Below are 55,700 nucleotides of genomic sequence, written 5' to 3'. Positions count from 1 at the left end.
CTGCTCTGTTTTCCTCCCCGAGTCCCGCGCGCTCTAGCTTCAGAATGGCCTGTCAGCTGATGGAGCACTCAGCCAATCACAGGTCGGGACCGCCGCGGCCTGTGATTGGCTGAGTGACCTGTCAGCTGACGGTAACAATGTCCCTGCAGCCCTCGCTCAACGATCATCGGACTGTGGAATAGGCCCAGTAAACGAGCGGCCCTCCTCGGCCCGTGGAATAAGGCCCTTAGACTATGAACTCTCTGTAGTCTGACCTGGCAGTCATACATGTGTTCCTTACTTAGGGTGGGTTCAGACTACGGAATTCTAGCAGATGAATTCCGTCGCCTGTACGTGCTTAAGGCCGCACGCCTTTCCGCTGGCTCCATAGACACCATTCCATGGGCTGGATGATTCCGCAATCTGACGAAAGAATTGTCACGTCAATTCTTTCGGCGGAATCAGCCGGCCCATAGAATGGTGTCTATGGAGCCGACGGAAAGGCGCGCGGCTGTGAGCATGTACAGGCGACGGAATTCCGTAGTCTAAACACAACCTTACCCTACAGTGCTGTAGAATGATAAGCAGTGGATCACTTGTTTGTAATCTGCAAAGGTCTATGTAAGGGCTGTACATGTAATTTCCCACAGGGTATAGGCTGAATTGAGTATGTAAAAAAAAAAAGTCAACAAGCAGTCATGCAGAAGTAATAATGTTCAATTTAGTCAGAAAAACAAACAAAAACATAGTTTTATTAATCAGAAATATTATTCTTAGCTTTAGACCTTATTTATACAAGCAACCATTGGCTCCAGCAATTGACTGACACACAACAGACTATATGTGCTTGAAAAGGTCAAAACAGTCTTTGGTTCCATAATCCTTTATAAAAACACATGTCAACTAGAAATAGAAAAGAAGAATAGGTGATAAGGGTTTGTTCTACTTTGGCTATCTGCCTATGTTATTGAGATTCAGTTCTATTTAGGCAATAAGTTATAGAGGGGACTACACACAGATAATTCTGCTTATGTAATCAAGCCCTTAGTGCAAAATCAGCATAAGGCTGTGTTCATACATTGCAGTTTCTTTGTGGTACTGCATCACTTAAATGAAAATTCTGCAAAGAAACGTGTGAACACAGCCTAAGGCCAATTTCACATAACCATAAAACAGGCACATTTCTGCACGTTAAAGGGGTTATCCAGCGCTACAAAAACATGGCCACTTTCCCCCCTCTCTTGTCTCCAGATTGGGTGGGGTTTGAAACTCAGTTCCATTGAAGTAAATGGAGTTTAATTGCAAACCACACCTGAACTGGAGACAAGAGTAGGGGGGTAAAGTGGCCATGTTTTTGTAGTAATGGATAACCCCTTTAAGTTACAATTACTGTGTTTCTGCAAAAATAAGACCTAGCTTCATTATGCAGGATTTTTGTAGTAGGCTTGAAATAAAAGCCCTACTCCAAATATAAGCCGAGGGTATAAGAGGGTACATGGGCCAACTACAGGGGGGTGAGGTATATAGTATGGGGACGACCTGCAGAGGGGGGATGTACACAGTAAGAGAGAACAACTACAGAGGGGGATAAGAAGTATACATTATGAGCAGCCTTACTGCAGAGCACAGATATATACAGTATAGGGAAAGAACTACAGAGGGGGGAGGTATACAGTATGGGGACGACCTGCAGAGGGGGGATGTAGACCGTATGAGAGAGTGGGGCTACAGTGTAGGGTCATACTGATTCTCAGAGAATAAGCCTTAGACCTTTTTTCAGAGAAAAAAAAAAATAATATAAGACCTTGTCTTATATTTGGAGAAACACAGTACAAATCTCAACCCAACCATGGTCACCGAAACTAATATATTAACACCATAGGTTTTTAACATCTGCAGTTGGGCTAAGAAAAGCAGCCTTCTTGTTTGTTTCACACACACAGCAGTTTTTTTTTTTTTTAAACTGCCACTGCAGCTCTTGTGCTAATATCAGAAGTGGATCCAACAGGAAAGACAAGTACAAGTCCTCCCTTTATATTTTCCATCACATTTGAATCCACGGCAGTGGTGATTTTCCAAAAAAAAACCCCGCAACATGTGAAACACGTAGAAATGCCCCTATAGTATGCTTGTGTGAAATTGGCCTAATGTGACCTACAGTGCTGCAGTATAATGACAGCACATGCAGAGTAATCTAATACAAAAACACTGTTCATAACTCTAGAAAGCACTACATATTATTGTTCCTTTTGTAAGGGCCGTTTTACAAAGCTCAATGACTGATGTAAGCTTACTGAGCCTATAACACGGCTTAATACTTCTTTAGTAGAGATGAGCGAACCGGGTTCGGGTTCGAGTCGATCCGAACCCGAACGTTCGGTATTTGATTATCTGGGGCTGCTGAACATGGATAAAGCTCTAAGGTTGTCTGGAAAACATGGATACAGCCAATGACTATATCCATGATTTCCACATAGCCTTAGGGCTTTATCCAACTTCAGCAGCCACTGCTAATCAAATGCCGAACGATCGGGTTCAGATGGACTCGAGCATGCTCCAGGTTCGCTCATCTCTATTCTTTAGCAAGGGCTGTATAAGTATTATTAGAGATGTCTGTGCAACCCTTGCATTAAGTGTAAATTTATAAACTTTATACATACCTGTCCACGCTCCCCGGTGTTCTTTGTAACTTCTGTGCCCGGTCTCTGAAGCGACAGGCCGCTCAGCCAATCACTTACCGGGACATTGCAACTTCTGAGCTGGGCTCTGAAGTAACAGGCTGCAGCAGAGGGCAGAAGCTAGAACAATGGGGAGCGTTAACAGGTATGTGTTTTTTTTTTTTTTTTTTTTTTTACACACATTCATGAATATACCTAAACAGCCAATGATTTTTAAGCAGGATTAAACGACAGCGATAAGCCGATGATTGTTTCATCGCTGATTGTTGTCTTTATTACACGGAACAATCAGATCATCGTTCTGTGTAATAGGGTCCTTAGTCACTTGGGGCAGCGGTAGCTCCTGAGTGTCTGGTAGACGGTAGTGGACATACAAAAATACTGCTTGTTCAGCACAGTTCTGGGGTGCCACATCCTGTTCATGTCTTTTATCGAGACAGCATATCTGTCAGGCAGCATCGCGTCTGCGAGTCTCTCATTAGGACATCAGTGATGTCATAGAACTTGTTCTCAAAAGCCAGTTTATAACGTGTGTTAATGTCCTCGCAATAACCGATCAGTCGCTTTAGGTTCTGTAGTGCAGTGGCTCCAGGAGAGTTCAGTTTGCATCTGAAAATAGAGAAGAGCCGGTGTAGATTATAGACAGTTTACACAGCAATGGTGTTCAGCTGTGAGTGTACTAAATGTCACACATAATAAATTATTCCCTATACTAAGGGTCCATTTACACAGACAGATTATCTGCCAAAGATTTGAAGCCAAAGCCAGGCGTGGATTTGAAAAGAGGAAAAAATCTCAGGCTTTTCTTTATGACCTGACCTGTTTATAGTCTGTTTCTGGCTTTGTCTTAAAATCTTTGGCAGATAAAACTGTCAGATAAACGTTCTGTGTAAATGGACACTAAGGGGGAGATTTATCAAAGGGTGTAAAATTTAGACTGGTGCAAACTGCCCACAGCAACCAATCACAGCTCAGCTTTAGGCAGTGCTGAAAGGAAATCTGAGCTGTGATTGGTTGCTGTGGGCAGTTTGCACCAGTCAAAATTTTACACCCTTTGATAAATCTCCCCCTAAGAGTTTAATGGTAAGGATTTATGAATATCAGACCTGTGGGAATCTGACCCTGGCCCTGCACCAATTGGCTGAATGGGACAGATGCAGTAAGCTGCAGAGCACAAGGTACCACTCTACAACATGGATAGACCTGAGCATGGCACCTGACTGCTGACAACCTTTAATCAGCTGACTAGTTGGGTGCTAGGGTCAGGTCAGACAAATAGCCTACTCTAAAGATAAACCCATCAATATTTATGGTGTTATCCAGGCTTACAAAAACACGGCCGCATTATTCCAGAAATGGCGTCCTCAGTTTGGGTGTGTTTTGCAGCCCCAGTTCCATTGAATGGAGTTGGAACTGTGATACCACACGCATTCTGAAGACAGGGGTGTTGTTGTTTCTTTCTAGAAAGTAGCTGTGTTTTTTCTAATTCTGGATCACCCCTTTAAAGTCCCAGAAAAACCCATTGGTACACCCCATTTGGTGTACAGTACCTGCATTGAATATCTCCCACCTGCCAGCAGATAGATGGTACTACACACAAGGGATATAGTTACAATACATAGTATTTCAAGAAGATCCATACTGAGTAAGTTTTCTCATTTATACAGGCTTACTTTACGTACCTCAACTCAGGGAACAAAGTATGAGAAAATCAGCATACACCTTCAGAATGAAGTAAGAAATAAAAAAAATACATAGGAAAAGGTGTCTGCAAAAGATTTGGTGAACACCACCCAATGAAATATACAACTAAGGGCAAGTACTGGACTGCCTAAATGGTTTCAACTACATCTATAAATAATATGTACACAAAATCACAGCATCCACACTAGAGACCATGTACATGACATGAGAAATACCCAGTGTATAGGCAGAAGAAAAGAGGAGGAAAAATACACCCCACACACATCCACTCCAAATGATGACTGGCCTCATTACAGCTGAATGGTGTACAGTAAAAGCTCTTAAAGGGGTTATGCTTGATTATTAAACCATAACTGATTTCTTCCAGAAACAACGCCACTCTTTTCCTCAGTTTGTGTGTCGTATTGCAGCTCAGTTCCATGAAAGACCACTGAGGAAGGTGTGGTGCAGTTTTTGAAAGAAGGCAGACATGTTTTACAGGGGATATCCAGATAATTACTTTTATATTTAAAGGGTACCCCAGATGGGATTTTTTTGTAAATTAACTGGTGTCAGAAAGTTAGACAGATTTGTAAATGACTTCTATTTAAAAAAAACTCAAATCTTCCAGTCCTTGGCAGTGTTCTCTACTGCCACCTCTGGCCAAAGCAGTAGCAAATCTCCATTGAAAAAACTTTACTACTACTCTGAACAGTTCTTGACATGCAAAGAGTTGGCAGCAGAGAACACTGTCAGACTGGAAAGAATACACCACTTCCTGCATGACATACAGCAGCTGATAAGTACTGGACGGCTTGGGATTTTTTTTTTAAACAGAAATAATTTACATATCTGTATAACCTTTACCCCAGTTGATTTAAAAATTTTTTTCTTCAGAATAACCCTTTTAAAAGGTGCTCAGGATTATGAAGTATGAAGTACTTCCTGTTTGTGTTTTAACCCAGGGAACGCCTGCCCCCAATCATTGGCTACCGCTGTGGACAGAGATTAGATGAGCAGGCATTTCCTGAGCAAGCAGGAAGGGCTAGAAGCTGGAAACAGCACTGGTGAGGATATCAAGGGCAAGCAAATCCATATATACTTTTATTTTAAAGTTACATATTTTCATCCTATCCACAATACATTTAAATATAAAGATAATCATCTCCATAAAACCTTTAAATAATGCTTCAATATAGCTGTAATCATAAAAACTAAAAAGCTAACACATATGAAATGCAAATGTGATCTCGGCTAATAAGCTACATAGGACCACGCAGCCACCGGGCGCAGCATGCAAAATACTGCACAGGTGTTGGAATTAGGAAACTGTGCACACATAAACAGGCCACATGCACCCCCATGATGTCAAACATTAAATATATCATCAAAAACTCAAAACAAAACACACAGCTCCTTCAAGGAATACAAACCACTCCAACAAAACACACCCAGAAGGTTAAACTGTTTCCAAAGAAGCCTTCAGGGAGTGGGGTGATGCACTTTCATTTTGTTTTTGCTGTCATCCTTTTTTTCCCATCACACAAATTGGCCATATAAATGATATAAAACAGTACATGTTCCCAAGTTTAGTGATATTTCTGTATCACATTCAGTAGTAGCTTTTCATACATTTCACATACATTACACCCATTTCTTTCTCCCTCTTTCTTCCTTCTCCTCGACGTACACAAGTCCTTTACACTTGTAGCGTTATATTAAACAGAACGGAATAGATAATTTATATATAAGTGCATAGAATGCAGAGATATCCTTGACTCTCCTTTAGGGTGCGTTCACACGTACAGGATCCGCAGCAGATAACAATGTAACTAAATGACTGAACCTGCTGCGGCTCCTATACGTGTGAATGCACCCTTATAAATAAAATGCAGCTTTTATTAGAGATACTAAAATACACAAAATAACATATTATTGGACATTATTGGATGCATTTTGGTATCTCTAATAAAACCACTAATCTCACAATAAATTACCTATAGCAACCGCACCCTATTTCATCTTAAAGTGGCGTCTTACTTGTTAGACAACTGCTCGTACACTCCGCTGCTGAGGAGCTGGCGCTGCTTGAACTCCTCCAGGTACTGGAAATCTCCTCCAACAATCACTTTGTTATACAGGATGTCTGGCCAGTCTGGCTGCATGTCATATGCGTCAGTAACTATAACAGCCTAAGGAAAAGATGGTTACATTAACATGGAGGCAAAATAAACATAAAGGGGAGATTTATCAACCATGGTGTAAAGTAAAACTGTCTCAGTTGCCCCTAGCAACAAATCAGATTCCACATTTCATTCCTCACAGACTCACTCACTTTGGAAAATGAAAGGTGGAATCTGATTGGTTGCTAGGGGCAACTGAGCCAGTTTCACTTTACACCATGTTTGATAAATCTCCCCCTATAGTGTCCAAGAGGTGGGATCTATGTGTTAGGTGCCTAGATCTCTCTGTAATTAGGGCTTTCCTGGCTCCTCCTCTCAGCTCCTCATTGGATGTTAGAACTATCAGTCACAGCTGAGAGGAGAAGCCAGGAACAGGCTCAATGCAGAGAGCCCTGGGCAAGTAGATCCTTTCCTGAGCACTTGTGGTGGCTGGGTACTGCCTACTGAGCTATGGCACTGCTGGATGGATATCTAGCATAATTATTTTCATAGTTGTAAACTTTACTATCAAAGTGACCGATGCCTGAATTTTTACAATACACCCCTGATATGCTTTAATGTAATGATAGACTTATTTAGACTTTATTATGTAACAGAAAACCTTGGCCACATCTCATATTACAGTACCCATCATTGCCATTCTTGCCGTACAGTAACTGGTACTGCGGAAGCAAGAGGTGATACATATAAAACACATGTGTGACGCCTCAACCGAAACATAAGATAGAGGACTCACCTGGTAAAACCTTGGAAGAGCTAATATGGGCTCACTTAAGTTCTCTCTTTCCAAGTTAATAAGCTTTGTTTGATGGCCGTTGTTCAACAGATGAAGTTGTAGGGTCAGAAGACGGGTGAGACGGGCACAGCGTAGTGACTGGCGAACACATGAATCCTTTATGGAAAGAAGAAAAATCAGGAAATGACAGGAACAACCCAGTTGGGATATGCCATTCTAAGCCAGTATTCCTGCACGCACTGAAGAGACAGAAGATCTCACTAACATCAATGGACTGATGCTGAAAATGATAATAGGCTTTCTGCTGCTTCTTAAAGGGATTATCCAACCCTATAAATCTGAAGGCCTACCCTTAGGATGGGCCATAATTTTACACTTCTGTAGGATTAGCTCCAAGCAGCCTCTTCCATTTTTACTCTGTACCGCTAGTTGTGATGAGCGCAAGTAAACAGTAAAGCAGCTCCAGTGTGAGTGCCATGGCCTCTGACAGGGTGCCAGGGGTCAGACCTTCTCCTAAGGATAAGCCATCAATTTTACAAAGCTGGGTAACCCCTATAACTCAACCCCCACCTTCTCGCCTTCATACTTTACAAAGGCTCACCTTCTTTTGGCTTTTCTCCAGGTACCAGTCCATATTCCCCTTCCCTATTGTACTGAAGTCATAGAAATATGGAAGACAGCTGGCTGAAAAAGCCCACCTGGTCCATCTAGTCTGCCCTTTTAGTATTCCCTTTCTTATTATTTTAGGATAGATTAATCCCAGGTAGATTTACCAACCACATCGGCTGGAAGTTTGTTCCAAGCATCTATTACTCTTTCAGAGAGGTAATATTTTCAATTTCCTATTGAAGGAAGGATGACGACTACGACTACAGCCACACCAGGCAAACGGAAGAAAGGGCTGAGGTAAACTATATACAATATAAGGCACATTATATAAGAATAAAAGCCACCAGTGCACATTTCCTGGGATGTGAGAGCCCAGTTACATCAGGATGTAATCTTATTACCTTAGAGTAACTCTCCGCAGCATCAATAAGCAGAGTAAGGGCCTTCATAATAGAGGATCTCAGCTCTCCCAGGTCAGACATCCAATATTCTAGAGGACATAGCATATGATAACCATTGCAGGATAACTATGCATGCATCTCAGAAGAGAAAGGACACTTATTGCCCAGCAATAGCCCCAACATACTATAAAGATCTGTTCACAGATTACATGAGCACCAAACAAATCATGCATACGGTATATAAAATCTTAAACCATTTACCCCAAGGCCTGGACTGGATTAACCGGAGCTGGATTTTTGCTGCATGCTCGTGGTTGTGGCCAATATCCCTATGCAGGCTAAAACAGAGCGCGGTCATGTTGTGCTTCTCGCTATCCCCTGGGTGACAGCGCTTAATATATTCCAGGAGCGCCGTCTGCAATCCACCTTTCTAAACACATGGCAGAGAAGGGGGAAGGGTCATCATAAAACAGCATAACTTTTATATTTTCCATCTAAAGAGCTGTGTGAGGGCTTGGCATCTGGCATCTGTATATTAAATTTGGAAAATTCTTATGAAAACAGCACCACCCTTGTCCCCGGGTTATGCATGGTATTACAATTAAGCTACATTCACTTTAATAGAACGGAGTTGCAAAAGCTCCCCTAAACTGACGACAAGAGAGGTGCTGTTTTTGGAAGAATGTGTCCATGGTTTTCTAAGGGCCCTATTACACGGGACCATTATTGTGCAAAACCCCCCCCCCAAAAAACGTTATATCGTTCAAATTCAAACGATAATCGCCCTGTGTAATTGTAGGCAACGATCGAAAAATCGCTCATATGTTGTTGATCGTTGATTCTGATCTGACCCTAAAATGAACATTCAGTGTAACTGCACATAGTTCATTCTTTTGCTGGGATCAGATGGAGCAAACAATCTTAGTAACGTTTATAAATAACGACTATCTTCTGTGTAATATGGTGAACAATTTCAGGTTAATGATAAACAATTTAGTTTGTGATCATCTATCGTTAGCCATTAAAAATTGCTTTGTGTAATAGGACCCTAAGTCTGCACAATTCCTTTAAGAGTACTTGGAAGATTTTGGTAGATTAAGCGACTATAGAAAAAGGCAATTCTGGCACTATTAGGTTTTTTATTTGTACACAATGTTTATCATGCTGGAAAAAACTAAATTTACTTACCATTTTAATTTCCTGGAGTCCGTAGGCAGCACAAGCTTAAGTGTTGAGCTGCCATAGGACGATCAGGAAATAATGTTTTACTTTAATAGTTTGGAGATTTCTGCACGCAGCAATAGCAATTATCTTTATTAAAATTTTATTAAGGTGATTAATTTCCAATGTTTTTTGTTAAAACATTATTTTATTTCTTATCCATTTTAGTCTCTTCTGTAAAGGGGGTTTCACTATGCAGTTACTTGTACAATACAATTCTATACTAATGTACAGAAACAAGAAATAACTGGCTCACAGCTTATAACCACTTAGATAATATTGGCCGTGGCATCTAGGTGGATAAAATGGTGGGACTGGAGTCAGTCCTGATGCTGGCCACTGACTGCTGGTGTCAGCTGCTGAGAGTCAATGGCTATGGAGAAGACGGGTCAGCTCCTGAGTCTGCGCCATACATCCTAACACCACCATGCCATACATGTGTTTTGGGGTTAAATCAGGTTTATATTACAAACCTATTACACCATTTAATGTCATACTCACCGTATCAAGCTGTTTCCTCAGCAGAACCTCAAAGTGCTGGTTTTTGTGTAAGATATCGAAGACATAAACCATATCATTATATCGACCGATCCCAGACAAGAGTCTAACCTAAAAGGGCAAAAGAAACTTGTAAACCAACACAATAAAACAATGCTTACAGAAGAACATAAGGGCAGATGAAATACCATTAGGCTATATTCCTGGTTGGGAGCCAAATGCATCTCTGTCAGGTGGCGACATGCTTGAAGAACGCGCCGGATCCCTTCTAGGTGGCATGTCAGACTGAAGCAATCATGAGCAGAGATGAGGATTTCAATTACTACAGCGAAAATTTTTTTAAAAAAGTTGTTATTCTTAGGATAAAGCAATAAGACAAAAGCACAAATATATTGTAAGTAAGAATTCCATGTACTGACTGCAATGGAGCTCAGCAAGTGGAACAGTCTCCAGGTAATCCAATAGATATAACCCCACCAGAGTTGGATCAGGACACAGCTTTGCAAGTTGAAGAAAGTTGGATCTTTTCTCGGAGACGTTATATACCTCAGACTGGCCTGTGAATATGTATGCATTATTAACCAAGACTGAAAAGCTTGCACAGTGTCTCTATAGTAAATCCCAGTCCATCACCCACCTTCTTTATGTAGTGTCCTCCATCTCTTCAGGCATCCTTCAGCTACAATCTGGGCCACAATCTCAGGGGAAAGTCCATGTGAAGTGATGACTGCCTGCGCTCTGTCACAAAGCTCAGGGTGCTGGCTGGACAACAAGGTACCCAGAACATCGCTTGGCTCTTGGGATGATATTTCGGAGAAGGAACAGCCAAGATCCTAAAAAACACAAAAATTTGTATTAGTAGCTATGACTGAAAAGACTAAAGCAAACCGTGACCTCTTGGGTCAGTTTCAGACAAGTGTAATAAGGCTGCATTTGTGCAATTGTGAAAACACAAAAAAGTTTTGTATCATGGCTCAAACTGACATCACTTAGAAATGAGTTGGGATCAATCTGAAGTCAGACCATTACACCCATAGCTGGCAGGGACACAAACAATGCATATATACTCGTATTCATTTAATAATGCACTTCCAGGCCATCACATACCTGACTCAGCTCATACATACAAAGCAGCTGTCTACAGTAAGTCTTTCCATGAGTACAGGCATCTTTGAGGGCCTCCAGATACATGACAATGGGGTTTGTTGGGGTCTGAGAAGACGTGGAATCCACACTGGAAGCTGGAAGCAAAGGTAACAGTCAATAAAAACAATGGAAGAAGGCGGCAGCAAGTAATCCTCCCTACTAACCATAATGTAATGCACCATGTTATTACCCCCTAAATGATAGAACCATGAAAGGACCATGCAGAAATATAATGGAAACCTGTTCTTTCTTAAAACTATAGATCTTGGCTTAAAACATCAAAAATACATGTAGTGTAAATGAGGCCTATAGCATGCAATGTACAAGAGTATGTTTGGGGGTTACGTTAATATAGCCAGCTATATTCACTCACAGCGCTGTAATCTCTTCCTACGGTTCCAGGTCTTTTCCAGTGTTTCCATGCCCTCAGTGATGACGTTCTGGATATCAGGATGTAGTTGTTGTACTGTCATTTCCCCAGACGCCAGAGCCCGACAGCTCAGCACAAACCATACATCACGATGAGAGAGCTGGAAGTACCTACATACGCGGCTGGCTTCATGTACCTTACTGTCATCTAGGAGTCGGTCTATCAGACTACGCAGTACGCGGGAGTTCCCACTTTGGTTTGTCCGTACATTCACATCATGAAGTGGAGGGAGACTGGCGATGTGTAGAAGCTGAGGAGAGTTGAGCGCGGGCAGACCAGAAAATGAAAACTCTGAGACAAAAGTAGTAAAAGCTGAGAGAGAGGATAATAGCCGTGATCCTCCAGTCCTATGTAATATTTCCTGCTCAATGCGATACTTCCAGATCTGCTGTTCTAATTCTTCTAATGTGCTCAAGGAAGAACATTTATCAAGAGAAAGCCAGTGTCCGGCAAGTGTGAGCAGTAGCTGCTGTTCTGCCAGCGCCTCCATCTGCTCTACTATTAGGGTACTAGCCACGGCATGCTGGGAAGCCTGAGACTGAAAGAAGTTGGATGCAACAAGAGGGGAGAGCTGCTTGGTGCAAAAAGTGACATGACACTTCCGCCAATACTGTGCTCGGCTCTGGGGGCAATCCCATTGCCCAATCTCTTGAAGGTGGCTTTGGTCTTGTAGCACCTATAGAAAAAAAGCAAGAACTATGTGAGCATTTAAAAAGATATTTTAAAGATACATTACATCTAAACGTATTTTCTACCATCTAAGGCACCAACAAGTTATCTGCCTTAGAAGCGGTATGTTGACAAGTAGAGAACGTTCGGGTTCGTCCAGACCCGAGCGTGCGCCATTTGATTACTGGTGGCTGCAGAAGTTGGATGTAGCCCTAAGGCTGCCTGAAAAACATGAATATAGCCATAGGCCATAGACTGTATCCATGTTTTACAGAACTCCCTGGGGCTGCATCCAACTTCTTCAGCCACCGGTAATGCTGCAAGTTCGGGCCTGGACAAACCCGAACCTACTCAAGGTTCTCTAATCTCTATTGGCGAGACATGTAAGAAACAACCACATATGGAAGGTTACAACAGACAGGATATAGAGAATTTCTACATTCCAGATGCTTGGACACATTTACCTCTTCTATAACCAAGTTGTCGGTGGGCAGTTCTGCTAATTCAGCAACCTGATGAGCCAAAGTAAAGTGACGGTCTTTTAGTAGCATCTTCAGTAGTCTCTGACATTCTTCCTGTAAAGCTGCTGGGCTACAGTCTTTTAAAAGCTGCCGGCTAATGACAATAGGATAACTTTCTAGGATCTGACAGAGGGCACTCAGCTTGTGAATATCCATTCCTACAAGATGAAGCAAAGCTATTACATCTGGGTTTAACTCATTTTTTTAGTCTCCAAGCAATGCAACCAGTCGATGATAGTACAGACTCCTGGTATAGGTTTCACAAATACATCATATGGGTACATATAACTGGAATATATGGAAGATAAAATGGAGCCATCTTTGGCCGGCGTCCACAGGAGCAGCTAGCCCTTGAACAGGTAAGGAGCAGTACAGAACATGTAGCACTGCCCTTTACTTTAGAGAGGCACTGCTAGCCATCTAGCCATACACACAGATTTGGACTTAGCATTGTTTGTCAAGTCTTGTCTAAAGTTATAATGGTCCAAGAAAGGCCACCATATGATCAAAATATAACAATAATTAGTTGATGAAATATAAACAAGGCTCCCAGCTTATAGATTTCCAGACTACCTATAATGCTGGCTCTTTAAATGCCAATCCAGATCCCAAAAGAGGAGTATACAAAACAGACCCCATACCTCCGTAAGGTTAACAGCTGCACTGAGAGAGAACAAGAAGCCTTGACACTTCCCATATACAGTATAAAAAATATTTTACATAGCCACTAGCATGTTCCAACAAACCCCTTTTTTAATATTTACAGTATTGCATACATAACATATTGCATTTACCTCCACATAAATCCTGGCTACAGCTATCACAGAGAAGCTGCAAAACTTTCTGCAACTCATACGAAGTCCGGCTCTGGAGAAGAAGAAGCTGCAGAAGATGAGAAGCCTGGGCCTGAATCCATAAGACAGGAATCACAGCAGTGGAAGAGGAATCTACAGACTGGAGCTGTAAGATGGGATTCATGTTACACAATATCCACCAACACAACGGAAATATCTATCTAAGAAATTCAGAATGAATGCAGCACTCGTGTAGCGATGAATGTAGTGCCAGGCGGTATATACCAGTGACCACCCGGTATAAGTGATATAAATCAGAAGAATACCGCAGCACTCATGGGATAGAGTTCATCACTGCTTAAAAAAGCTCTCAGTGTGGAGAGCGAAACGTCGCGGTTTGGGGAAATAAACACGTTGTGTTGAATTCCATCCCATGAGTGCTGCGGTATTCTTCTGATTTATATCTATCTATCTATCTAGTTTACTTACATTTGCCAAACTGCTCTGGAACTCCACTACTTTCAGCTGGGCCTGTGTGTAATTCTTGTGATGCAAACAAAGCTGATACATTTCAAGCAGGATCAGCAACGGGCAGTCCTATAGGGCAGCAAATGGAGCAATGCCATTAGTCATATATTTAACATTATGAGGGTCTCTCCATTATGATCCTGATTTATATTGTTGTTCCCCCAACTTCCCTAGTTTCCCACTTGCATGAGATACCTCCGTAAATACAGTGAATGCTTTTAGCAGGGTGCTGCTGTCCATCCTTGTGAGGAGAATATCCCAAATCTGCATGAGATCTTCCAGGCTCCACTGATGATCAATAGAATCAGACACTGTGTGTGTGATCTCTGTATATGTAGCTGCATCCACAGAGGTCACAATCCAGGCACATAGACAGGAGACAATAGCTGTGTCCTAAATGGCAGAGGAAGGAACAAATATAGGTTGAACACCAGTGGTTAGACGACAGGACACCATTAGCATCATTACAGCAAAAACATCTCTGGTAAATCTCAGCTTCAGTGTTCATGGTGTTAACTTCCCCAAACCATTTACATCATGTGTCAGTGCCAATAACCCCCCTTATGTTTTGTAGTCAGGTGCAGTTAAGGACCCAGGCATTGTTCTCTCCAAACTGGGCAATCCAAAACAGAAGCTAAAACGGATCACCTTACGACACCAGGATAGTTAATGGCTTTATGTAATATGTCCGGGATCTTAGGCCATAATAACATTAATGTCTGTATACCTGTTGGCCTAAGGGACAGAAAGGGTTAATGACACCATCCCTGGTAGTCTAGGAAAATGAAGATACCTGCTGGCAGCTCTTTTCGTGACCTGTGAGTATGAGCATATCTCAGCACCATGTGCAGCACTCACCTTTGTAGAGGCAGCCAGGACACTGAATAGTGGCACTTTCCACTGCATACACTCCTTTAGAAGCATCTGCCCTGCTTCCTCCATACTGAGACATTTCAGTAACACATGATGGAGACTCTGGATGTTTGGGGCACCGCCAATTCCTTGTAAGGAGCAATCATTGGATACTCTGCTCTGTAATGCTAGAGATATATGACTACACAGGATTGGATTCAAGTCATCTAAAACATCAAAGATCTGGAAAAAAAAACAGAAGAAGATGTATCCAGAACTAGGCAGGACACTAGGAAAGATGGAGATTATGCCAAGTGAACTGACCTGTTCTGGGCTGTTGGTATGCACCAGCAGCTGCAGCCAGTCCTGTCGCTGTGCACAGTACTTCAGATAAGTGGTGCTCATAGGAACACCATGGAGGAGACAGAACTGCACCACCGTGACCCACAAACTATGAGGAAGAAGGGGACTGTAGGAAAAGCATAGGTAATTCATTATCTATAAACCATTTATACATGAACAGACAGATCAGATCTACCTTTCCTCTTCTAATATCCGCTATAGGTGAAACTGATTCCAAGGATTAAAGGGATTCTAATGTCATTCTTTAGTTACATGTTTATGACCATCAGAAAGAGTGTAGCCATGTTAATAGGCACTTTTACGTTTGTCTGTTGTGCTGCTTTGCTTTATTCTTAGCTTCTATACTTTTCTCCCACAAGCCCTTGGATATTTTCAATATCTGCTCTGTCTATTTTATGGTGCACCTTCTTGTCTCTTGTATGGTTTCTTATTGTTTGTCATTCTATGTTCTATCGCTTGTGTTTGTCGTTGTTTATTGTCTGTCCATTTACTTGGCACAAAATAAGCATCAAAATACATCTGTATTTTTGTACTTTTGACAAGTTTTAATTTTGAATATGTTTGTAACCTCTTAAGGACGCATGACATACCAGTACGTCTGAACCGCCGGTCCGATCGCCGTGCCCGATAATACAGTAATCAGATGCAGCTGTCAAAGATGACAGCTTCATCCGATTACCGGACGCAGCACTTCCCTGGTGTCTTGTTGTCCCAGAGGAGCGATCTCCGTGACTGGTGCCGGCCGGGGTCTCTGCCAAAATGACACTGATCCCGGCTCGGCACTCGGATGCTTTCGAAAGCATCCGAGTGCCGATCTCATTGATCTTTGCTGTATTACTATACAGCAAAGATCTCAAGGAGAGATCAGTATACTTATACTAGAAGTCCCCCAGGGGGGCTTCTAGTATAAGTGTGAAAAAAAAAAAAAAAGTGTTTTATTATTAGTAAAAAGCCCCCTCCCCTAATAAAAGTCAGAATCACCCCCCCTTTTCCCAGGTTTTTAATAAAAGTAAATAAATAAACAAACATGTTTGCTATCGCCGCGTACGTAATCTCCCGAACTATTAATTCATTACTGATCTCTCACGGTAAACGGCGTAAGCGCAAAAAAAATCCCAAAGTGCAAAATTGCGTATTTTTGGACGCATCAAATCCAGAAAAATAGTAATAAAATGCGATCAAAAAGTCGCATATGCGCAATCAAGGTACCAATAGAAAGCAAACATCATGGCGCAAAAAATGACACCTGACACAGCCCCATAGACCAAAGGATAAAAGCGCTATAAGCCTGGGAAGGGAGCGATTTTAAGTGACATATATATTTGTTAACAATGGTTTGAATTTTTTACAGGCCATCAGATACAATAAAAGTTATACATGTTATATATCGTTTTAATCGTAACGACTTGAGGAACATATATAACAAGTCAGTTTTACCCCAGGGCGAACGGCGTAAAAACACAAACCCCTAAATAAAAGAAATGCGTTTTTTTTTTAATTTCACCACACTTTGAATTTTTTCTGGTTTCACAGTGTACTTAATGCAAAACTTCAGCCTGTCATTGCAAAGTACAATTAGTAGCGCAAAAAATAAGGGCTCATGTGGGTTTCTAGGTGAAAAAATGCAAGTGCTATGGCCTTTTAAACACAAGGAGGAAAAAACAAAAATGCAAAAATTGAAATTGGCAGGGTCCTCTAAGGGTTAAGGTGTGGCAATTTTTTTTATTAAAGTATTGTATTGCCCCACAAAAGTTATTCTAATTACCAATATACACTTATTACGGGAAATGCTTATAAAGTACTTTTTTTCCCTGCACTTACTACTGCATCAAGGCTTCACTTCCTGGATAAAATGGTGATGTCACGACCCGACTCCCAGAGCTGTGCAGGATGTGGCTGCTGGCTGCCGACAGCCACAGCCCACACAGCTCTGGGAGTTGGGTCGTGACATCACCATTTTATCCAGGAAGTGAAACCTTGATGCAGTGGTAAGTGCAGGGAAAAAAAGCACTTTATAAGCATTTCCCGTAAAAAGTGTATATTGGGGATTTGTATAATTTTTGGGGGGCAATACAATACATTAATGAAAAATTTTGCCGGACTTCTCCTTTAAAGTATATTTGACCTCATGTTGATGCTTGTTTCAGATTTTCTTAAGAACATAGCCCATTATAAAACATGTGGAAACAAATAAGATTTTGTGTGTGGCCATATAACCAGAACAGTTGACAGTGGAAAATGTGTGTATTCATACATATGTAACACTGTTGTTGACTATAGCTGGGATATCATACCTGTCGTCCTGCTGCAAATTTGCATCCACAACCTCCTCCAAGCTCAGTAAAAGATCTTTTGCAGCCTCTACTTCATTCTCTGCTAGCTTTGACAATCTTTGAGCTACAAAAAAAATGATATAAAAACACAATCATCAAAACAAGATGCCATGACATCATCTACCTTAATAGGGGACCATAATAATAATGCTTTTATTTATTATAACTTTACTGAAAGAGTAGTAGATGCTTGGAACAAACTTGCAGGAGGTGTGGTTGGTAAATCTACAATAACAGACTTTAAACCTGCCTTGGATAAACAAATATCTAAGATAATAAGAAGGGAATTAGTAAGAGGGCAGACTAGATGGACCAAGTGGTCATTTTCTGCCGACAATCTTTTATGTGACCATATTATCTATTCATATAAAATACTATGGTCACCAGTTATGGAGAATAGGAGTATGTACTATGGCAACTCATTTGGCTCAGTGCAGTGTTACTCAGTGCCATGGCCTGCACAGGCTTCTGTAAAGCCTAGTAGGGGACAGCAGGAGATCTCTTGGACACCATTCAGGTAAGAGAAATATAAATCTCTACAACAGTGTCTAAATGCTGAGTTTTCAATTGTCTAAAAATAAGCTTTAATGTCAATGTGCTAGAATAAGAGCAATAATCAATCTACATCATATTCTTCAAAGTAAGACATATTGCTATCAATCAATGATCCCACCTAATGCTTGTATGTGGAACTTGTGTCCTGCCTCCTCCTGCAGAGACGAAATGTGCTGCAAGATCACATTGGCCACGTATACATCCACACGAAGCTTGTAGCTACTAAGTCCGAGTAGCTCAAGAAAGCAAACACAGGAGGAGATGACAATGGGAACATGAAAGCTGGACAAGGCTAGTGCATAAACATCCTCAGCAACCTGATGAATGCTGAAATACAAAGGTATAAGAGATATAGAGACATAAAATTAAAGAAGAGATGGGAAGCAGTGAGAGGGAAAAACATTACATAAGGAGAGAGGGGTCACAAGGCTATAGGTTAGGGGACATTCAGTCAGAAAGCAGTATTACTATCAGAGGTGGTTATCCCCTATCCACAAAATAGGGAATAACAAGCTGATCGCAGGGAACTCTACAATCAGACAAATATTTCCTATTCTGTGGATAGGGAACAACTTTCTCAGATGGAAATACCCCTTTAAGTCATGGAAGGGGAAAAGAAAAAATGGTCAAGGGAAGTGCAGAACCACTTCACAAACAAGAAGGTTCACACCTCCCAAACTGCTTAAACGGGAACTCTGGACTTACAGCTGCTTAGGGACCTTGCTCTTCAGGAGGTGATGCACAAAGAAGGTAGAAAATGCAGCAGCTGGGCGACCGCTCCGCAAATAGAAGAATGTATCAAGCTGCTCTGCTACTGATAATTTCTTGACCAACTCTGGACAGGAGCAGTGAGGAAGTGCAGAGCTGGAATCTGTAAAGGAAAGCATGTTAACTACTGCAACAAGTCAGACGCCTTTGCTTGTCATCCACCAGGTTACTAACCACTTGTCGCCAGAGAATTCGTTGGCTGCCATGTGAAGAAGTGTGCAGGATGGAAGGGGGACAATTCCTATAACAAAGAAGGAAAAGTGACTTTAAGAGGAAGCCAATACATGTTATCATTATATGACCAAATAATCCACTCTCCGGTGCTGGGGATAGGCGGCTATCATCCTCTTTTTCAGCCATATCAATCAATGTCTTCACTACATACAATAATAATTACTCTTTAATCAGGTAAAAACATTTCAGGGTTTCAAAACAGTTGACAACCTCCGTTCATAGGTTAGGCAAGGCAGACAGATGTCATAAGGGGGTTGGGGCAGTTAAAAATGGAGAACTGCTATGTAACATACTGATCGAGTCATGGAGGCTCAACATATTTATGCCTTACATGTTGGCCAGACAGGGCTTCCCTCAATAAAAGTTCACTAGCTCATTGACTGGGGCTGACCTACAAAGATCAAAGGTCACACACCCTTTTTTTATTTTGGAAAAAAAAATTTGCCTTCATAAGCAGAATATTCTCTCTGCCAAAGATAGGAGTCCTAAATCCTGAATTTCTCAATAGAATATTTGATGAAAAATAATTTTCCAGAGCATACGATTGCTATTGTTCTATCATGTATACAGCATAAACATACAAAATCTTATATTTTATTATAGGATTTGCTCTGTACCTGCAGAAGGTGGTATAGAGTAATGTCAGCAGGTGAGCCACAGCTAGAGGGGTGCTGTGAGAAGAGAGCTGCTCGGAGCTTGGGGTAGGGGGTCAATGCCATTTTCAATAATGGAAGGTCCACATTCCATTGGCGAAGGCTTGGCTCTTCACACTGCTTCAATACCTGTTGTCAGGAATCAAGCGAAATGAAAAAGTGTGGTGGAGAAACCTAGATCTTAGAGTAGGAAGGTATATGGAATGATTATATGAATTACCCCATCAATTCCTCCGGAAGCAAACATGATTGTCGCAAGAGCAAGCAGAGTGTGCCCATCCAGAAGCATATTGTTCACGCTCGGCTGGCAACCAGGCATCAGCATATGCGCATTGGACAGGCTGACCTGGAACATCCGTTCAGCATCTATTGGTTGAGAAATAGAGAAATATTACCTTTAGGTAGGAAAAATTACTATAACTAGCAAGGAGGAAAAACTTTGGGAAGAGCTTTTCTCTTACCTGTATTGTCACTAACTTGTCGAATATGAACCAAGAACCCAAACCATGGGTAAGTCTCATGCAGGGTTGTGTTGGCTAACGCAGAACATGTTTCTGGATGTAATCTGTGAACATTGGATCACAAAGTAAGCTGTGAAATAAATACCTGCAACCCGTGGCACCATAAGAAAAGACACTAGCCAATACCTGTGGCAATCTAGATAACTGTATAGCAGGTACTGGAGCCCACGCTCAACACACAAGACTACAAATCGCTCATGAACGTCTGGCCATTCAGTGCAGGCTGGTTCCATCAATCTTCCGCTAATCGCTAAACGCTCCACTAGACGCTCAAAATCATTTACTTCAGAAGGAATAAAAATCTTCATTCTGTGAAACAAGCAAAAGAATTGTTTTCTGCTTGAATATCATATAGCAAGTATACAGTAAGAAAAAAAACAAAATGTTGCTGTAGCACTCCAATATATTGGAGTGCTACAGCAACATTTTGTTTTTTATACATTGTATCCGGGTGATCTCCGGAGTGCAGTTGGCACCCACTGACTTACACGAGTGCCGCGTGATCGTTGTAAAGTATACAGTAAGGAGAGTGGTAGGCTGCCTGACATGATCGCTGAGTGCGGCAGCCTTGGCACAGAGAGTGGTGACTGCTATCACTGCCCGCTCTGTTAGTGATTCCAATACGGTGAGTGGTGATAGAAATCACTGCTGGCTGTGTAGAGACTGCTACACACAGCAAACATGTCAGGCAGCCTCCCCCCAGGTGCTGTACATAAGAATATACAGTACACAGGGGGAACAGGACCCTGCTCTGTATAGCACCGTGCAGCAGGAGAGGATCGAGAACTTCAAGGATTAGATAGCCATGCAGTTCCCGACAACAGAGGAGGCCATGTCGCCCCGTACTGCTGCCAGTCAACAGAAGAGAGTATGTAAATAAAATACTATACATTTAATATAATACAATATAATAATACAACCTTATTAAAGTAATGCATTGGCAAAATGTATTGATAAAGTAATGTATAAACAAAATGGGGTAAAAACAGGAATGGGTTTTATTAGAGTAAAGCAGCAAACAATTTTCTCTTTGTTAAAAACTTTCCTGCTTCCCAATAATGGGATCCACTTTGATCAATTGTTGTGGTTCTATAGCTGTATTAGTGGTTCAAGACCTCATGCACACAGACGCACTGTGGTTCCATCCATACTGTACAAAGCACCAACATGGTACCTAGAGATATATGGGACTTACTGTACCTGCACTTTCATCCCTATGGCTCCATATAAACGTATCAATAAGCTTCATAGACCTAACAAATAGACCAACAATAGACTATACAGTACTATAGCATAGTGTTTTGTACAAACCTCGATAATTCATCCAATATTTTTTCCCTTGTGTAGCTGCAACATAAGCTATCTTCATCAATGACTGCTGCGCTGATGAGAGGCCAGAGGGGGCGCTCATTGTCTCCCTTTCCTGAGGGCTGTCCTGAGCTTTCAATCCAAGATGCAATCCGTGTCCAATCATGCCACAGAGTTAAATGGCGCCAAAGGATTTTGGGTGTGACAACAGACATATCTGCAGGAACAGAAATGAGACTATTGCAATTCACAAGAATCTTCCAATAGAGTCAGCAAAATATAAATCTATGATGTGACCCGTTGTATGACGTCTTGCACTGTTATCTATTAACTGATCTTTTATCTTGGTCATAAATCAGCTTAGAAGATGATTCAGGAGTGGAGAATGAGGGGCTGGAGACTGATCGATCCCCCAGTGAAGTCAAAAGGGAAAGTTCTCACTGAACAAAGATAACATATAATGCAGAATATATATTCACACCACAGGTCCATTTATGTGTGGATTTTATTAACTTAATGCAGTTAATGGATGGGATTTATACAAATCACATCTACATCGCTGCTACTGTAAAACACTGACGATACACTGCATGTAAATCCACTGCAGAAGTTGGACAGCGTTATAAAAACATTTTCCAATGGCTGGGGTGCCCCTTTAAAAACGAGAAGGGAGGTTTGATAACAGAGCAATGAGAAACATATATGCATGCTGTGATAACAGAAGAAGCCATCAATAGGTAATAGGTATTTGTCTATTTTGGAGCCTATCCTCTCAGAAGACTATTAGGGGGATGGTAATGTTACACTGCATAGGTGTGTAGTTTTTGCTTTACCACAGAACACTGAAGATAACTGCAGTCACACCACCATTTTAAGGTTTTGAGTAGACAAGGGGGGCTTTAAGGGGTTGTTCCATAATCAAGATTTTTTTTTTCCCCACAAGACAGTTTCCCTAACTATTCTATCTACAGTACAGAAAATTTCAGGGTATCCCGCAGCCGAGCCCCAGCAGTGATCAGTAATGTGGAGCAACATGGCAGCAAGGGTCTCACCTCCGTTTCTCTTCCAAGGCAACAAAAGTGACTCTTGTGTCTCCGAATCCCAGTCCTTAGCCCAGTGAAGAAGCAAGATCTCCGGCTCTTCTCTCACAGCAGCCAGTGCTTCTTGCAGGCTCTTCACCTCCTGAGACGTGGCACAGATTCTCCATGAAGGCCTACAATAGAGATATATATACATATATAGGCATACAGAGAGAGAGAGAGATGATAGCTCACGATAAATGTTATTGCAAGTGGTTAGAATGTACCATAGAGCAGAACAAGAATACTACCTGGAGTTAACCATCTTTTTCCTCTCTTCGGCAGCCTGGCACACATTACCATACAGTTCCTCGAGTCTGCACACTGTCTGAATCACTTGTTGTTGCTGTTCTGAAAAAAGTCCTTCTTTCTGTAGCAGGTTAACCTAAAGAGAGACAGGTTCAGGTCAGTCATCCTCAAGCTCAAACTAGCAGAGCAGTAGTAAATGATACCCACCAACAGTGTCCGTATTCCGGCATCTGAAGTGTGAAGACATATACGATGAAGTTCATCCCATATGGAGTACCCCTGGAATTAGGATTTCAATATATATTTAGGCAGATTTAACAAACTTGACAACCAGTCTTAAGCTATATTACAGAGCGGTTAAGTTCTTCACCATGTTCTGAAGAAGCTGGCAGGCCTCTGACACATGGCTCTCCTGTAGACATCTGTAAACCAGTCTCAGGCCTTCCCTTTTCAACCAGGTTAAGCTGCAAGGGTGATTGCCCTTTGCTCGCAGGAAGGCTTGGGCTTCAGGGATGCAATTCTTCATGATGGCATCAGAAATTATATTCTATAAAAAGAAATTATGGAATTTAACAGAACACAACAAAAGTTCAAAGTAAACCAAATATTCCCCCTGTATTTTCTGATCCTCATACAGTCACTTACCTCCACAGACATGTTATCCCACGCTCCATGTCTTCTCTCTACATGTGGGGCCTTCACGGGAAGAGGCTGCTGATAAAACCTCTTCATAAGGGGTCGAAGCTTAGTAATGTAACCAATCAGAATCTCCACACATTGCTCTAGACCAGGATCTGGATCTGTGCAAAAAAAAAAAAAAAACAGCACCAAAAATTTCATGCACAAATTTGATGATTTCTGTCGTTTGTCACAATTTTTTAATTTTTTTTTTATTACATATGACTAGTGTGAAAGGTAGGGCCTAACAGATGAACCTACCAAGGTGCAAACAAACAAGACTTACAGCAGCACTGTACAGCAGGTGTACAAATACAGCAAACATGGGGGCTTTCATACCTGTCCACGACTCCTATGACATCCCATCTGCACCCTATGATCAGTTGTGGGGTTATAGGTCTGTCAAACCTCCACAGTTTCTATTGGCCTTATCATTTAAGTGGTTAAACAGCCAAGAGTGATGTTATCCCTGATCCCCTTTGTTGACGTCAGCTGTACTGCAAACCCATCGATTAGCTTTACGTTGGGGGAATTAACCTTAGGGTGGAGGAGATGCTAGGGCTGTCCATACATAAGGCATTACACAATATATGCACAGGCCAAGTCTGACTTTTTGCAGCTCACTATGATGGCTATATATCTGCTATCAAACCTGTCTCTACTGTGATATTTGAACAAATCTCTTCCTATAGCCATCCTGCACATAAAGCCTCTGCTCATAGGAGATTCCCAACTTACAGTGTGGTTGGAAACAGAGAAAAAAGCAGAAATAGTCCCTTACTATAAGGAAACGTTAAGAGTTCTCTGACATTTCACAAATACAACGTACCAGCCTGCAGATTGCAGAGCGTCAGCAGCTGGGCATTGAGGAAGCCGAGTGTGAGCTGCAATAGTTGTTCTGAGAAGTGTTTACTCTGAGTCTCCTGATCTGTGCCATAGATGTAAGTGTAAAGAAGCTCCAGAGCGGGCACAAGGTCCTGGACATCTGAGGAAAAACACCAGAGAGTAGGAGATAAAGCTGGGTTAAAAGTTAGAAATATATAGCTGTGTTACAAAGGTGGCTCTAGCCTTTACGACACAGGGGAACATTTATCAAGACTGGCCCAATACTCGTACACCAGTCTTAAATAGGTGTAGATTTGTATCATGATTTATGCCTGTGAGCAGATGCAAATTATGATTGTCACCGCCTTGCCGCGCCTCCTCCCTGGCATACGCCAGAGGCACAATGATAGTAAATGTCCCCCAATGTAACTAAAATAGACTTTGTCACCTAGTGTCACTGTCACCTTAAAAAAACTTTTCACATGTTTAAAAGTTTGGATTGGTCGGGGTCTGGGCAGACAGACCCCTTACAATTGCAAGGTCAAGCACTCAGCTATGTGCTTCCCTCCCCATCTTGCTGCTCACTGAACAAGATAGACTCTATAGAAAGTCTTTGGAACCTATCTTGAGCAGGGGGGCTGACTAGTCAAGCACTTCTCCTGCCTCAATCTACCGACTGGGGTGGCCTGAACATGTAGACCGACCAATCCAAACTTCTGACAAGTTTCTCTGACACATCAAAAGTTTTTTTTAAAGGTGATAAACAATTTCTATATCAGTAAGTTTTCTTTTTTATGTTCCTATCCATAAAGACAAATTCTTGAAAGATTTTACTTTTCACATGTAAAGACACACAATGATCTGATATTTCCGGTTTTCTGAAGCTCACTAGTCAACTGTAGACAGTAATTAAGGTTCGGCTCTATTATACTGTATTATATGTATAACAGCAACATTATCCACTCAAAAATCTCTGTATATTCGACAAAGGAACAAGCATATCTGGACTTCTAATATCTAATGAAACTAAAATGAAACACACTAGACATTCCCTTCACAGCAAATAAATCTTTTCTCATGGTCACTGTGCTTACTGCAGAGATAGAGCTCAGACTGAACGCCACCATCCTCCGAGGTCAAAGAGCTCAGGATACTTTCTTTACTCTTCAGGAAAAAATCGACTGTATCCAGCTGCCTGTTCTCCAAGCCAGCCTGTGGGAGAGAAGAAGAAGCACTTAGCCATAAAGCTATCTCAGAGAATCAGGCACAAGGGAAGGGTTAAAGTCCCTTACCTCCAGTGTGTGGATGGGTACAGAACAGCGCCCCCAATTATTTAGGTGGCACAGAGTATCTGCTGTACTGGCGCTGCCATGAATCATTAACCGGGTCAAAAACTCATTCTGTGTCACCGAAAAAAGGACAAGAGAAAGGCCACGATCTGATGAGAAAAACATCCAGAGAAAGAGACGTCATTCTAGTCAATGTACAGCTATGTTTTTTTCCAACAGGCTGTGTAACTTTAAGGGATTGTCCACCAGTATGAATTATCCCTTTTCCACAGGACAGGGGATAAGTATATGCGTGAAAGGTAGTATGACCGATGGGACCCCTGCATTCTCGATAACAGGAGACCAAATTTTTTTGACGGGAAGAAGCAGTGTTCGGGCATGTGCACTGCGGCTGTATCCAGTGTCTATGGGACTGCCAGAGATAGAGGATCACTGTACTTGGCTACCTTCAGCCATCCCATAGACAGTAAATAGAGCAGGAGTGCGCATGTGTAACCTCCACGGGAGACTCGAGACCCCAATGTTTGAACCCCTACTCTCATACACTTATTAAGTAGACAGGTGTAAGTCTTAATGTTGGTACAACCCCTTTAACAGTCAGAATAGGGTAAAGAAATTGATACTCTTTGTTTAATCATATTATTTCAGCTAGCCTTGTTTTTATAATATAATATATCATAAGACAAGTCCTTATATATTTGTCAAAATCTCTTGTGATATAACCCCCAATTTGATACAATTCTACATTGTAACTTTTTGGACATTATTTTATTATTTTCTGTTGAAAAAAAATGCAAAAATGTTATTAAAAAAAATTGATACTCAATGACGCATCTAATAACAGAGGCTGATCCTGGGAATAAGTATATATATTGGTAACAAATCTAAATATTTAATCCACCTCATCCATTGGCTTACCTGTGATCACCAAAGAAGCTTCATCATCTGGAGAATGAACACACAAAGCTTTTCCCAGAGAATGGTAAGTGACACCCTGAGTGTCCATGTCCCAGTGTACCAGGGTGACACGTCCATTTTTTTGCAGAACAAAGAGCAAAGCACTATAAGGGGACACAGACCAGATGTGAAGATTTAAAGGATCCTCTATATCATCGCTGGAGGTTTTCACCCAACCTCCTCCAACTACTGTCCAGGTGACCTGTACTCCAGGTGACATGTTCCTTGGCTGTAGACCAGCAGCCTGGTGGCACACAGGGAAGTCACAGCTCTTGGTCTTGTAGAGAAGAGATAATAATGTAGCATCCCACGACCTTTACAGGGAATAAATGAACAGGGAAGAAACGGAAGTGAACTTGCTGAATGCAGGTAACAAATAAAGCAAGTATAGAAACATTGCTGTGATGTCCCCGGGGATGAATGGCTTGCTCGTATATAATGTATTTATTAGTAATATTAGTAAGTTATTATAATGGCAGCCCAAATGGCATCCTGAGCCATAATTTGGATAGTGTGTGTGAGATAGCGGAATCAGACTATAAGGGACTGATGTGAATGATGAAGCTCTTTTCTATGTAGTCACCTGTCAGTCTGAGGAGCACATCCTTGCATTTCATTCCACAGCGACATCCTTGGGTGACGGTCATTGCGCCATGTCTGTAATGCCAGTGCTATGTTTCCCCTGCATAAAAAGAGTAGCCATTTAATACTATTCTAAATCATGAGCTCCAATGTATTATACAGAACTGAGACCTACCCGAATTTCTCATTCAATCTCAATGGAAGAAAGCAAGAACTGCTGGAGGAGACGACAATTACTTCTAGATTAGGCGACACACAAATACTTCTCAGTGGTTCTGCTGTATCAACGTCAGTCCTTGTGGGGAGCTCAATGTCAGCCACTAGTGACCCATCTAGGGTGTCAAAAGCATCTAAGGGAGCATGTCAAGGGAACAAAACCACTAATGTGCATCATGATAAATGAGAAATATGGTTAGATGGCCCGCGAGAGAGGAATTACTATACATAAAGGATACAAATGGACCCCGAACTGTCCAGAAGGAACAGGATTTCATGTCTGAAGCATGTATCTGAGATGTGCTCTGTAGTCTCGGGGTCCAGGTCCAGACAGAAGCAAGACACAAGGCTTGGGTTCTGGTCCTTGTCAGAGTAAGAAAGATGTACAAAGACGCTACTGCTGAGCAAAATGAAAATGTCATCTCCCCGAAGAGACAGGAGGCGAACTGAGAAGGCGGAGGGAACACCTGAGAATAGGGAACATAACAGAAGGTAATGGAATTATGGAGTTCTATACAATGAGAACAATGCTTGCTTTTTTTACTCATGTCCAGGGGCTGCATCTAGTATCACATCTCAGCAAATCCAGAACTGGCTGTAATACCAGACACAGTGTATGGTCAAGGTGGGCACTCTTTCAGGAAAAAAAAATAACAAAACCTTTTTTTTCTAATCACGCTCAATGGAACCTGTCACATTGAAAATGCAGGCAACACAAGTATAAGGCAGGATGAGCTGAACGGATTCATATACATCTTTGTGGGAAATGTTTCGGGATATGTTGCCTTCTTTTTGTGTAAATCTCTGCACATTCCGGACATGCTAGTCAAGTGGGTGGTCCTACTAGGAGACTGAGAGCTCTCTACATGTACACTCATACATATAGATAGCTGTCAATCACTGAGTAGGGCCACCAACTGGACTACCACACTATATATCAATCTCCTCCTTCTCTATAACATGATGCCTACAGATTGTACTGTATTTTAGGTGTGAAAGGTTTACCTTAAAGGGTTTTTCCAGGTCTTAAATAATGATGACCTATTAGCCAGTGATAAGTGGGGAACTAACATCTGTGACATCTATGTATGCATCTGCTTCTCACACCTTACTTTAAGCATGGTATATACTGTACAGTGGTACCTTGGTGTAAGAGCGTTTTGGTTTAAGAGCTCACAGTTTTTTCGAAATTGTGACTTGGTTTAAGAGCATTGCTTTGGTTTAAGAGCTCCCTGTACTGAATGGGAGCGTGAGTGGGGGAAGGGCATGGTTTGCATAGCGGGGGTCTACAGCCCTATACTCTGACCCAGGAAGTCTCCCTCATCTTCCAAATCATAGCAGATCCACTTCAGGCTGGGGCTTGCATCAGGGGACAGGACTGTGGGGGGTAATCTCTCCATAGCTGTAACATCTCTCTCCCCGGACAGAGTATTGCTAAACTGTGCCCACATCTGCTCTGCTCATTCCTTCATGCTCCCTGCAGTCTGTCAGCCCTTGTGTTTCCCATCCTCTCCATTACTGTACAGTAACTTATTATATCACATATTCTGCTGTTTCTAAATGTTTGTTTCATCTGTTTTACATGTTATTCAGAATAATAAATCATTATTTTTGGGGTGTGATTTCGTATGGGAAAATTTGCTTTGGTTTAAGAGTGGATTTGGATTACAAGCGCAGTCCCGGAACGAATTATGCTCGTAATCCAAGGCACCACTGTATATATAACGTATGATGCACTTAACACCATGTAACCCTTTTTATGATTTAGCGAGGACCCATACTCACAAACATGATTCTCTGCACATAGCTGCCTCAATGTGTCTTCATCACAGAGGCATAGAGCACACAGCTTCCCCTGCCCATCCTCCGTACGGACCTCATAGATACGTATATCATTGTTCTGACCCAGAGTCAGCAGACGTGGGTTCCGATCCAGCACAGTCTCATTATGGTTTTCATCTTCCCACAGAAATCTGGGACAGAAATGTTAGAGGTGATAAATAAGAGAAGTAAATAATGCAGGACCGATAATAACATAATATATATGTGATGTACGCTGGGGTTCATATTACGCATAGGAACATTGTTCTGCATATTCAGCACATCCAGAGCACAATGACTGTTATCTGTATAAGCAACATCACCGCCCTTACAGGCACAAGACATCTGGGTAATATGGGGGACGGCACCCTGTATGTGAGCAGGTATTCCTCCCATCATCGGTGAAACCTGGGCAGAGGGACTTACTGAGAGAAGGCCCCATCCAGCTGTGTACGAGCACCGTGCCTTGCTCCAGAGGTGAAGACAGTGAGATGAAGGCGTCCTTCTGGCAGAAGGCTACATAAGCTGAGGTTTTTCCGCCTGGTTAAGGACACACTTTGGGGCAGCTCAGTCCAGTCTTGTAACTTTATAGAACGATCCAAAAGGACATTCAGTTCCATTTTCCCAGTCAATCTGAAATCCAAAGAGTCAAAAGTAAAAAAAATAATAATTATTGCCTATATATATCTATGCCTATTAACCCTTAAAGAGACTCTGTCGGTAGGTTTCTGCTGTCCTATCTAAGGGTAGCATAAACTAGTAATAGAGAAGCTGAAAAGAATGATGTATCACTTACATTGCGGTGCGGAATCTGTGGGTGCTATACAAATAAATATTATTATTATTGTTCTGTGCAGCTGATCCAGAGATATCCTTCTGAATAACATGGACAACAAGTAGTCCTCTCCATTATGTGCATGATCCCAGTAGTCCTGAATATTCATGAGAAGCAGAAGACTTCGTCCACTAGCTGCTGATTGGCAGTTATCTAGCCATGCTGTGTATAGGCAGCAACTGTCAATCAGCAGCTGGAGGGGGTGGTAAGAATCCTATTCTCCTGCATATTAGGAGAACGGCTGAAAAGAATGATGTAAGTAATACACCTATCTGTTCAGCATTTCTATCACTAGTTTATGCTGCCCTCATTTAAGGCAGCATAAACCTAGTGACAGATTCCCTTTAAATGCCATCACTGTCAAACTATAAAATAGATGTAGTCTTCATGTTGTACCTACTTGTTCGCTTGATTGGCTCTTAGAATGACCTCCTAATGTGTGTGATGCAAGTGGTCACACATGCTCAGTAGCTCAGTCCAACCAGCTCTTTTACGCAGGAAGCAAAGCGATTTTTACTGTTGTGCAGACCGGCCAACAAGAATCAGTGCACAAGAAGGGGAACGAAAAGAACTTCAGGGGACACCGTAACATATAATTGAAAATCTGTTTTCTGATATAAAGCATTATTACAGGCATACTAATTTTTATACTGGCCTCAGGCCTCTTTCAAAATAAAAAAAAAAGCATACTCATCTGTCCCAATCCTCTGCAGCTCCCACTTGTCAGCTGACATATTGTTCCTGCAGGAGATGCATGCTCTGCCAGTGTCTGTCAGCTGCAATGACAAAGGCAGGAACGATGAGGAAGCAATGGAGACCAGGAGCTGAGGAAATGGCAGCTGCGGGGGAGTGGGACACATGTATATACTTTCTTGCTTTTATTGAATGCTTTCAAAGTCCAATCTAAAAAGTGTGTGTCCTAATAACCCTTTAACAGAGATATGAAATATTTGTGTGACAACCCCTTTGCCTCTCAAATGCAAAATTAAATAGCTTAGAAGCAAAGAAAGTAATGCTGCGTTTACACGGAACGATTATCGTTCGAATTTGCACGATAACGAATTTGAACGATAATCGTGCGTGTAAACGCAGCGAACAATCAAACGACGAGCGAGAAATGGTTCATTTTGATCTTACAACATGTTCTTAAATCGTTGTTCTCAAAAAACTCGCAGATCGTTTTGTGAAAACAGTCGTTCACCGATTTAACCTATGTGCGAGATAGGCTTAAGTGTTCGCAAAACGATTGCAAAACGATTTTTCCGTACGATATATCGTTCTGTCTAAACACTGATCATTATTTAAAAAAAACGTTACTTCGAAATTGTTCATCATACGATCGGGCAAATTATCGCTACGTGTAAACCCAGCATAAGTTGCGTCACTCACCACTTGTAGTATGAGAAGCTGCTGGGATCACAGCAACCAAACAGGTAACAGCTGTTTCACCCTTACCGGGCTTCTTCTAGACCTGCCTTTCCTGTTCACGTCACCATGGATATACCTACTGACCACGCCCACACCAGGTGACGTAAGGAGCAAGGCTTACAATTCAGTGGTACACAATATATATATATATATATATATATATATATATATATATATATATATATATACATATATACATATATATATTAAAACACAAGATTGCTGTTCACAAATGTCATTAGAGGAACACACTAAAGTTCAATCTGTCATTCAGCCCTAGGTTTCCCTGGGCGTCAGATTTTAGGATCCATCTAGCTTCGGCTTGCATAAGACACTTCCTTCTGTCTGAACAGTGTCTTTGTTCAATTCCACAAAATGAAAACACTATAAAGTTGTCTCCATGTTCTGCATTCACATGTTGGATTAATCTCTGTTCTCAAGGATCTGATGTGTTCCCTGAACCTTGTGTGAACAGGTCGTACAGTATTATGTAGAACCGACCGCATTCACGCAGGATTACATACGCCACAAAATTGGCTCGGCAACAAATGAAATCCTTCACCGTTACTGTCACACCGCCAATATTCAGAAATTTTAAAGGGGCAAATTGGGAGCACTAATTATAATTACAACATACTGTATATGATTTCCTCAAGGTGAACATTTTTTTAACCTGTTTTCATCTTTTTCACGTTCCTATCTGCTTTTTACTAGCACATCTTTAACATTTTTTCTTTTAAATGCAATAATAGGTCTTTTCTGTCCAATACAGTTCTCGCTTTCTATAAGGTACCAATATTTATTTATGGTGGACTTCATTTTATCTGTCATCGGACTGTATCAGAATGAGAAAGAAAAACGCAACAGGTCCTTACGGTTAAGATTTTTTGCCCTTTTTAGTGCCTTTTCTAGCCTATTCCTAGGGTAACCGCTATCCAATAAATGATTGTAAAAAGGTTTGCAAATGCACAAGCAGTGGACGTACCCATTGCCACCAGGGTAGACTGGCAATGTCTCCCTGTGAAGAGAAATTCACAGGTGGTATAAAGTCTTCATTTTCTCCTCAAATTGTAGCAGGAAGCAATTTAGATCTTTTTCAACAACGGGTGTCAGAAGACAATAAAGCACTGTGTTACCCCCGGTGTCCTGATAACATGAGCCGGGAGGAACCTTAAAGGCGTACTCCAGCTAAAAGCTTTTTCCCAGTAATTAAAACACATTACAAAGTTATATAACTTTGTAATATGCTTCAATCACCTATCTGTCCCCCTTCCCTATCTTTCCCCCCCTCCCACCAGTAAGTGAAGTAAACTCCTTCTTACCTAATGACTGCTGACCCCAGGCTGCTCTGTGCATTTTGTGACAATGACATCATCAAGAGGGAGGCGGGTCTAAGCCCTGTTAGGCCAGCCTCTCTTTGTCAGATGACTCAGGTTGCTCAGTTCTGATTGGCTGAGCAATCTGTAAGCCATCTAACAGTTCTACAGAGTCAGTTAGACATCACAGGAGACAAAGAGCATCATGGGAAAGCCCAAACCAGGAAGTAAAGAAAAAAATTAAGCTACCAACTGGAGCGGGAAATTCAAACAGACAGATGGTAAACGTAAAAACTATGGGGGAGATTTATCAAACATTGCCCCTAGCAACCAATCAGATTCCACTTTTCATTTTTTAAAGAGTCTGTGAGGAATGAAAGGTGAAATCTGATTGGTTGCTAGGGGCAACTGGGCCAGTTTCACTTTACACCATGTTTGATAAATCTCCCCCCTATGTTTATGATTGATTGTTTTTTGTTTTTTTTTTATCAGCGCTGGAGTACCCCTTTAAGCCCTGGAATGGCTTTAAAAACGGAAAGATATAATAATTAAGAAGAATGACAAAGGAGGTAACACAGTACTGATGACTAAAAACTATTATGCGATGAAGCTATGTGTCAGTTACATGAGGAAAACACCTATGAAAGGTTAAGTGAGAACCCAACACAAAAATACCCAGCCCATATGTGGAAAAACGAACACTGTCAAGGAGAATGGCTGAGAAGCTAATACCACCCTATCCAACTATTCCTTGCTGGTACTTCGTACCCAAGGTACACAAAAATGTGACTATACCACCCAGGAGACCAATTTGAGTCCCTTTCAAAACACGTAGACTGCCAAAGATTTGAAGCCAAAGCCAGGAATGGATTTGAAAAGAGGAGAAATCTCAGTCTTTCCTTTATGACCTGATCTCTGTTTATAGTCTGTTCCTGGCTTTGGCTGCAAATCTTTGGCAGATAATTTGTCAGATAATCTTTCTGCGTAAATTGACCCTAATGGTGCGTTTACACAGAACAATTATCGTTCGAATTTTCGCGATAACTATCACATTTGAGCGATAATTGGCTCTTTTAAACACAGTGAATGATCAAGCAACATCATTATGATGTTTCAACGTGCTCTCAAATCGTCGTTGGTCATTGGCTAAAAATTCTCAGATCGCCTTGTGTAAACAGTCTTTCACCGATTCCCCTTATGTGTAAGATGGGCTTAAGCGATCTTAAAACGACTGCAATAACGATTTTTCGAACGATTTATTCATCTAAACGCTGATCGTTATAAAAACCAAGTGGTTGCTTCAAAATCATTTAACGATCGATTGGGCGAATTATTGCTTAGTGTAAGACTGAGCACACCACCAGAAGTTAGCAGCCCTCACATGCTAATGAGAGCAAGTCTCCAGAATAAGAGATACACTGTTGTGCCGATTACTGTGTCTCAGTTGATGTTTTGCTAAATTAAATAGGTTCCGCAGTTATACCTATTGAAGCCGGCCGCTCCATACATACTGTACTGGCCGTGCTGGGTGACTGCAGCCCAGCTCCCATTTACTTTACACAGTGTACACAGCTGTCGGCTTCAATCCTCCCCCACAATGTGTATTCAGTCATGGCAGCTGTGCAAAATGCAAATCAGATACTGATGACCTATCTGGAGGACAGGCCATCAATATATGTAACAATAGAATCCCTTTAAATGGACACAGCCACTTTAATAAGTTTTTTACCTATTAAAGAAACATGTGAAGCATTTCGATTGGTCAGGGTCTAGGTGTTTCTAATGTAAGTCTATGGGGATGGACTTGGCATCCAAGTCTTCAGGGAGGGCAGATCACAAAGGCAGATAGATGTACACTGACCAGTTATCAGTCATGAGGAACCCATACAGTAAGTCTATCAGAAAATATTTTATTATAGAACCAATAAGCTTTAGTGTCTGAAACTGTGATGGCCCTTTAAATCTCTGGAATGGGGGGAGGGGAAAAAAAATAAAAAAAAGTGAAGCAGCTGCCTTAAAGGGGTTATCCAGAGCTACAAAACATGGCCACTTTCCCCCCTACTGTTGTCTCCAGATTGGGTGGGGTTTTAAATTGGGTGGGGTTTTAAATTCAGTTCCATTGAAGTAAATGGAGCTTAATTGCAAACTGCACCAGAACTGGAGACACGAGAGGGGGGGGAAGTGGCCATGTTTTTGTAGCGCTGGATAACCCCTTTAAGCAACCATTCAGGCAGCTGCTTTAACTTTTTAAAGAGCCTCACAAACCAGAGCTGAAATCTGATTCCCTTTCCCCTTGCATTGGCTTGAATCAATGCTTCCCCTCTACGGATAGCAGGAGGGAGCATTCCTCAAATGACCTGGAACTACAAGTCTCAGCATCTCAAGTCAGATTAGGATTGCAGTGACACAGCCTGCGGTCAGTCAGTTACCTCCCGTCACTCATCTCCGCTCCTTACACGTCACCGTACCGTTTCTCCTTATTTACAATGCTCGCAGCCTCTCCTCGGGCACCGCCATCTTCCATACAGATCACATGACCAACCTGGTCAGGCGGGACGGTGACGTCACCGCCGGAGAGTGGTTGGCTGGTCCTGGGCGTGACGTCACGCAGTGGGCGGAGTTGGCATGGAGTTGCTCTCCGGGTTGCTGTCAGCTCTCCGCGGGGGATCCAAAGGACGGAACCGGGTCATGGACGAGCGCGCCCTGGAAGTGTATGGTAACCGGCCGCTGCGCTGTCCTGTCCTGTGTGGTGGTGACACTAGGGGGCGCGCCCGGGTGACCCCCGATACTACAGTCACGTGATACTGCTACTCGTCCCACCATGTGATATGTGTAGTACTGTATGCGCGCCCTATGTATGTGATCATACTCCGCATTGTATGCCCCTATGTAACAGGATCCAGGCAGGAGGATCTCCACCATGTCCTGGTGTCAGGTTCTCTTCCTGCTTTTCCCACACTGGCCCAATCGTTATGTATAAGGGCCCCTGGGGCTAAAGTCAGTGCAACCTGCAGAACTTGTGAGACTACAACTCTCGCAGGATTTGGTGAGGCATGCTGGGAGTTGTAGTTTCTCTGACACCAGAGGTCATGCAGGTTGCAGATGAAATAAGAATTCTGGATCTTTTCTTAGACGTCTACAATGTGGCCTCATTGTGTTATTCCTCCTTGAGATGTATGAACAAATTGATGACTGGATGAGGTTCGGGCAGCATGAATGTGATGGCAGGATCCCTTTAAGGCAGGGCTGGGGAACCTTCGGCCCTCCAGCTGTTGCAAAACTACAATTCCCATCATGCCTGGACAGCCAGAGCTTCGCTTTGGCTGTCCAGGCATGATGGGAATTGTAGTTTTGCAACAGCTGGAGGGTCGGAGGTTTCCTTGCTTTAAGGGAGTATAAGTGTTTACTGAATGACGGCTCCTATTATCAGAATGTTGGTGGCACAATGTGATCCCTGCACATAGACGGCATGGTGCGCACCTGCAGGCCAGTGCTCGCTCTATACGTACACTGTGGTGTCTTGTTATAAATGGTCACCTTTATTATTTCCTCAGATATAATCCGGAGTATACGGGATCCGGAGAAGCCAAGCACATTAGAAGACCTCGAGGTTGTGTCAGAAAGTTGTGTGACGGTGGAGGAGCTGGACGATGAATGTTTCCTGGTGATCATCAGGTTTACACCCACTGTGCCGCACTGTTCCCTGGCCACGCTTATTGGTAAGAAAGGTATATATGTTATACTAGAGAGGTAACCAGATGTACAGATATATATATACACTCACCGGCCACTTTATTAGGTACACCATGCTAGTAACGGGTTGGACCCCCTTTTGCCCTCAGAACTGCCTCAATTCTTCATGGCATAGATACAACAAGGTGCTGGAAGCTTCCTCAGAGATTTTGGTCCATATTGACATGATGGCATCACACAGTTGCCGCAGATTTGTCGGCTGCACATCCATGATGCGAATCTCCCGTTCCACCACATCCCAAAGATGCTCTATTGGATTGAGATCTGGTGACTGTGGAGGCCATTTGAGTACAGTGAACTCATTGTCATGTTCAAGAAACCAGTCTGAGATGATTCTAGCTTTATGACATGGCGCATTATCCTGCTGAAAGTAGCCATCAGATGTTGGGTACATTGTGGTCATAAAGGGATGGACATGGTTAGCAACAATACTCAGGTAGGCTGTGGCGTTGCAACGATGCTCAATTGGTACCAAGGGGCCCAAAGAGTGCCAAGAAAATGTTCCCCACACCATGACACCACCACCACCAGCCTGAACCGTTGATACAAGGCAGGATGGATCCATGCTTTCATGTTGCTGACGCCAAATTCTGACCCTACCATCCGAATGTCGCAGCAGAAATCGAGACTCATCAGACCAGGCAACGTTTTTCCAATCTTCTACTGTTCAATTTCGATGAGCTTGTGCAAATTGTAGCCTCAGTTTCCTGTTCTTAGCTGAAAGGAATGGCACCCGGTGTGGTCTTCTGCTGCTGTAGCCCATCTGCCTCAAAGTTGGAGGTACTGTGCGTTCAGAGATGCTCTTCTGCCTACCTTGGTTGTAACGGTTGGCTATTTGAGTCACTGTTGCCTTTCTATCAGCTCGAACCAGTCTGCCCATTCTCCTCTGACCTCTGGCATCAGCAAGGCATTTCCGCCCACAGAACTGCCGCTCACTGGATGTTTTTTCTTTTTCGGACCATTCTCTGTAAACCCTAGAGATGGTTGTGTGTGAAAATCCCAGTAGATTAGCAGTTTCTGAAATACTCAGACCAGCCCTTCTGGCACCAACAACCATGCCACGTTCAAAGGCACTCAAATCACCTTTCTTCCCCATACTGATGCTCGGTTTGAACTGCAGGAGATTGTCTTGACCATGTCTACATGCCTAAATGCACTGAGTTGCCGCCATGTGATTGGCTGATTAGAAATTAAGTGGTAACGTGCAGTTGGACAGCTGTACCTAATAAAGTGGCCGGTGAGTATATATATATATATATATATATATATATATATATATATATATATATATATATATATATATATATATATATATATATATATTGCCTTGGATTACGAGCATAATTCGTTCCGAAATGGCGCTTGTAATCCAAATCTACTCTTAAACCAAAGCAAATTTTCCCATAAGAAATTATAGAAATGCAGACAATTGGTTCCTCACCTCAAAAATAATGATTTATTATTCTGTAAAACAGATGAAACAAACATTCAGAAACAGCAGAATATGTGATACAGTGGTACCTCGGTTCTCGAACTTAATTGGTTCCGGAAGGCAGTTTGAGAACCAAGCAGTTTGAAAACCGAGCAGTGTCTTCCTATAGGAAATAATGTAAATGTGATTAATTGGTTCCAGCAGCCACCAATAATTACCTACAATACTCATTTATTACATTGATAAGTGCTCAGTATAATCACTACAGTACAGTACAGAACAGCACTATACTGTACTGGACATTAAACATAAGAAATGTTCATCAGAACCAGCAATCCTCTCTCTGACTTCTCCAAGGAGATCCCTTCAGGAAGTTTTTAAAATGATCTCTAAATTCAACTTGCTTTCCTTCTACAGACTTAATAGAAATAAAACACAGGTGCTGCCTATGAATTTGAGAGCATCAGAGATACAGGCCATGAGGGAAGAATTCCACATGGACTGGCAACTAAAGGGCATAAAATATCTGGGCACCACTATAACACCCTACATATCTAAGATCTATTTGGCGAATTATGACCCCTTCCTCAGATCCATTCAGGAGGAATTAATCACAATGAGTAAAACTGAAATTTCCTGGTTTCCTGCCTAAGTTATTGTATTTATATAGAGTATTACCAATATCTGTCCCCAGATCTTTCTTTAATAAGATCAAATACCTCCTAACAAAATATATATGGCGGAGTAGGAAACCTAGAGTTTCATATAGATTGTTAACTAAGGATAAATCAGCTGGAGGCCTTAAGGTACCAGATTTATATAGATACTATAGAGCAATACTAATCGCCTCATTAACAGCATGGTGGGAGAATAGAATAGAAATACCATGGGTATCTATAGAATATACACTAATGGGGAAAAATAATTTAAAAGCTATTATGTATGGCCCATTATGGGGAATGCCAATCCCAAAGGAAGCAACACCGATAACGCAAGCATGCCTTAGAAGGTGGTACGAATTCGTAGGTGAGAGTAGAGAGGAGCCTAATAATATAGCAATGGAAGCACCGGTTGAGATTCTAAACTGGGGTATGGATAACATTGAAATTAGAGGATAGAAAAAAATCGGTATTAGTACACTTAAACAGCTATATATAGGAAATAGTCTTATGGAGTTTCCAAAGTTACAGCATACCTACAATATGAGTAACAAAGAAATATTCCAATTTTTGAGGATAAGCCATTTCCTGGGGGGAAAAAATGAAATATCTTAGACCCTGCAGGGAATCACCGTTTAAATATTTTTATACGGAAAAGAGAACATTAAAAATCCTTTATAATGAGATGGACGCATGTACTACGTTTGAAAAAATTAAACCATTCGAGACATGGGAAAAAGATCTAAGTGTAATTATATCAGAGGGGGAATGGAAAACTACCTTAAAGGGGTAGTGCGTCGCTCAGAAATTATTCACAAAATAACACACATTACAAAGTTATACAACTTTGTAATGTATGTTATGTCTGTGAATCGCCCCCTTCCCCGTGTCCCCCCCCCCCCCCACCCGTGTACCCGGAAGTGTGGTTCATTATACACACCTGTCACGTGCCGACACCAGTCTTCTATCTTCATTCAGCGACGTCTTCTTCGGGCGGGCGGCGAACAGCTCCGACTGTTCCGAATGCCGTCCGCCCTCTGCAGCGTCATCCGATGCTCAGCCGCGATTGGCTGAGCATAACTGTGCTCAGCCAATCGTGGCTGAGCACAGTTGTGACGCGGCGGAGGGGGGACGGGCGGCAGCGACTCGGCCGTCCGTCCGAAGATGACGTTTGGCACAAGATGGCGGACGGCCCTCGACACGGATCAGGTAATGTATAATGCGCCACACTTCCGGCTACACGGGTGGGGGTGGGGGGACATGGGGAACGGGGCGATTCACAGACATAACATACATTACAAAGTTGTATAACTTTGTAATGTGTGTTATTCTGTGAATAATTTCTGAGCGCCGCACTACCCCTTTAAGGATTATACATAAGACACTTACATGTGTAACTCACTTAGAAACAGCTATTAAAATGATATTTAGATGGTACCAAATTCCGACATACTTAAATAAAATTTCACAAACCAACACTGATAGATGCTGGAGAGGATGCGGGCACTTGTTTTTTGGTCATGCCCGGCTATAGAGAAATATTGCGGAAGTATATGGACCCTAATCGGGAAAATTATGCCAGAGGTGGAAATAAAAAAATCCCCCAAATTAGGGTTACTGATGATAGGGATCGATCAGCTACCTACACAATATCGCGGGATAGTATGCTTAATATTGACTGTTGCCAAAAATTTACTAGCAAAACAATGGAGAAGTATAGATCCCCCCAGAGTTAGGGAAGTTATAACAATTATACAACATGCTTATAAATGTGAAAAAATTATTGCCACCGAAAGAGGTCAGACAATACAATTTACAAGGAAATGGCAGATATAGGAAGCGACAAGTGAAGATTTGATTGGTTAATGATAGAAGAGGAATGGGATGGAAATAGAGAGGACCTGTAAAGAAGGAGAGAGGATAAAGGATCGATTGTTAAAATAAATTGTTCAATCCCCTAGCACACCTATTGAGCCCTTAGAACAGGGCAATTGCATGTTTGTAAGTCTTGTTTGTAACAATAGTATGTAGGAAATGGGAGCAGGCACAAGTTAGAGTAAATAATGAGGTATGTTATGATTAAGCGCGGATGGCGCTTATCTGTTTGTGCTTGTCGTAAAGATACTTTATAATGTGGATTTATGTATTTTTGAAATATGAATAAAGAATAAATAAAAACAAAAAACAAAAAAAACCCAGCAATTATAGTACAGTAGTCACCAACTCCTCACCCATCCTTTACTGTATAGCGTCCCCCCCCCATCCAAACACTGTAATGTATGGGAGATGGTGGTGCACTGCCTGTACTACTACTGCACTGTATATGCACTCCAGCAGTCTTATACAGCACTGTACTGTATGTGAAGCCTCACCACTGCTTAACTCGCCAGGTACAACCCACCATCCACGCTCGCAAAAACGTTCAAAAACCGAGCAAAGTTCGAATTCCAAACACTACTTCTGGGTAAATTTTCGTTCGAATACCAAGCAGTTCGAGTTTCAAAGCGTTCGAAAAGCGAGGTTTTACTGTATTATAAGTTACTGTACAGTAATGGAGAGGATGGGAAACACAAGGGCTGACAGAGACTGCAGGGAGCATGAAGGAATAAGCAGGGCAGATGTGGGCACATACATGCAGCACTCTCTGTCCGGGGAGAGAAGGGTTACAGCTATGGAGAGATTACCTCCACAGTCCTGTCCTCTGATGCAAGCCCCAGCCTGAAGTGTATCTGCTATGATTTGGAAGGTGAGGCAGACTTCCTGGGTCATAGTACAGGGCTGTAGACCCCGCTGTGCAGACCATGCCGCTTCTCCACTTGCGCTCCCACCCAGTACAGGGAGCTCTTCAACCAAAGCAATGCTCTTAAACCAGGTCACAGTTTTGAAAAACTGAGCTCTTACACCAAAATGCTCTTAAACCAAGTTACTCTTAAACCAAGGTTCCTCTATATATAAAAATACTAGAGAGGTAACCAGCTATATATGTATAATACCAGAGAGGTAACCAGATATATATGTATATAATACCAGAACGGTAACCAGATATATATGTATAATACCAGAGAGGTAACCAGCTATATGTGTATAATACCAGAGAGGTAACCAGCTATATGTGTATAATACCAGAGAGGTAACCAGCTATATATGTATAATACCAGAGAGGTAACCAGCTATATATGTATAATACCAGAGAGGTAACCAGCTATATATGTATAATACCAGAGAGGTTACCAGATATACAGTATATGTATAATACCAGAGCGGTAACCAGATATATGTATAATACCAGAGAGGTAACCAGCTATATATGTATAATACCAGAGAGCTAACAGCTATATATGTATAATACCAGAGAGGTAACCAGCTATATATGTATAATACCAGAGAGGTAACCAGCTATATGTGTATAATACCAGAGAGGTAACCAGCTATATGTATAATACCAGAGAGGTAACCAGCTATATATGTATAATACCAGAGAGGTAACCAGCTATATGTGTATAATACCAGAGAGGTAACCAGCTATATATGTATAATACCAGAGAGGTAACCAGCTATATATGTATAATACCAGAGAGGTAACCAGCTATATGTGTATAATACCAGAGAGGTAACCAGCTATATATGTATAATACCAGAGAGGTAACCAGCTATATATGTATAATACCAGAGAGGTAACCAGCTATATATGTATAATACCAGAGAGGTAACCAGCTATATGTATAATACCAGAGAGGTTACCAGCTATATATTTATAATACCAGAGAGGTAACCAGCTATATATGTATAATACCAGAGAGGTAACCAGCTATATATGTATAATACCAGAGAGGTAACCAGCTATATATGTATAATACCAGAGAGGTAACCAGCTATATGTATAATACCAGAGAGGTAACCAGCTATATGTGTATAATACCAGAGAGGTAACCAGCTATATATGTATAATACCAGAGAGGTAACCAGCTATATGTATAATACCAGAGAGGTAACCAGCTATATGTGTATAATACCAGAGAGGTAACCAGCTATATATGTATAATACCAGAGAGGTAACCAGCTATATATGTATAATACCAGAGAGGTAACCAGCTATATATGTATAATACCAGAGAGGTAACCAGCTATATATGTATAATACCAGAGAGGTAACCAGCTATATATGTATAATACCAGAGAGGTAACCAGCTATATGTGTATAATACCAGAGAGGTAACCAGCTATATGTGTATAATACCAGAGAGGTAACCAGATATACAGTATATGTATAATACCATAGTATAACAGTGATTGGGTGAAGCCATTTATTGTCAAACTATTGTGTTTTCTCTTTTTAAATCAGAATGACAACCAAAACATCCAAATTATCCTGATCCATAGTTTACATCCCCAGTTGTTAATACGGTGTATTGCCCCCTCTGACATCAATGACAGGTTGAAGTCTTTTGTGGTAGTTGTGGATGAGGCTCTTTATTTTCTCAGATGGTAAAGCTGACCATTCTTCTTGGCAAAAAGCCAAGTGAAGTTTCCGGAGCGGCCATCTGAGTCTCCTGACCTCAGTATTATTGAGCCACTCTGGGGAGATCTCAAGTGCGCAGTTCATGAGAACATAAAGAGCCTCATCCACAAAATACTTCAAGCTGTCATTGATGTTAGAGGGGGCAATACACGGTATTAGGAACTGGGGGATGTAAACTTTTGATCAGGGTCATTTGCATGTTTTTTGTTATTACGATTTAAAAGAGAAAACACAGTAGTTTGGCAATAAATGGCTTCACCCGACCACTAACCATGAATGGAAAAAAGTTTGTGTTATCGTTCAAAGGCCTCATTCACACGTTCTGTGTTCCGCATGGAACTTGGACGTGGAAGGCCTGTACTGGAGTCCGTCTCCCACACAGCAGCATCTCTGATATGCTGCTGGGTGCGGGGAACTGTAAGGATATGTGCCGCGCGGTTCTGTCATTACAGCACGGCGCAAATCTGTACCGTTCCCCTGCTCCGAGCAGCAGATCAGAGATGCTGCTGTGTGGGACACAGACTCCAGTACAGGCCTTCCACGTCCGCGTTCTGTGCGGAACACAGAACGTGTGAATGTGGCAATATTCCCTGAAAATTCTGCCGGGGTATGTAAACTTTTGAGCACAACTGCATGTAGTGGTGCTCCAGTTTACTGCACTTAAATGAAGCTGCTGCTGCAGGGCCACAGTAGATGTGAAATGAAGCAAGTTTGTAATTTACATTCATCATTTTATTTTAATTTTTTTTTGTTCTCATGGAAAACACGGCACTTTCTGTGTTTAGATTATTTTTTCCCCATAGAGTCTAAAACAGGAAGTCCTGTGTACCCCAGAGAAGGCATCTGTCATGTGATTGATGGGCACATTGAGCTGTGACTCTCTGTACTGGCCGGGACTTCATGTGTTTAGTCTCTGGCCACACATTGCCCTGGTATCTAACATCCAGCCTGTCTGGGCATACATGAAGAGACAGAAGGATCTGTGCCATAGAAGAGCTGGGGTTAGTCCTCCAAGATGTCTGGAACAACCTCTTTGCTGAGCTCCTTCATAACTTTGTGCAAGTTATCGAGAAGTAGTAGGCTTTAGTGAAGGCAAAGGGCGGTCACACCTAGTATTGATTTACTTTAGATTTCTGTTCAATCACGGTGCAGATTTACACACCTGCCTAAACCTTTTGCACAGTACTATTATATATGTTTATTATAGTATATACTGTTACACAAGCCATAACGTTACCATCACCTGCCTAATATAGTGTAGCCCCCTCCTGCTGCCCATATAGCTGTGACCCCTGAGGCCTGGACTCTCCACTTAATGTGTATTGTAGGTTATGAGGTGCGGCCTTCATGGATCTGAAGTTTTTTCCATCGCATTTCACAGATCACATTGAGATTTGGAGGCTATGTGAACACCTTGTACTCTTGCTCCCCATTTCTGTAGGATGGCCGGGGCACTATCTTGCTGAAGGAGGCTGCTGCCATTAGGGAATACCACTCCTTGGGGGAGGAGGGCTTTGTCTGTGTCATTCCACCATGGATGGGCACTGTGACACAGTGTACTCTGGGTGACCTGACACCTTCTTATCACAGCCAGCGGCTACTTTCTTAATCAGTATCTATTCCTTAAGAGGCGGCCACAGACAAGCCTTCACTCCCTATTTGCATCACTGAGCCTTGGGCACCCATAGCCTGTCACCAGTTGTCCTCTTTTAGTAACTAGCTGTTTGGATATGCTCTGATCTGGTTACTTGCCCTTTGGCCTAGTCATTTAGATCTATATACTTGCAATGCAATGATAAATAACGCAGCACCTTTTATAACTGTGTCTCTGTATGTCTTGTAGAGGGTCTCATGTACTTCACTTACTAAGTAGCATGCATTTTATATCTATCCTGCCCTACAGGTCTGTGCCTGAGAGTCAAGCTGCAGAGGTGCTTATCCTTCAAGCACAAGGTAAGGGATCGTTGTATTGTTTCAGTCCCGGTTACTCTAAGGGATATTGACTTTTTTAGTAGATTTGTTATTACAAGGGAAATGTCTTACTGATCAGTATGGAGAGGTGTCGGTAAGAAGGCTTTATCTCTTCCTACCTATCTCTGTTGTGTCCCATAACAAATCCCGTTGAGTATATTTGCAATTTGCCCCATTCCATCTTAGGGTATGTGCACACGTACTGGATCTGCTGTAGACTTGATGCTGTGTTCAGTCATTTAGTTACTTTGATATATGCAGCAGATCCTGTACTTATGAATATACCCTATGTAAGAAAACTCCTGCCTATGATATTACAGGAAAGTCCTCCTTAGGCCAGGTTCACATATGGTCAGCAGTCCAGCACTGTTCCGGATGAGAATTACTGTGAATGCTGGAAGCTACAAGCTGAATGTTTTGTATCCAGTGGCCCATGCATTGCCCCATAGGTAGAAATGGTACATCCCAAAAGAACAAAAGGACTGAAAAAATGGACTGCACCTCACAAATAACTCGAATAAATAGCAATTTTTATTATACATAAATGCCGGGGACAAAAGACTATTAAAAACAATTAAAATACAGACAGACCACTGGCCCAAATCTGGCCATGTGGAACCCAACCCACTGAACAATATCTTTATGTAATGACCATGATCACAGAAAATAAACCAATATAAATTAATTAAATAAATGAATAATAAAAATTGCTATTTATTCGAGTTATTCAGTCCATTTTTTCAGTCCTTTTCTTCTTTTGGGATGTATGTGTTCTTTGAATTGTTCGGACTTGCACTCATTTGAACATTGTCTACATGGTTCCAGTCCGATTACAATATAGTATAGGTAGAAATGGGGCACGGTTCCGGACCTATGGACCATTCGGCATATTACTATCCAGCTTGGATTTGCTGAGTCATATAGTCCGGCATGCTGCATGGCAAATATGTTGGATGCCATAGCTATAAGTTACGTGTCAGGATACACTGTATATAGTAATCCTTCTGTTCTGGCTGCACCCTGTTCACTTCTACAGCTGTTGATGTATGTTCTCTCTACTCTTCAGACGTGTCCATTGGACAAACCCAAGAATTTCTGACAATGTATTACCCAGATAATGTCATCATTTATACATGACTTGCTGAGATGTGTTGGTTCCTTCATTTTGCACAGAGGCAATGGAAGTTAATTGCTAATATACTACATGTCAATGAGAAATTTCCATTGACACCAGTGACATGTATGTAAACAATACATTCTGTTATCAAAACCTGATAACTATACGTAGATAAAGTGTTGCAAGGATCCCTGCCTGTGCTAACCGTGGAAAAAAGTGGTTCTTCGGCAGCTGTGGTATGTTATACAGTACTGTGCCCGGATGCTACAGAAGCTTTGGTTGTCCAGGCATGATGGGAATTGTAGTTTTGCAACAGCTGGAGGGCCGAAGCTTCCCCATCCCTGCTCTACTACATATGGTACACAACTGAAAGTACAGTGTGGTCCATCAGCTATTGTATGTGGGACCAAGCTCTGTCCTAGAAGCACTCATTCTACAACTTGCAGAGGGAAAACCAAGGCTCTGGTCAGACATGTAAGGTTCCCTCAGAGGTGTACGACAGGCGAATTTCCCATTGTATACTTAGTGGCCGCTCTGTTAGAGACACCCGGTAAGTGGCACATAGGACCTCTTTTGGAACTGCAGCTATTCATTGTGGCATAGATTGTGGACACTACTGCTTCTCTGTCACAGATTAGACAGAGGTCATGACGTGCTCAGTACAGACCATCCTCCCTTATCCCATGCCTTATAGAATTAGGATTGGGGGACTGTGAAGACCAGGGTGCCAAAGAAAACACAATCCATGACTACAGGACCCATGTAGCATAGTGTATTGCCATAGGGAAAACATCTACCATGAACAGATGAACCTGGTCAGCCATGATAGGCCCTTCTTTCTGTGGAAACCGTACAGCCTATCATGAAAGGGCAGGGGTCTGTAATAAAGTGGCCATTCAGTTTATACCTCTCTTAAAGGAGAAGTCTGGTGAAAATTTTTTATCAAAGTATTGTATTGCCCTCCAAAAGTTATACAAATCACCAATATACACTTATTATAGAGAATGCTTATAAAGTGTTTTTTCCCTGCAATTACTACTGCATCAAGGCTTCACTGGATAACATGGTGATGTCACTTCCTGGATAACATGGGGATGTCACTTCCTGGATAACATGGGGATGTCACTTCCTGGATAACATGGGGATGTCACTTCCTGGATAACATGGTGATGTCATTTCCTTGATAAAATGGTGATGTCACGACCCGAGCTGTGGGGGCTGTGGCTGCTGCAGAGGATGATGGCAGATGGATGCTCGGTGTCCCTCCAGTGCCCTGTGTCCCTCAGTGTCCCCCTGCCATCATCCTCTCCAGAAGCCACAGCCCGCACAGCTCTGGGAGTCGGGTCGTGACATCACCATTTTATCCGGGAAGTGAAACTTTGATGCAGTAGTAAGTGCAGGGAAGAAGCACTTTATAAGTATTTCCCATAATTAGTGTATATTGGTGATTTGTATAACTTTTGGGGGCAATACAATACTTTAATAAAAATATGTTCGCCAGACTTCTCCTTTAAACCAAAGCAAATTTTCCCATAAGGAATCACTAAAATGCAGACAATTGGTTCCACAACCCATTTATTTATTCTGAATAACATGTAGAACACAGGATTACACAGCGGGACCTGTGTGAAGCTGGTATTCAGCTGTCAGAGAGGTCAGTTCTGACTGTCAGAGGAGATAGCCCCGTGATGTAGCTGTAATTTAACTCTTTGTTGTCCTGTTTTGGTGCCTCATCTCTCTCCACCCCTCCCCTCTCCATAGACAATCACGAAGACTGGGGGAGAGCTTTAAACTGCTTTTTCATTATAAAAATTCATTTTTCGTCTAATAAACCCAATTACAAAGTTTCTTAAAATCGCCTTGATTTCTGCCAGAACATTTTAAACAACAGTGACACCTTAAACCAAGGTTCCACTGTATATAGTACCAGCACTGGAGCTGAGGAGGTAAGTACATTTTATTTTTTTCATCCACCACCTCCCTGAAAGTTTTATTAAAAAAAAAATGCCCCTGCCCTGACTACTTCTTTGAGTGAATCATTTTTAAGCCATTAAATAATCCTGCTCCTGCAATGGTACAGGTTGGCCACCAGATGGCAGCATATTCACATACTGTTATGTAAATTCCACTTGGTGGGACATGCCATCTCTACACCAAGCACGTTTAACCTTTTCGATGCTGATGGATTAAGCACATTGCAAGGAAGAGGAATAAATTACAAATTCTGATTTCACACACCCACAGTCCTGGCATAGTAGTTTGGACCGCAGGGATATCTGGCAGGTTGTCTGCATTCTTCACTCTTCCAGACACTCTGGTAAAGTCCTGACCTGCAGTTTTGCTGTGGCTTTTTTTTATGGGAAGTTAGTGTCATATAATCCACTCGCAAACAATGCAATACATTGTGCCAGACCTGTACCTGCCATCATGTTATGCTTCTTTGATCCCACACTCTCCAGCAGTGGGTGAGTTCATGTCCTTCTTCTGTTTCAGCTGGAGATCTATATTTCCGAGGGGACGCACTCAACGGAGGAGGATAGTAAGTTCTTGCTGCTTCTGCCAATAAGACAAACTTGCTGAAGTTGGGATATGAGCTTGGGGGGGGGGGGGGGGGGCTGAGTAAATCAGTCTTTGTGTCATACAGTGTTAGGGCTATAGGTTACTGCTAAGTACATATTACCCATGGGGGTTTGGCTCAACTGCTTTTCATGGTCAACTCTAAAGTCCGGTCCTCTGGAAACTTATAAAGTAAAAACAAGCAAACAAATAGTTGGCTAAATACTTCTGCTAAGTTATTGATCGATTTTCTCTAACACAGTCACATGGCTGGTGGGGCGGAGTATCAGGGAAACAGTCATGGCGTCTGTGCACATGTCTTTATACTGATAGAGTTGCCCACCTCTGTAACTTTTATTTGCCATGTTTGTGGCTCTCATGACTGCCATTTGTATCTCCTAGTCAATAAACAGATAAACGATAAGGAACGAGTCTCAGCAGCCATGGAGAACCCAAATCTACGAGAGATAGTGGAGCAGTGTGTTACAGAACCGGATTAGATGGAAGAAGTCACCTTGAGGGGTACGTGAAGGTCTGGAATAAGGGACGTGGACAATGCGATCCCCCATTGGAGACAATACCACTGGACGTGCAATATCTGGGCTGCGCTATTTAATCTGCTCACTTATGGACGGACCACTAGTCTCGGGGATGCCATGTCCTCATAGGACCAGATATCGGCACTCTTTGTTGTGTTCTGGAGCCTCCATACATGGACTAGTAAATGGGCGGCATGCCTAATAAAGTGGTAAGGATGTAGTAGGTTATGGGCCTGACACAAGTCAGCAATAAATCTGTTTTACACGCCTGTGTCTTATTGATGGAGCCAGTGGTCACATACATGAACGTCTGCACATATTTCTCTTGTCAGCGTGGTCTCACAACTAGCAGTTTGGGATTACTCCCTCCCCTATAGAGCGGGAGCTGTGTATTTAGCCAGCGAACCTGTTTACTGACCCGTAGGGAACTCTGACACTTGCCTATGAGGTTCTGACCTCTGGCCACAGGAGCACAATATTGTTTTACAATGGTGGGGGTGACAGGAGCTTGTTTGAGGCTGTGAATCCTTATGTCAACTAAAGGACAGCCATTTATATTTTTATAGGTTACATGTTCCAAGCCAGAGATCACAGTATGTGGGAAGAGTATTATAGAGTTGTATAAAACATCCTTATACATGATGTGACCTTGTATCCTGGGATTATCATTATATTATGTTTATGGCTATGTTCACACTACGTAAAAGTACGGCCGTTGTACGCCTGTGAACACTGCCTATTGATCTATGGTATCCCGACCGGAGTGTACACACATCGTATACGCTCCGGCAGGGATCCTTTGTGGCGCCACAAATAACTGACATGTCAGTTTTCTGCGGCCGCAATTCAATGAATTGCGGCCGTAGGAAACCCTGTCAGTTCACACAATGAAGCGACTGGCTCTGGCCGCTTGCTTCATTGTGTGCTGTGGGAGGCTCTGATGCGGGCGCTCGATGATGCGCCCGCATCAGAACCCTGCGGCCGGAAAGATCATCCGGCTGGTACTTAAGTGACGGAATGGCCGGTCGTTCACAGTGTGTGAACATAGCCTATATCTGTATCTCAGAAAAGAGCTTGCTACTTAGGGGACCTATGGCCAACCCCCACAATGATGTTATTATCATTAAAGAGTCACTGTCATTAAAAATAACTTTTGCCATGTCATCAGGCATGTCAAAAGTTATTGATCACAGCTGGTCTCACTGCTCGTTTGCTCCTCTCTGTCGCCCCGTGTAATAGGGGCTTAAATCTATGAGGCAATGTTGTCAGAATTAGAGAGTAACCGGGGAGTGGATCACCCTGCTTCCAAGCTCTCCCTGGCTATATCTCCTGATCACAGCAGGTCTCAGCAGGAACACCTGCTACAATCAATAACATTTGAGATGTCAGAAGTTATTTTTAATGACCGTGACTCTTAAATAGCTTAGGATGACCCGACTACACATCTTTTTACAGCTGCCCTCCCCTCATGATATCTATCAGTTTATAGTTTGACAATTCAGTTAATAGCCGTGTATGCCCAATACACCCCCTCACTGTATAATCACATCTTTATGGACGGGTTCATACAAAGTAGGGCTATGTTTTACAGGAATTATAAAGTTGTGCATTATTGACATGAATAATATTGCAGAAACATTGCACTAGGTAGTTGGCTGATTAATTTTTTTTATTTTACTTTATAATAATAATAGTTTTTTTTAGGACTTGTTTTTTTGCTCCCACATGTAGTGCTGCAAACTCTGAGCTTTGTGTATATTCCTTGCACGGCTGTCATAGCTCCTCAGAGGCCTATTACGTGTTATATGTAATGTACACCGACATAGTGACATGTGTATAGAGTAGAATAACTAGAGGAGGGAGAGTCAGTTTGTAACACCTAGAACTGCATAGGAGCTGTATATAGCACAGCTTTTTTTTCAGTCAAGACCATTTGCAAAACTGATTTTTTTTTTTTTTTTAGATACACTGATATAAAGCAAAAGAAAGGTGCACACACCCTGTAAAAATATTTGCTTCTGATTGGCCTTGAAATCTCTCAAGCTCAGTTCTGTTGGCAAACCGCTGTACTACAGTATTATCGTAAGATTACTGTAAGATAGCTTAAACTGAAGGGATGCAGAAAGTAGTTTGAGTCACATTCTCTCCTTCAGGCTATGTTCACACTTTGTCTTAAAAACAGGCGTCTGCTTTTTAATAGACGTTCTTTATTGCCACAATTTAATTGACTTGAATTCAATGCATTGGAGTCAATGGAATGACGGACATCCAATGCACACAGTGTATAAAATGATGGATGTTGTCTGCGCAGACTTCAAAATAAAGATCCGGACGTTTTTTGCAAAAGGCGGACGTTATTTTTTAGTTGTTCACACACAGTTTTTCTTTTTCACTGTCTGTATTTACTATTAAATTCAATGGACTTTTCAATTAAAGACACATCCAAAGGACAATCAGTCCACATGATCTAGAATAATTTACCAACGGCCGTCCCTGCACTGCCGGGCGGCCAAATAGCAAAATGACGGACGTCCTTTTTTCTTTTCAAAAACGTATTGGGAACATAGCCTTACAGTTTTCTATATGAGATGCAAAAAAATTCATACATTGATTGACCAGAGTATAATTTTATTTTCTACTTGTCTCTTACAATTCTTTAGAAGTTTTTGCTCCAAATTAATAACAATTTTGGGATCCAAAAACTTGTATACAAATAATTGCAGATAGAATTGTATTTGTTATTACAGCTTACAGATGAGCATAAAACAGCTGCATCTTTTTTGTCTATATTACAATGGCAAACCCCAGCCTTATTGTGGATCTAATGACCTGAACATTCTATAATGATTGGGATCTATGATGCTTAGAGCTCTGGTCATTAGATCCATAGTCAGGTTGGGACTTTAACTTATATTTCGAATGCAGAAATGCAGCCGATTTACTGGCCTGTATGGAGAAGGGTTCCAGTGCTCCCAACTAAAGTTGAGTGAATCCTACTGTAATTTCATCTGAATCTAATGGATTGGCCGTTGATTGGTTTAGCCTGCACAGATTTCAGACTGCTCTAGTTGCTCAGAAAACTCCAATATGTGAGGTCTCTTACGACTAGTTACATATTTTTCAGGTAACCAGAGCACTTTAATTTCCAAAATACATGTGTCCAAAAATACATAGGTGTCTATATGTCCAAGTGAGGACGTCCAACCATTTCAACATGTAAAGCTGTACAGAACACAAAGAATTGAGAAGGCTGAAAGTTTTGAGTAAAGAACCCATCCGGAATACAATTATTTAGATATAGATAGATTTAGATATAATATGCACAAATACCAGTGTTGTAGTCTACCAGAACCCCTACAACGGAAGAACTTTAAAAGCAGGACCAGACTAAACAAATCCAAAGCTGATCCATTCGATTTGTAAGGCCTACAGCAGATTTGCTCACCACTGTTCTCTATCAAAGCCAGGACAAACTGGATCTGCCACGGCAAATGGCACTTTTTCCAGTGGTCTTTCACTCAATGAGCACACTGGTCTATGACGTCTGCACACTTGAAGAGGGTTTATGAAACTAGGTTGTCTTCACAAGATTGTTACGCTACCAAGCAAGTTCATATGTCTATGCCACTAGTGTCTACTGAATTAACAGCCCTTTGACCTATGTACAGTAGGTAGTATATCATATATCTAGCTGTGCCTGGACCACCGTGTAATACTCTGTGTATGTGCTCCAGTTTTTCTTCCGCACAGGATACAAGTAGATGAAACGCTGTCTGAACAGTCAGGCTTTTGTAGGGTGAAATTCTAGCGATAGAACTGTTTAAGTCAGGAGAAGGATGAAAAAAGCCAGTGTTTATGAGACTGCGGAGGAAGCGAGGAAGGCCCACCAGCTCATATGGGACTCTGTCCTTTGTTTCTTTATTTCTTTCCATATATTTTTGCACATCCGACTAATCCGGAGCTTTGTAAAGCTATAAATACACCTATTGTGTAGTGAGTGCTGAGCCCTGCTCCTCTGAGAGTCAATGAGTGATCATCCTGTGTCCCAGCTGTGGTGCACAACCTGGCTTCTTCTGGCCGAGGTCCCGTCATACACACCCAACACAAGAAGAGCAAAGATTACAATAATAAAAGAGATCATGTACTTGCAAAACAGAAATTATTATTCACTGGATGAGGTGAAAACCCCTTTAGAAAGAACATCCTGTAATAACAATGGGTTTTATAACGTCCTTATTTCCAGGACATAAATGGGAAATAGAAGCGTTACCATTCAGAAATGACGGTGCCCACAGTGACCAGTCACAGATGTTGTTGTAACTTTATCTTATTCCTTCACCTGGATATTCAGCTGGAAGCATGAGTCTATTATCATCATGACTTCTGGAAGACAGAACTGTATTGTTTGCTGGAAATTGCCCAAGAGAAGGAAGGTGTCTGCACCATTCTTGTACACCTTTTGCAAAATATTGCAATTAGGGGGCCAATGTTTCTCCTTCAGTAGAACCTCAAACTTCCATATGGAGTCCTATAGGAGTGTATGGAAAGTAGCCCTCCTCTAGAAACCGTCTACAGATGGGCAACTGCTTTTAAAACAGATTCTGGCTTGGCTAATAATCCCATTCATGTGTTGAGACTCTTAGGGCCCTATTCCACCGGACGATTAACGTTTGCATAATCGTTAACGATTTCAAACGACCGCTATTGTGAAAGACCTGAAAACGTTCACTCATTTCCATGGAACGATAATCGTTACTTATGATCGTAATTGCAATCGTTTTTCTTCGCTATTGCGTTCGTATCTATTGCGAGCGACCGAATGATGTCTTATTCAATGCGAACGATTTGCGAACGAGCAACGATAAAAATAGGTCCAGGTCTTATAAAGCGATCAATGATTTCTCGTTTGGTCGTTAATCGTTAACTGCATTTCAACCGAACGATTATTGTTTAGATTCAAACGATTTAACGATAATCTGAACGATAATCGTCTGGTGGAATAGGGCCCTTAGGGTCCATTTACACAGAAAGATTATCTGACAGATTATCTGCCAAAGATTTGAAGCCAAAGCCAGGAACAGACTATAAACATGGAACAGATCATAAAGGAAAGCCTGAGATTTCTCCTCTTTTCGAATCGATTCCTGGCTTTGGCCTAAATCTTTGGCAGATAATCTGTCAGATAATCTTTCTGTGTAAATGGACCCTTATACGGAGCAATAATCTGCCGAATTCAGCAGATTATAACTCTGTGTAATAAAGATAACGATCAGCCGATGACGACGATCATCGGCTGAGCTTGTCCTTTAGTCCTGACCTAAAATGATTGGCTGCAGATGGCGCATAGCTACGTGTAATAGCCATGTGCGCCCGACAGCTGATGACTGTTAAAGAAAATAATAAAGTATATACATACCGTATTTTCCGGCGTATAAGACGACCCCTGACTTTTACGAAGATTGTCAGGGGTTCGCCTCTTACGCCGGAAAATGTTAACCCCTGCCTGACTGCAGCCCTGCTGCGGTCAGGCAGGGGTTAACTGCAGCTAAGTTTAAAAAACACATTTAACTCACCTAGGGCCCGTTCCCGGCCGCTGCGCGCCTCCCATACCGTTCCCGGAAAAGCCAGTGTGATGTATACTACTTGCGCCGGAGATCGCCGAACCTCTCCTGGGCAGCCGAGCGTCTTATTGGAGAGGCTCAGAGACGCTTGGCTGCCGGGAGAGCTTCGGGAGAATGAGAGAGGCAACGGAAGTTTCCGAAGCCTCTCTCGTTCACGTTCTCCCGGCAGCCAAGCATCTCCGAGCCTCTCCGATGAGACGCTCGGCTGCCCAGGAGAGGTTCGGCGATCTCCGGCGCAAGTAGTGTACGTCACACTGCCTGTACCGGGAACGGTATGGGAGGCGTGCAGAGACCGGGAACGGGCCCTAGGTGACTTAAATGTTTGTTTGTTTTTTATTGTGGTCGCCCCATACAGTGGGGATGGGGCCATTTTTGAGCCCCCCCACCGTATGAGGCTACCATACCCGGCGTATAAGACGACCCCTGACTTCTTAGAAGATTGTTTGGGGTTAAAAAGTTGTCTTATACGGAGGAAAATATGGTACCTGTCCACACTCCCTGGTATCTTCCTGGCTTCTGCCCACTGTCCTCAGCTGCCGGTGGAACTTCAGACCTGGTCTCTGAAGTGACAGGCCGCTCAGCAAATCACTGACTG

General features: G+C 42.1%; 2 protein-coding genes across 8 annotated transcripts; one reads left to right on the top strand and one right to left on the bottom strand.

Moving 5' to 3' along the window:
- Positions 1 to 2,474: 2,474 nt before the first annotated feature.
- Positions 2,475 to 35,660, bottom strand: SPG11 (SPG11 vesicle trafficking associated, spatacsin). 7 transcript variants are annotated; one of them, XM_069986541.1, is made up of 42 exons: positions 35,481 to 35,660; positions 30,885 to 30,970; positions 29,786 to 29,992; positions 29,324 to 29,511; positions 27,778 to 28,005; positions 27,498 to 27,672; positions 27,324 to 27,422; positions 26,702 to 27,054; positions 25,787 to 25,932; positions 25,589 to 25,706; positions 24,499 to 24,654; positions 23,637 to 23,791; positions 23,362 to 23,538; positions 23,199 to 23,270; positions 22,994 to 23,127; positions 22,716 to 22,876; positions 21,667 to 21,880; positions 20,482 to 20,664; positions 20,296 to 20,399; positions 20,055 to 20,200; positions 19,799 to 19,963; positions 19,122 to 19,188; positions 18,885 to 19,050; positions 18,298 to 18,506; positions 17,586 to 17,688; positions 15,253 to 15,397; positions 14,935 to 15,171; positions 14,272 to 14,469; positions 14,038 to 14,145; positions 13,549 to 13,714; positions 12,698 to 12,912; positions 11,508 to 12,240; positions 11,096 to 11,229; positions 10,626 to 10,821; positions 10,408 to 10,545; positions 10,177 to 10,310; positions 9,992 to 10,099; positions 8,531 to 8,699; positions 8,270 to 8,358; positions 7,260 to 7,415; positions 6,381 to 6,532; positions 2,475 to 3,266 (listed from the first exon to the last, which is right to left on the bottom strand). In XM_069986541.1, exons 2-42 carry the CDS (start codon positions 30,926 to 30,928, stop codon positions 3,086 to 3,088), a joined length of 7,029 nt encoding a protein of 2,342 aa, XP_069842642.1. In that variant the 5' UTR covers positions 30,929 to 30,970; positions 35,481 to 35,660; the 3' UTR covers positions 2,475 to 3,085. The 7 variants fall into 7 exon arrangements, with proteins under 7 accessions (XP_069842642.1, XP_069842625.1, XP_069842633.1 ...); XM_069986524.1 differs by lacking the exon at positions 35,481 to 35,660 and adding an exon at positions 35,368 to 35,478; XM_069986532.1 differs by lacking the exon at positions 35,481 to 35,660 and adding an exon at positions 35,407 to 35,471.
- CIAO2A (cytosolic iron-sulfur assembly component 2A) lies at positions 35,527 to 49,749 on the top strand. Its single transcript, XM_069986572.1, has 5 exons — positions 35,527 to 35,654; positions 36,493 to 36,657; positions 45,205 to 45,254; positions 48,883 to 48,928; positions 49,348 to 49,749. Exons 1-5 carry the CDS (start codon positions 35,564 to 35,566, stop codon positions 49,443 to 49,445), a joined length of 450 nt encoding a protein of 149 aa, XP_069842673.1. The 5' UTR covers positions 35,527 to 35,563; the 3' UTR covers positions 49,446 to 49,749.
- The last annotated feature ends 5,951 nt before the right edge of the window (positions 49,750 to 55,700 follow it).

The sequence above is a fragment of the Dendropsophus ebraccatus genome, chromosome 1 (assembly GCF_027789765.1).
Source record: "Dendropsophus ebraccatus isolate aDenEbr1 chromosome 1, aDenEbr1.pat, whole genome shotgun sequence".
In the NCBI taxonomy this organism is placed as follows: domain Eukaryota; kingdom Metazoa; phylum Chordata; class Amphibia; order Anura; family Hylidae; genus Dendropsophus; species Dendropsophus ebraccatus.
Note: the sequence above shows the minus strand (reverse complement) of the source record. Positions and strands in the feature narration are given on the sequence as shown.

Excerpts from the sequence above, each read along its gene's own strand:
- SPG11 (XM_069986515.1), bottom strand. The coding sequence starts at position 35,462 with ATGGAAGATGGCGGTGCCCGAGGAGAGGCTGCGAGCATTGTAAATAAG. Across the intron at positions 15,172-15,252 it reads ATACCAACAGCCCAGAACAG|ATCTTTGATGTTTTAGATGA; the intron begins GTCAGTTCACTT and ends TTTTTTTTCCAG. Across the intron at positions 11,230-11,507 it reads TAGGAAGAGATTACAGCGCT|CTTCCAGTGTGGATTCCACG; the intron begins GTGAGTGAATAT and ends CTTTGCTTCCAG.
- CIAO2A (XM_069986572.1), top strand. The coding sequence starts at position 35,564 with ATGGAGTTGCTCTCCGGGTTGCTGTCAGCTCTCCGCGGGGGATCCAAA. Across the intron at positions 45,255-48,882 it reads GCTTATCCTTCAAGCACAAG|CTGGAGATCTATATTTCCGA; the intron begins GTAAGGGATCGT and ends CTTCTGTTTCAG. Across the intron at positions 48,929-49,347 it reads GCACTCAACGGAGGAGGATA|TCAATAAACAGATAAACGAT; the intron begins GTAAGTTCTTGC and ends TGTATCTCCTAG.